Genomic DNA, 72089 nt, shown 5'->3' with positions numbered 1-72089 from the left:
TTTTGTGTGAGTAAAAAAGGTTTTTTAAATGCTAATTCCTAACTATATATGGTCTATAACCTATGGTTTTTTTCAGTGAATTTTCAAGGTTTTGTAAATGCTAATTCCTAACTATATATGGTCTATAACCTATGTTTTTTTCAGTGAATATATATATATATATATATATGTACATACATATATAAACATATATAATCTGTATATCTATATAAATACAAATATAAATGCATGCATACATATATATATATGCATACAGATGCATGTTATTTACATGAAAGTTTAAAAAACACTAATAAAAGCAGAGCTAAAAAGCCACCTCATTACAAACAGAATGGCTTTAACTTAAACGAGGGCGAGATCTATTGCATTTTCAATGCTTGTTTACTTTGGTTCCATCAAGAAGGCATTCAGATGTGTCACACATTTGCCATAAATTCTGAATGTTAGCACTCTAGTTGCTCATTAGATCACTGTAGTAAAGCTACTGCTCACCAGGGAAGTCTGCTGCTGTTATTCAAAGTGCATGTTTCAGTCTGCATGTCAGAATTTCTTTAATGAAATAGAAGAGGATTTGAGAAGTCACTCAAAATGATCCCTAATTTTTCTTTCTGAAGCACTAATCATACTTTCTATGGCAAAATGAACCCCCTCATTTTGTTCCTTTTTAAATTAAATGTTTTCAGACTTACCACTTCATTCCAATCAAGATGGCTTCTGGTGTGCCATACTTTTGTCATAAGTAAGACTGTTAGCGCTCTAGTTGTTCTTTAGAACACTCTGGGACCTTCTGTCATTGGGCTATACTTGGGCTACATCTGGGTGATATTTGGGCTACATTTAGGCTCTTTTGTCTCTGGTGGCCATCTTGGGAGACTGTATGTCAGAATTGTTTAATGAAATTGAAGAGGATTTGAGAAGTCACTCAAAATGTGCCCTAATTTTTGTTTTTGCAGCACTAATAATACTTTCTATGGCATAATATACCCCCTCATTTTGTTCCTTTTTACATTAAATGATTTAAGAGTTACCACTTTATTCTATGGCAGGACCGGAGGCTTCTGATTATGCTTTCTCATTTCTTTACTGCACAAAACAGCAGCCAATGAAAATGAAAACTACAAATGTAAAAACAACATTTCCCATGAGGCTTTGAACCACGCCTCTCATACAACAACCAATCACAGTGGCAATAAACATATATAGTATCGAGACACTAATCTGGCCTCCTCTTTCTTTGCTGCTCCGCAGCCCAGATAAGTGCTCTTTACGATATATGCTTATTGTTGCCTCTTGGCTGATCCCATGAATGCTTAGCCTCAGCGCTATTGACTGCTTATTGCTATACTCATTGCTGTGTTTAGCGCGACTTCTAACCTTTCTTGCAGGTTGTCGGTTGTTGTTTATATTGCTCGGCCGCCACGGCGGCTTTTTTCCTCTTTTACCGATTTCGGGGCGGCGCCTCTCTGGCCCGCTCCACATCGGCCCCTTAGCTTCTTGAGCGCGTGTAGCGCTGTCAGGTCCCCATTTGTCTCCCCGCTTGCTGCTTCTCCCGCGCCGCGTTTGCTCGCGGTCCGCGGCTCGGAGGGACTTGGCCCCCCTCGGGGGAAGAGGCATGCGCCGGAGCTCGCCTGACGCCCAGCGTGCGCTGACGGTGGTCACGCGCGTCTCATACGCGCGCGCCTCCCTCATTGTGCCTGATTGACGCTCTGCCCCCGGCTGAAGAGGGGTTTACACGCAGTTGGCCGGGAGCCGAGGGCCTTTTTTGTAATTGTAAAATTGTAAAAATTGTAAAAATATTTATTAAGCGCGGTTGCTGCCCGTAGGCGTCCAAGTTTGGAGAACTTAAGCAGCGTTTTGCCCTCAGATTTAAAATCGGAGCTTCACGACATTAACCCCTGACTTCCCTGTGATTGGGGAGTGGGTCAATTGCTGGGCAGCCTTTCTGCAACGCGATAAGGCTGTTTTCCCTCCATTAGTCCTAGAACTGGACTTAGCCTGATTTGTTTTCCTTGGTATTTCCAGCTCCTGTGCCTGGCACTTCCCCTGCTTGACGCCCTTGCCTGGGCTGGTAATTGTGCTTCCCTCTGGGGATTCTGAGTGGAATTTTCAATTCCTGGTGATGATGGCAGATTCTGAATACTGCGATGAGGAGGGTAATGCGTGTGGATACCAGGGACAAGATGAATATTATGAGGAAGAGTCCATGGAGGACTTGATTGATAAAAGGTTGGACGCTAAACTGGATAAGGCTCTTTCCTCATCCCTACTTCCCTTAGCCAAAAAACTAGAGCTTTTGGCCCCTGGTACACCCCTTCCTCTGCCCAAGCACGACCCATCCCGTCCCCCTCCCTCTAAAAAAGTTGCTGGTGACTCGGCATGGCCCCACGCCCAGTCCTATGGTAAGCTGTGTAAGGCAAAGGAATCTTCTTCGGGCGACAAGGCTTTACTGTCTCGCCCTCCTCCTTCACCCGTCCCTGATACTACCACCACTGGCACGGACACCGATACTGATTCCTCTGACGCTGCCTCACGCAAGCGCACTAAGAAACGGAAGCATGCGTCTTCTCCTGTTATTCCTACCCCCTTTTCTTTTGACCCTTCTGACATTGTACACCCCAGGTCCTCCGACTCGGTTCCTCCCCCAGCTGTAGCAGCCTATATGGAAACTCATCTCCGCAAGGGATTTGACAAGGAGGTCAGGGCCCGCCTAAAATCCGAATGCCCCCGCCCCGACTTAGCCCACAAGGTGACCATCACTCCGGACATTGACACGTCCATGACAACCTTTCTTAAGAAATACAAGAATGACCCGAAGAAAGGTAATGATCGCGCGCTCAGAGCGTGCCAAGATAAGGTCCTCGACCTTTCCGGACCTCTAGCAAAAATCTTGGAACTGGCCCTTCAGGCGCAAGAAACAGGGGATGCCATTCACCCTGAGGTCCTGGCGGGTTGGGCTCAACGTGCCATTTGCATGCTCGGCAACGCCAACTGCGCCCTTGCTTCAGAACGTCGGAAGTCAGTGTTACTCCGGATTGATCCTCAGTTGGTAGAGTTGGCTTCATCGGAGCCGGGTCCTTTAGCGGAAGGACAATTGTTTGGAGACAATTTCGTGAAAGACATTGCTAAATTCGTTAATACTTTTGCCTCCCTCGATAAATCTCGGCCTCCTTGAAGAGGGTGTTACATCAGGTCTCTCATAGGGATGGGCGTGGTAGAGGACGCTCGACCGGCCGTTATTCAAATCCCGGTCCTCAACGTGGCTACGCCCCTAGGCGGGGCAGAGGATACACACAGGAACCGGACCAGGCCGGTTTCTATCCGTCAAGATCCCGCGGCTTCAGAGGTCGCTATAACCGAGGAGTCAATAGTGGTTATAAGAACTTCGACAATCAGTCCTCGGGTAAGTCAGGTGTGTTCCACTCCGCTGGGAGGCAGGCTACGTCATTTTGTGGTGAATTGGTCACACCTAACGTCAGATGCATGGGTCCTCCAGACCGTCAGGGGTTATCAAATAGAGATGTTGGAATGTCCCCTACAGGCCTTCCCTCCCCCACCTCTCCTTTTTTCCCTTCTAGAACAGAGTTTTATCGACTCAGAACTAACAGACTTGTTAGCAAAGGAAGCCATTGCTGTGGGACCCTTCCTTCCCGGAGGTTTCAGCAGCAATGTCTTCCTAGTTCAAAAGAAAGGCGGCGGTCAACGCCTAGTTCTGAATTTGAGAGATTTCAATCCACACGCCGCATATCGCCACTTCAAGATGGAGGGTATCCATCTTTTAAGAGATCTCTTGCTGGAGAACGATTGGATGGTCCGTTTAGATTTGAAAGACGCCTATCTGAAGGTCCCCATCTGCCCCTCTCATCAGAAATTCTTGCAATTTCCTTGGAAATGGCAGTGGTTCCGGTACAAAGTGCTCCCCTTTGGTCTTTCCTCAGCCCCTTGGGTCTTCACCAAGCTTCTAAAGCCGGTGGTATCTCGTCTTCGGGAGATGGGAGTTCGCCTCATCATCTACCTAGACGACATGCTTATTCTAGCCCAGGAGCGCACCCTCCTTCTCACCCACTTACAGTGGACTGTGTCCCTCTTGCAGAATCTGGGATTCGTTATCAACACCAAAAAGTCAGTGATGATACCGAATCAGCAGATGGAGTTTTTAGGTTTCCTGATAGACTCTGTGTCAGCTCAGCTGCTTCTTCCTCTTCAGAAGATAAGGTCCATCAGGAGGGAAATAGTCTCCACACTGCCCAAGGAGAAGATCTCTTTGCGAGTGCTGGCGAAGATAGTGGGCCTCCTGGCCTCGTCTAGCCAAGCCATCTTCCCGGGGCCCCTGCATTACAGGGCCCTTCAGAGATTGAAGATCTTTTACTTGCAGAAGAAATTTCATTATGACCACCTTATTCCTCTCTCAACGGAGGCTCGAGAGGAGCTTCAGTGGTGGCTGGATCATATGTCAGCCTGATATGGCCGAGCCATCTTCGGCGCAGCCCCGGATGTGATAGTCGAATCGGACGCCAGTCAATGGGGCTGGGGCGCTCGCTGTGGGGATTTTACCACAGGAGGACGCTGGTCGGCGGACGAACTAGCATTACACATAAACTGCCTGGAGTTGTTGGCAGGGTCGTTCGCCATCAGGTCTATCTTACCACTGAAGAGCAATTGTTGTATTCTCCTCTGAATGGACAATGTCTCAGCGGTGAGATACATCAACCGCTTAGGGGGGACGAGGTCCCGAATGTTGGTTCAAATTGCGAAGGAATTTTGGCATTTCTGCCTGGATCACAAGATCTCGGTGGTGGCGGAGTACCTTCCGGGGAAGTTCAATCAGGTGGCGGATTGGAACTCCCGGTTTCTCCGAGACTTCAGCGATTGGAGACTCCATCCATTGCTGTTTGCTCAGATCATGACTATGCGAGGCCCTTGTCAGAAGGACTTGTTTGCCTCCCGTCTCAATACCCATCTCCCCAATATTACAGTTGGAGACCGGATCCGATGGCGATAGGGACGGATGCGTTCCTTCACCATTGGGGGCGGCGGAGGAATTATGCCTTTCCAGCGTTCGCACTGATTCCGAGAGTGGCGGCGCTGGTACGCCGACAGAGGGCGACGATAGTGTTGGTGACTCCGTTTTGGTCGACTCAGTCGTGGTTTCCCACACTGTTGGAGTTGTCTGTGGATCTCCCCTTCCGGCTCCCTGTCTTCCCGACCCTTCTGCAGGATCCAGTGGGAGCGTGCCATCCCTTGATCCTGCAGGACCAGTTGACCTTAATGGTGTGGACGCTCTCCGGAGACATGAATGCCTTGCAGGCCTTTCACGAGAGGCTTCCGGCTTTATGCAGCAGGCGTGGGCTCCTTCCACCCGGAAACGATACTCTGCTTCTTGGAAGAAGTGGGTGGGTTGGTGCCTTTCAAAACAGGTGGATCCCGTGGGATCAAATGTGACTGAGGTATTGAATTTTCTCTCTGAGCGTGCAGCTGCAGGCCTGGCTTACAGGTCGGTTAACAATTTCAGGTCTGCAATTTCTGCTGGTCACGACCACATTGACGGTAGACCAGTGGGGATGCATCCCCTGGTTTGTAAGTTGCTTAGAGGTGTGCGTGTGGCTAACCCTCCTCGGCCTAGGTATTCCACAATGTGGGATGTTACAAAGGTGCTTAATTTGTTGGAAACCTGGCCCCATAATGGTGATTTGTCTTTGAAACAGCTCTCTGCTAAGCTCACTATGCTTTTGTGCCTCATTTCATGTCGCAGAGTTTCGGATGTTAGAGCTTTGGATTTGGCTGGTAGGATGTTTTCTCCTCAGGGTGTCTCCTTTGTGATCACACGCCGTACTAAGACCATGTCACGCTCAGTGGAATATCCCGCCTTTCCTCATAATAGCAAGCTGTGTGTGTTGCAATGTCTCAAATGTTATGAGGAGCGTACTTTTGCACACAGGGTTGATCCTTTGGGACAATTGCTCATATCTATTCAAAAACCCTTCAAACCTGTCACTGCGGCTACTTTGGCTAGATGGGTTAGATGGATCATGTCTGAAGCTGGCATTGATATCTCTGCTTATGGTGCGCATTCAGCTAGAGGTGCGATGGCTTCTAAAGCCTATTTACTAGGGTCCCGCTTAGAAGATATCCTCAGGCCGGCATATTGGTCTTCGGACTCAACGTTTAAGGTGTTTTATTATAAGCCTATTCCTCATGTTTCTGATGCTGTGCTTGATGAGCTTGATTTATGAGCTTTAAACCAGCATAATCAGAAGCCTCCGGTCCTGCCATAGAATACAAAATTTTCTAGCTATCGTGACAAGAATTTTAGATTCTATTAAGGACACGGAGGCGAGGATTATCCCACCCGTTGGGACAGTTATGTAACTGTAATTTTGTCTTGTAGTGATGTTGTTTAACAACTTTGTACCCACCCTCTGAGAAATAGGATTTGTGGGCTTCTTTTCTCAAACCTCTTTTCTGTTTCAGGAAACGATTCCAACAAGAGTTAACTGCCTCCTGTGGATGATGCTGCTGTCCCTTCCTGGTGGAGGATGATTCCTTGTGGTTCTGGATTTCTACGTTGGGATTTCCTATAGGATCTGTTCTCTCCGTTGAGAGTTAAGACTTTGTTCACTATGACGAGACTGTTCGCGCAAAGAAAGAGGAGGCCAGATTAGTGTCTCGATACTATATATGTTTATTGCCACTGTGATTGGTTGTTGTATGAGAGGCGTGGTTCAAAGCCTCATGGGAAATGTTGTTTTTACATTTGTAGTTTTCATTTTCATTGGCTGCTGTTTTGTGCAGTAAAGAAATGAGAAAGCATAATCCTCGCCTCCGTGTCCTTAATAGAATCTAAAATTCTTGTCGCGATAGCTAGAAAATTTTGTATTCCCATCACGATGGCTTCAGGTGTGCTATACCTTTGTAATAAGTAGGACTGTTAGCGCTCTAGTTGTTCTTTAGAACACTCTAGGAGGCTGCAGTAGAACACAAAGGAATCAACTGACAGTCTCTGTCCTTGTTGGATGTACATGTTTTACTGAGAATGTCAGACTTCATTCTCACATGACTGAGAAAGATAATGTGAATTTACAGAAAATATGCTTTCAGTTTAGCTTATAGATCCCCTTCCAAACCACTGTGGGAAAATCATGAGATATTAGTTTTCTTTCAAACATGATTCATGATATCACAGCAGAAGGCTTTTTCACATGGTAAAATCACCTTAGAACACACCACAATTCCTAAAATGAGTATGGTACCATCAACAAATGATTTATAATGTAACTAAAGTCCTAAAACCCTCTATTAACTACAATGCTTTTTAATGAGGTGCTATCATGTATATTGGTCCCAAGATGGCTGCCAACACTTCTTGGATGAAGTGCTGACAGCCAATCAGATCAGATGTGTGGTTAGGCTCCGCCCAGATATATATATTTTTTTGAACCTAAATTACTCAAAATCCACTGGAGCACATATCTTGAGACATAGCAAAGGCACATCGGGCTACCAGTCCCTACAATTTTGCCAAGTTTTGTGGAAATCCATTCAGCCGTTCGGGCTAAAAGTGAGTCCAAACGCCCTATGGAAATTAACATGGGGAAAACACGTTTTGGGACCCCCCTTTTATCTCAGCCCCCGCTTGACGAATCCCCCCCAAACTTTCAGGGAAGGAGCAGAGCCGAGCGGGCCATCTTCTTTGAGAAATTTGTGAAGATTCGTCCACCGGTGCCAAAGTTATTCCCAATAGAATGTTGCGGATTTCCTATGGAAATCAATCCTAACTATAACTACCTACTGGCGACCGCCAGTAGGTAATATATATATATATATATATATACATATATATATATATATATATATAAGAACAATCCCTGCTTGCTCTCGCCTGGAGCCCAATCCTGGATACCACAGCGCAGCGGAAGAAGAGAGGAGACCCAAGTGCAGGTGAGCAGTGTATTTATTTTCTCAGAGAGACGGCACACCACAGCAATATATATATTATTATTTTTTTTTCTTTTAATTGAGAATTACCCTTTACACCCTAAAAACTAATCCCACCCTAGTCCCTTTTAATACCCCAGCACCCTTCCTGACCCTAAAAATACCCGTACACCCCAAAACCCAAACCTAGCCCTGTTCCCTATTAATACCCCTGTACCCCAAACTAGCCCTAATCCCTAAAAATACCCCTGTACCCCAGAACACAAACGTAGCCCTGAACTCTAAAAATACCCCTGTACCCCAAAACCCAAACTTATCCCTGAACCCTAAAATTACCCCTGTACCCCAAAACCCAAACCTACCCCTGAACCCTAAAATACCCCTGTACCCAAAAAACCAAACCTAGCCCTGAACCCTAAAAATACCCCTGTACCCCAAAACCCAAACCTATCCCTAAACCCTAAAATACCCCTGTACCCCAAAACCCAAACCTAGCCATAAACCCCAAATTACCCCTGTACCCCAAAACCCAAACCTAGCCCTGAACCCTAAAAATACCCCTGCACCCCAAAACCCAAACCTAGCCCTGAACCCTAAAAATACCCCTGTACCCCAAAACCCAAACCTACCCATAAACCCTAAATTACCCCTGTACCCCAAAACCCAAACCTAGCACTAAACCCTAAATTACCCCTGTACCCCAAAACCCAAACCTAGCCCTGAACCTTAAAATTACCCCTATACCCCAAAACCCAAACCTACCCCTGAACCCTAAAAATACCCCTATACCCCAGAACCCAAACCTAGCCCTATACCCTAAAAATACCCCTGTACCCCAAAACCCAAACCTAGTCCTGAAGCCTAAAAATACCCCTATACCCCAATACCAAACCTATCCCTTAACCCTTAAATACCCCTGTACCCCATAACACAAACCCACCCTTAAAATACCCCATAACCTCTAAAACATATACCCCAACACCCCCAAACTAAAACCATATACTTACCTTACACTTAAATATAAAAAACATATGCTTTTATCATTCATGCTTTTACAACGAATTTCGTTGTAAAAGCATGCGTGGTAAAAGCATATAAGATGTAATGGCATGCGTTGTAATCTTTTGCGGAGTAAAGGTACTTGTGTTATAAATGTATGAGGAGTGAAGGTATGCGGAGTGAAATTTGAGGAATGAAGGTGCTTTACCAGGTAGACCCTTCCGGGGTAAGGAATGGACCCACGTTCTTGAACATAGTTACTCCTTCAGTGTAATAACACATTTAAATGCACACAGTTTGATTACTTGCACTGCACATATCTCCCTCCCCACAGACTCAATATTATGCTGCGTACAGAAGAATTGTGGTATCCTAGATGCATACAGCTCGATTCAGACTTTCTCCATGTGGTTTGGGGGTGTAAAATCATAGTGCGTGTTTGGTTACATGTCACAAGGGATCTGGAGTGCACCCACAATCATGAGCATCTGTACACAGCAGAAATTTGCCTTCTTGGATTATATAAAAGACACCATAGGTGAAAGTGGGCAATAGATTCCTGAATCTGGTACTGGGGGTAGCATGAAGAGATATCACTCGCCATTGGAAGTCGCCACATGGACCTCCTCATAGGGGGTGGCGGGCTGGGGTGCAAAGCTGAGAGGCTGCTGAGAGGGAGGTGCTATGAGCCGAAGTCTACAGAGAGTTGCGCAGGTGGGCCCTAGTGGATTTTGGGGGGGAGGTGTCACCAGCTTCAAGGAATTTGGGTAGCAGTGATAGCTTTGCTTGGAGGCGACATGGGCTGTTGGCTGGTGAACCAAATGGCACACTCAAGTGAAGTGGAAACCATATTGAGCTTTGTGTCAGAAGAGAAAGAGCCCTTGGGTGGCAGGCAGATACATTGTGAGAACCTGGTTTCTAGGGACTCTATTGGCCAGGTGTCCACAGTGCCCATTCCAACCCGACGAACCCTAACGTGTCACAATCATTGCAGAGCTTTAGAAAAGATTTAACTAGAAACACTTGGTAAAAATAATTTTGATTGGCTGTTGAATGTTTTTTTCTTTATCAGTATATTGATAAGAATATACTACTAATGCTAGTTTAAGATAGAAAACGATATGTGGCGAAATAGTAAAGCAATACCTCACTGTACTGAATGATATTACAAAACTGTATAATCTAACCATGGCTTAAAATGTAACCCAAGTCAAAGACAATGTGGTGAGGTTGTTTATCGAAATTAATACATTTCTATTAAAAAACAACCTTTTCCGGAGCAGCAGTATCTGTCTCTCGAGTCCAGAGTAGACTGCTGGTGATATATTTTGGAACAGGCTTGGTACAGTTCACTCCTAAACTATGTGGAGAAACCAGGAGGACATGTTTCCAGCACACGCAACTCCTGGATGCTTTCTTGGCTTGCAATTTCCTGTAGGGTTGCTCAAGAGAGGAGCGTGCTGGGCTTTACCTCATGGAAAGTTTCTCCTGCAGGACCAAGCACAATTCTTCCCTCTGCCACGAGGTAGGTAGGCATATTTTTATTGTATTTAGACAGGCCCTGAGCTCCTCCAGCAGAAAGTGTTGACTCGAGATGATGTCCCGTCACCTTTGGGATACTGGCTGTCAGGCTGACCATAGCCCCAGTTGAGCAGCAGGTATTTAAGTACTCCTTGGAGCACTTCCTTCTTTAGTCATAATGAACTTGGAACTGCAACAATGTGAGGTGGCCTGGATACCACTTTTATACACTTTTACCATATATGGGATGTGAATCGTCTCTCATGTTTCAGAGCATTTTCTGATGGTTCCTTTTCAAATGTAATTTCCAGGCTGTTCTCCATACACAGTCTTTGTGTAATATGATACTTCTCACAGCAGGTAGACCCGGTTTAGATGGAAGCTGTAGTATCAAAACAAGGTTACCATAAAGAGTGAGTTTTCTGCACCTGGCTGTCAGCAGTGATCAGAGACAGACGAAAGGCAGGTCTAGCCCATAAATGTCCCTACCTTGAACATAAACTGCAGTCTCATCCCTCATCCTTCCCACCCACTAAATGGCAGCGCTCAAGAAGAACTAATCAGCAGCCCTTGCTAACAAAGTCTTCACAGGAATGAAGTCAATACACGTCCACTGTACTAGAAGTCATCCTCACTCTTTTGCCATGCTAAGACAAGGAATTTGGACAAGGGGCTCCAAAATGGCATCAAAACACACACACAGTCCTACTACCATACATGTATCACATGGTGACTGGACATACAAACATTCAACATGCTTAGGATGTCAGGACCAGGTTCTGGGTTTGACATAACAGTGTATATTACCTAAGAGGGGTCAGTATACCGCGCGCTGGCTGGCAAAGAGGAAAAAGATCTGATCATGCTATAAATCACAAATGCAGCACGCTGCCGCCGCCACCACTTTGCAAGGTACGCCCAGGACAGGGACAGTGGTTCACTGTAGACATGTTTGGTGCACCCCACCAGGTCATGGGACATAAACTCGACTTTGCATTGCGATGGACAGCCCTAGGCCTCTACACACGTGCAAGATTAGTGGCACATCCTAGATTAGTAACGTCACCATGTCCAAAATAAAAGTTGAGATACAAGTTTTACAAGCAGTGGCGCACTCTGGGCAGGGGCACACACCTCTTTACCATGCATGGGACATTTCCATCCCAACAGCCCTCATCTACTCGTGTAAAGGGGAGGAGTAAATCTGGTTCCAGGGAGGGAGTGGGGAGGGAAACCCCAGAATTGGTGGGAATGTAGATGAAGGGGATTCTTTATATGATAAAATATTTTCTGCATAGAGAAACAAAAAGAACCAATCCTGGAAAACTCCAACTGTGCTTCGGGTTTCTACAAGAACTCGTTTGTGAAACCTTTGTAAATCTAACAAATATTCGCAAAACCAATAGGTCTCGCCTATGCAAGAGCTATTGGCTTTGCCAATATGTTTTAGCCACGTTGTACATCAGGTTGGCATATGTTTAGCATGGCTAAGAGTTATTGGCATAAAGGGGAGTGGCATGGAGTGTCAAAGTAGAGTGCTGTGAAGTAGAGGAGGGTGTTATGGAGTGGCATAGAGATTCATGGAGTGGTTTAGAGGTAGAATGGAGTGAAGTTCAATGGAGTTGCATAGTGTTATGAAGTGTCATGGAACGATTAGAGTGTAGTAGAGTAGAAGGGCGTAGAGTGGAACAGTGTGTCGCAGAGTTGAGGGGAGGAGAGTGACGTAGAGTGGAGTGGCATTGTTATATGGCCGATAGGGACATTGTCGACATTGCTAAATTAGCATGAGCTCTGCTGCCATGATATCGCTTTTGCGCACATTACTACATGACTTTATTTTTGCAAGACTCTGTTTATGCCTTTCACATGAGAACTGTCTGCTTTGTGCATTCTCTGTCTGTTCCTGGAGTTTAGTCTGAACACCATGAACAAGGTCGATAAACAATGCCCCTTGTTATTCTATTGTGGTCAGTCCCTAGCACCTAGACAAAACATGCTAACACAACTGGGGCTGCTGAAGACTCATGCTTATATATTACGGGAATGCATGTTTGGTTAAAACACACTTGGAGAGGGACCTTTATAGGGAGAAGAGGCATGCTGTTCCTATCATGTAGATATACCATCTAGGCACTAAGGTATGGGGTCTTCTTATAAAGCCCAGAAATCTTCTATTATATAATAATACTTCTTCTTACCAAAGGGAGGGTGGTTAGGCCCTATAGCTGCTCATCCACTGTCTTTATAAGATGACAATCTTATAAAGACAGTCTACAATCTACAATGCTAACTGTGTTGAGTGTATGCATTTTGCTGTTGGTAGTGGCTTGTATACTGAGTTATAGAGCACAATAGTTAAAATAAACATTTTAAACCATACTCGTGTCTAAGACAATACTTATTGTGGACAAGTAGGAGTGAGTGAGCAAAAGGGCATGTCTTGTTACCGCGATTCCTGAGAGAGTCGGGAGGGTAGTGTTCTGGGGTGTCTAATCATTTGCATCTTCATGATTGTTTAGGAGAGCAAGTGAGACTGGGATTGTGGGTTCTGAGGAGGTAGGAAGGCTTAGCCCCTATACACTAAGGTCCCGTATTCCTGTGCATAGTTCTGTGCATGTTCAGAATCCCTGCAACATGGTGCCACAAACGTTTGGTCTGGTACTTATGTGCGAGGCTCCCGAGTAGTGCTTGTGCTTGTGATTGTCCACATTCCCCTCACTTCTGTTTCCGGCGACAGTTGTGACTGCGTAGCCTCCTATATTTGAGATATTATAGGTTTCTCAAGCTTGGATATTAAAAGGTCTTTCTTTCAATATAACCCGTAGTTGAGCTGCCACGCATAGGTTGATTATAATCTTCTTTACATTATGGCAGTAGCCATAGGAGCTCCGAATCGCGCTCCAGTCACAGCATATTTGACTCAACATGGAGTCCCTAATGCTGGTACTGCTCTTATTTTCATTGTTGAAGCGGATGCAGCACACCGCTTTGAAGTCTTCTATTCTTGGGTCACCTCACCGGCAGTGGATGGAAATGATAAGTTACTTCACGAATATACTGCCACGTGATTCCACGGGATTATCGACCTTATACATCTCTTAAAGTTCCTTTGACAGCTCGGCAGCATACCATATGGTTTAATGGCGCCCTTCCTCACCCTGTGATTGACTGGGCCATGTGGCACGTTTTGGCTGGGTATACACCACATCCAAATTACCTTAATGATACTGTCGCAGAGCTACGTGTATTACATATGTCGTTGATAAGTGTACATAGGGCTGTTATACAGTTCATGTCACGCAACATACAGGTGGTCAGCCTGGAGGTGCTGCACAACCATGAGGACACGGTGGTATGGTTATAAGTCCCATCATGATCAACTCAGTGATGGGCAAACATCCTCAGAATAAGGACGAACTCCCTTATTGGCTAGCTGAAAAGTGTGACCAACTCAAAGCGTTTTCCCGAATACCACTCTGTTGAAAAACACAGGATTTTGACCATGAGCTTACCTAAAACTCTTATTTCTGGGTTAGCTGATTGTAACTCTTGGTGAAAAGTGTTTGCAGCGGTATATTCACAGTGGCTTGGCACTCCCTCCATGACTGTTCTCCCTTCAGTGATTAAACGTGTACAAGATGAGCAGGAAGCCGAAGCGGCCCTGGAGTTGGGAATAAGACTGGTAGGGGTGTTCGATATTGTTTGCGATATGATCCTTACCCATGTAAAGGGTAAAAAGATAAGCTTTCAGGTGGCTCAGCGCTTGGAGGCTGTTGCTGATGTAGACAAATACTGTGAATTACCAAAGATTATTGCTAAAGCTTATAAAACCTTAGAGCACAATAGTCTAAGAGTTAAGCCTTTTACTCAAACTCAACCAAAATCCCAACCTGAGAAAGATGGGCACCTGTTCTTTCCTAAAAAGAACTGGAATAAAAAACAGTGGCAGCAGCAACAGAAGCAGGGTTCGCGTGCTGGTTCACCAACACCTGAGGCTTCTGAGCGTAAATATGATTTGCGTGACCGTGCTAAAATTAAGTTTCCGGAGAGATTTCAAGTCCCTGATCAGCGCTCTCCTTGTTCTTTACAGGATCCATCGGATTCTCATGACGGTGGTGGAGAGCGAAAGAAAACGCACGACCGCTCAACAGACTTGATCCGCCATGCCAGTTTGGTGTAAAAGCCAAACCAGAGGGATTGCCTCTTTTTAGACCCCGTATCAGAAGAAAAAAGTTGCTGCTATAACAGCGAAGTATGCCTTAGACGGTGAGAACTCTACTCCTAGATTGGACGCGGGTAGTGACACTCCTCGACAGCGCAGCGAAGGTTGCCATAGTGCGGGAGGCACTGTGTCACTGTCTGGCGACGAGAGCAACTGATACATTCATCACAGTGGAAACAGCAGAAACAAGAGTTGCACCCACAGATAGACTATATAAAATAGTCCTCCAGATTGAAGGTGATGTACAGAGTACTATTACTCTGGTTTTCTGGGAAAATCTTACCTCCTAGTATGACATTATGTTGGTGGAGGCGGATTGGCCTCCGCCATTTGTTCAGGCTTCTTCTCGAGGAGAGGACATGATACTTCAGAGTTTTTTGCATTACGTCCCTGAGGAAGCTAAACAGGTTTACACATCGGAGTGGGCATTCGCCCTGGCATCGGCAGTGTATCGTAATCAAATGGGCTGGGATTGGGATTTGCTGGCTGTTGGACTTGGCCTTGTTGGCTAAAGTTCACTTAAACGTTTTGCTTTTCACCTAGCCCGTTTTACTAACCGAGAGCTGGGAAGTTAGATTCTGTAGGTACTTGCCACTGCTAATGTGCAAGTACAGATGTTCCCTGTATACATTGTAGAGGTGTTTTGTTGTCTCTGATTCGTATGTTTGCCTTACTAGCAAGATCCCTAAGTGATGTGCACTGTGTGTGCCAGAGCTAGTACTAAGCGCAGAGAAGGAACACAGGTCTTCAGTGGACGGCCTGCGCGCATTATTCTAAATTAGCATGTTGTCCTGACAAATGCTACCACTTGTCAGGCCTTACTTTCCTGAGGCACCCCTGTAGGATGCCCTGTGAAAGGCCATCCTGCTCATAGGACAAAATGGGGGAGGCTGGGTGTAGTATTGTTAGCCTAGTTTCCCAAGAATTGGAAATGGAACAGTGAAGTATGGTATGTCTGAACTCACAACGTCATAATGCATCTTTTTGGGTAGATGGTTTTGTCACTGTGTGTCCAGAAACCACTGTTTGAGAAAATGGCAGAGTTTATGCATTAGACCTTTTTGTGTCTCTCAGCAGAAAGTGAATTGCCTGCCTGGATCTGGTAGAGTTGAGAAAGGCTGAGGAACGTCATGCCCCAGGGGTGGGATGGAGACGGCACCCGGCTGCCCTGCACCTGGAGCGGGGAGAAGAAGAGGCTTTGCGAGGTGAAGAGGCCTGGTTCAGAGCCATAAAACAATAGACCTATCTCCCTCTGAGTGATTAAAGATCCAGGTCCCCAGTATCAAAGAGAGGACGGTGACACTGGGGGGAGATACGCAAGATTGATTTAGGGAGGGGTCGGGGACCCCTGAGCACAAGGAAACTTCAAAGACAATGAGGGGTATACTTGGAAGAACTGTAACCCTAAGACTTTGGTTATGTTGATGATGTCGTCGAGAACGGTCTCGGTATCGTTCAGAGAAGTGCTGGGAGTGCTTTGAAGACGCCGTGGGCTGGTCGAGTCTCTGGAGGCTTTGACCTGTCTGCGATCGGGAAGAAAACCTCTGCCTCAAGAAGAGTTGGTGAATAGGCTGCGGGAGACACTTGACCCTTGCTTCGTGAGCTTGGGCTTGTGCGCAGTTTGTAGCTCTTGACCAAGGAGGGACTGAAGAGGCACTGCAGTGTGTTGTGTCCCCCCTTCATCCTGACCAGCACTTTGCTGTGTGCTGCGTCCTGTACCCCAAGGGCCGGAGGTGAGCTGGCTCCCTGTTCGGAAAAACACTGGAACATAAAAGTTTCCAGGAAGTCTCAAGTGGCGTGGTGGTGGGACCATGTCGTGGCAGCCTGAGATCTCAGAAGGGGTGCCTAAGGTGATCATGGGCACCCGGAGCGAATCAAGCCTCTGGCGCCCAGGGTGCATGTCTTGGTGCAGCTACAGGTGTTGGAGCGCCTGTGGATTGTGGGCATCGTGGAAGAGAGACGATATTCGGGACGCACAGGGGGTGCGTATCGCAGTGCAGTCCAGGCACTAGTGAAGAGTGTCGGGACATCGTGGACACTAAAAAGGACTGAGTCTCCGACCCGCGGGTCGGTGTGTGGTGGTGCAGCCAGGGTGTTAGTGGAGAGCGCCTGGTACCTCGTGTGCACCAGGAGGAGAGGTGAGACTAAGACATGCAGTGTGCGTGTCGTAGTGCGACCCAGGCGTTAGTGGAGAGCGCCTGAAGACCGTGTGCACCAAGAGACGGAGTGAATCTCAAACGTGCCAGGGGTGCGTGTCGGAGGTGCCACCGGAGGTGCCTATGAGGAGTACCGGGGAGTCGTGAGCACCAGGGAGCGAAGACGTCCTAACTGCGCTGGAGAGGGGGGTCAAGTGATTGGCCCTCGAAGGCAACGTGAGGTAGCACCAGCGTCGTGTGGAAGGCTTCGTGGAAGGAGTTTGCGCTGAACGTTGGCAGCCCCGCAGAAGTTGAACTGCCAGCCCGAGCACGCCTTGCCCTTGGTGAAAAGGTTCTGGAGTGAGGACAAGCCGCTGCGGCAGGAGAGGAGAGTGGGGTTGTGCCCCCCCCCCCAGGTAAAGTGGATCATCGCCTGGGGCGGGTATGGGCCCGGAGGGACACTTTCTCGGCCTCTCACTGCTGTGTGCGCTTGTTGCTTCTGCCCAGATCTCGGTCCGTGCTGGCGCCGGACGGGGCAGTACAGGGGCCTGGGCCCGGAGTGGAACTTGGGTGTCATTGTTGATCCGTTTTGGGGGCAACCAGTCGCACAACTTCTATGTTGTATAACACTTTACATATTTGCTGCTAACGAACTATCAAACTATTGGACAACGTCTGACACTAGAGGTGCTTAACTAACTCAGGGGTTAGTGCGCTACGCAATACGTTATGTTTCTCTTGCAGGATGCAGGATCATAGCGTAGTGTACTGCATTGGTTGTTTACTGCACGGTACCGAATTGCAGCATGAAGCATTGCTGTATTCCTTCCTTGAACAGGGCATGCTGGTAGCGAACCGAGTTGCATTATCTTGTGCATGATCTTGACACTACGCATTAAATTGTTTCTCTGTGGCACTGTACAGGAACCCATCGTTAGGTAGTGCAGTATTCCTTGTATTTTGCAACATGTGTGAATCTAGTGATACCATGTACCTAACCTGTTGAGAACGGTTAAAAGTCAGTGTAACTGTTGGTTAGAAGCGGTAGTTGGGTATTAGGACCACCCAACCCTCCGGAAACAATATTACCCAGTGTATATATGTGGGAGTTGTATCGTGTCGTCATTTCGTATATCTTTTTATATAAAGTATACTCGTTTTATGCAAACTCGTGTGGAGTCCATATGTGGTGACATCATTGGAATTGCTGTGGGAGCGGTTGCACATACTGAACACTCGTGCCTTGGGAGATAAGCCTGGCTGCTTGTGTCAAGCTACTAAGGGGGTGAGCAGGGCTGTCTCAGACGATGTCCTTTCTTGGCCTAACGTGGGAGAGCGGGGGTCCGGATCGCGCACTTGACAACGGTGCACGCAGGAACACCGGCTTCTAACACCGGCACATGAGATTCCTTTGCGATCTACACCACAGCCACAACCACAATATCCAATCAGACGAGAGGCTAAAGCTTCCGTCTGTGACATTTTGTCCCAATTGGAATATCAAGATGTAACTGAACCCTGTGCATCACGCATGAATAAACCTCTTTTTCCGATATCTTAACCGGATGGTTCGTATCACATTGTATTAGATTATTGAAATTTACATAGTAATGTTCATGCATTTGCAGTACAGAATACACACAGCTCTGAGTTAGTGACTAACATTGTTAGTAAAAAATACAAAACAACACTAAATAGATCCAATGGTTTTTACAGTCACAATTTGGCTCATGAGAGCTGTGATGTGAACGCATTTAACACGGTCCGCAACAAAAAAGATTAATATGTTTGCCTATGGGCTATAAGAACAGCCCTGGAACATTTGCTGCATGTGTTGTGTCTTTGTTACACAGCATTGACTCAGATACGTTCTCATATGTCAATGAAATTTATCTGACGAACTGATTCCGCATCTAGTCCGCATGGATCAAATTATTCTGTTGTTTGCCAACTTTGGGGGAAAATGTAACTTTGCTAAATCACACATCGCTTGTTTAGCTGTTTTTTTCTTGGTCTATGAGCTCAATAATGAAGGTAGGGGGTTGCCCCCCACTTTCTGGAGAAGTGTACACAATTGCAGCCTCCATCTACTCTGAAAAAATCTTTGCTGGGATTTTTGAATTTTGGGAGGACATACATTCCTGATTAAGCCCAGCGTATCAAACTGCTTTATTCATTGATACAACCTTCGTATTCTTCTGCCAGCTGCCTTCCAGAACATAACTCTATTTTTCAATCGTTGCAATCAGATCTACTTGCAACCAACTTCTTGTTAACACGTGATAATTCTACGAACCTGGTCATATGAATTGTGTCAGGCACGGTAGGTTTCACATACATAATGTTTAATGAAGGTGATAAAGTACCAATTGCATACAAATCACTTTTGTACACATCAGCAGAAATGCGGTTTTTCAATTTTGATTTTTTTTTTTACTGCGGTAAGTCTGAAAGAACAATCTCTGGCGCAGGGGAATGTATTTTTATGGTTTCGCCTAAACCTGCTTTAGAAGCAGAGACTAAGGCGAGTGTACCAAATTCTAAAGCTTTACATCCCCGTTGGAGACAATGGGCTACTTCTTTGACATCGGCTGATGTCACGTTTATTTTTGATCCCGCATTACAGACACAGGAGTTTTTACAGTATGAACACGTTCATCATCCTCTGCTGTTGCTGCTTCCCTTGGACCAGTACAAACGTATCATTTATACCGATGGCTCGGCTCAACCGGCCATCGGGTCCAAACATGCTTATTCGACGGCTTGCGCTATTGTGGCTGGTTCAATTGTAAAAAGTGAATTTAAGTCTTCCATTGTACATACACAGGCACTTGGGGACTGTACGGTGCAATTGGCGGAGCTGTGTGCTCTTGTTTATGCTCTAGAATTTGCTGATCCTAATGTGAACACTCTTATTTATTTATTTATTTATTTGCTGGTTTTTATAGCGCTTGAATCGACTCCAGATGGAGTATCTCTGCGCTTTTTGGTGCCGGCTAAACTGAAGATGTGAAATTGGAGCAGATGCTAGATCTCATTTTTAAATAAAACAGTTTTCAGTTGCCTCCTGAATTTCAAGTGCTCAGTACACTGTCTTAGGGACAGAGGAAGTCTGTTCCATAGTGTGGGTCCTGTGATTGACAATGCTTTATTCCCATGCCTCGCTTTCTTGGCGCGGGGCACCACTAAGAGCAAATTGTTGCTTGATCTTAGCGTTCGAGATGGCATATAGGGAATAAATTTGTTTTTAAGATAAGCAGGCCCTTGTCCATGGAGACATTTGTGGATCAGGCAAGCTATCTTGAATTTTATTCTTTGCCGGATCGAGAGCCAATGTAATTGCTCAAGGAGGGGTTTGGATGGAGTCCTTGGCGGGGCATTCAGAACCAGTCGGGCCGCAGTATTTTGAATGACCTGGAGCTTAGCCAGCACACCTTCATTTGCTGAAAGCAGCAGGCCATTACAATAATCGATCCGACTTAGCACGAGTGCCTGTACTAGCGTCCTCCTAAAAGAATCCGGCAGTAGAGGGAAGACCTTGCGCAGCAGGCTGATGGTATGGAAGCAAGAACCCGAGATAAAGTTGGAGTGCTGTTTTAGAGATAGTTCTTGGTCCAAACGGACCCCCAGATTTTTCACTATCTGCTTTGGTTCTGGGGCTGCTCCCAAGTCCTGTGGCCACCAATCTGGGGCCCATAGCATCCTGGCTTCTCCAAACAGCATGACTTCCGTCTTGCTGACGTTGCACTGAAGGCAATTGGAAGACATCCAATGTGCCACTGCCTTCATGCCTGATGAAAAGGAGTTTCTTACTTCAGCGGAGAGGGTTTTAAAAGGGAAGAGGAGCTGGGTATCATCAGCGTAGGATACTGGGATAAACCCGTACCTACGCATCACTCTAGCCAGGGGTGCCACATAAATGTTGAAGAGGGTCGGGCTAAGACACGAACCCTGGGGCACCCCTTTTGATATCTCCATCTCCGCTGAACGATATGCACCCATGGTGACAGTCTGGGTGCGCTCGGATAAAAAACTCCTTAGCCAGGCAAGGGCTTTGTTCTTAATGCCAGCGTTCGACAACCGCTCAGTCAAGATGGAATGTGACACGGTGTCGAACGCTGCAGACAGATCTAAAAGAACTAAGATTACTGAGATGCCCTTGTCCTGGTACATGTGCAGGTCATCAGTGACTGACAGAAGGGTGGATTCAGTGCTATGTTTGGGTCTGAACCCTGACTGAGAGTAGTCTAGAGCCCCAGCAAGTTCGATATAGCTGGAGAGATGGTGGTTGACATGCTTCTCAGTCAGTTTTCCTAGGAAAGGTAGTAATGAGATGGGCCTCAGATTAGCCAATTCGGTCCATGGAGTCGCAGTGTTTTTCCTAATTGGTCTAACAATGGCTCGTTTCCATTTTCTGGGGACATTACCTGTGCCCAGAGAAAGGTTTACCATGTCTCCAATCATGGGGCAGAGTTGGTCCGCTAAGGCGGGCATTATCCTCGCTGGGATAGTATCGTCTGGGCTACCACTTTTGATCTGTAAGATCAAAGAGAGGATGTTATCGGACGAAATAGGAGGGAAGGTATCCAAAGAGTACGTACTCTGCTTCAGGTCGGCGTCTATTGGGAGAGGCGCTGTATCTGTAGTGATGGTCTTACTGGCATTGATTATTTTCTCATAGATTTTGTCTATTTTTTCTGTAAAAAATTGGGATATTTCATTGCACAGCTGCTGTGATGCTACCTCAGGTGTTTCACATGCTATGGGTTTAACAAATGTTTGGAGGATTTGATAAAGGACCCTGGGTGAATTCCCTGCAGCTGTGATTTGTGCCGTAATGTGGGTTTTTCGTGCTACCCGGATGGCTTTATGGTATATGGATAGTGAGTCCCAATATTTGTTCTTGTCCTCTACCAAATGAGAGGTTCTCCACTTCTTCTCCAGCTTCCTGGCGGTTAGCTTTAACATCCTTAGATGGTCCGAGAACCAGACTTCCTGTTTTTTAGCAGGTCGGGGTTTAAATTGCTTCATGGGGGCAATTTTATCTATCGCATCCCTAGTTGCGCATTCAATTTTCCCAAGTGCTATTTCAGCATTATCGGTGGGAAGGATGGCAACGGGCTTGAATTTTTCCTTGAAGGTCTCAGCAGTAACTTTGTGCCATTGTCTGCGCACACTAGGTAAGGGGATAGTCCTTGCAGGGGTAGGGTTAGAATATGGGGTGTAGAATTCCATTAAAAAGTGATCAGTCCAGTTAACCTGAACTCCAGGTAGACATGAAATTGACAGGAAATTAGATAAAACCAGGTCGAGCGTGTGTCCGGCCTGATGTGTGGGCCCAGAATTTCGTTTTAATAGTCCTAATAAGGATAAATCTGTCAGTAGGGTCTGTGCCTCCTTACAATCCAGCTTTTCGCTGTGAACATTAAAATCTCCTACTAGTATGAAGTTGCTCTCATTATTAATATGAGGGGCCAGTAGCTCAATTAGCCTATTGGAAAAGTTTGTGCAGGGCCCCGGAGGACGGTATACTAGGGCACCTTTTTGACTTTCTTTGGGGGACCATACAATTTTAAAAATTAGTAGTTCCATTTCAGGGGTACTTAGCTCATCTAATATCGTGACGCTGATTTCTTGTTTATATACAATGGCTATCCCACCACCAGATTTTATAGGTCGGTCCAGTCTGACTATCTTGTAGTCGACAGGAATTCCTAGGGTTATAACAGGGGTGGAGTGTGGTTTTAACCATGTCTCTGTAAGATAGCACAAGTCGGGCTGTTTTGAGGAGATTAAGTCCCATACTTCAGCAGTATGTTTGGAAAGTGATCTAATATTGCAAAGTATGTTTTTCCTCCCAGAGGGAGTCTGGGTAGAATCGATCTCAATGTTTCTAGGCAATTTGCCTGGTTGATAATATTTAGCCCCAGAATTATCTCCTATTAGAGTACTGAACTGACTATGGCAATGGTAGCAGGAAAAAGGGCCCTCTATCTCAGGGAACACATCCCGTTTACAGCCCGATAGAGGGGCAGATTTAAGTTGCCACAGTACCTGAGGTGTATATTTGAGCCCTCGCGGGGAATGTCCTTGGAGACCGATTGATGCAGCTCCCATGGCCCCTGTGTCCCGTCCTGTCGCGGACGGGCGCAGACGGGCTGGTCTTTGGCTCGTCTTAGGCGCAGACTTAGGCGCCACCCTGCGCGCAACCGATTCAAACTACTGTGTCTCAGAATGATTATCAAGACTCTAAAGGAAGCGCAATAAAGCAAAAAATGCTTTGGGTCCGATGGCAGAATTTAAAGAACGTCTGCCACTCACACAGGTTACACATACTCTTGGTCATCAGCATGTGGGAGCACCCGCCGCAATGTTAAAAATGCATGCATGGCATTTGCGTGCACAAAGCAGCAGGCACGGCGCGGTGCCTGCCGCTTTGTCCACGCAAATGCAGGGGGGTACCATAGGTACCCCCCATGTGCATCCCCCACCCCCCCTTTATCCAGGGGGCCCGCAACGGGCCCCCGAAGTGAAGCTCCGTATGCTTTTCCACGGGAGAAAAGCCGCCGTGGAAAAGCATACTTTGTACTCCATCCTAATATGGATGGCGGTATCTGATAGACACCGCCAGCCATGTTAATGCTTTTCCGCCACGGTCAGAAGGCGACCGCGGCGGAAAAGCGGAGGACAGATTGTAAGACCCACCAGCCATCCTAATTTGGCGGTGGGTCTTTCAAGCCTCCGCGGCGGATATCCTGCATCCTCCGGGCCGGCGGTGGCTTCCGCCGGCCCGGTGGATGCGGGAAATCCGCCAACGTAATAGGCCCCATAGTTAGCATGAGCTCTGCTGCCATGATACTACATGACTGTATTTTTGCAAGACTCATGTTCATGCCTTTATGTATTTATTTTAGTGTATTTTGATATCGCGCACAGCTACCCCAACGGGGTGTCCCGGCGCTTCTGTGTAACTTCATACTGCATAGGGTGGTAATTAAAAGAATGATGATCAACAGAACAGGTAGGTTTTTAGGGCTCTCCGGAAAGGTTGTTCATCCTTGATCAACCGGATGGCCTTAGGTAGTTTATTCCAGAGAGCCGCAGTCAATACTGGGAAAGCTTTCCCACCAGAACGAGTTTTTCCTGAATCTGGGGACAGTAAGGACATTTTTTGAGGAGGAGCGTAGGGTCCTGGTGTTATTGTAAGGAATCAGGCACGTGGAAAGGTAGGCAGAGCCCTTGCCTCGCAAGGCCCGGTGAGATAATACCAGAGCTTTGAATTCTGCCCGTTTATGCACCGGTAGCCAGTGAAGTTCACGACGGTGAGGGGCTATATGCTCACGTAAGGGGATACCGCCAACCAATCGCACCGCAGCGTTCTGGACCGTCTGGAGGCGATGACAGAGCCCCACAGACAAGCCAGTATACAGACCATTGGCGTAGTCCAGGTGTGAAGTAATTAACGCCTGTACTACGATCTTCCTGGTGTTACTGGGCAAAAAATGAATGAACTTCTTTATTATTCTAGTCTTAGCCAGACATGCAGCGGAGACTGTATGAACTTGATGGTGGAATGTGAGATTAGAGTCCCATCTAACTCCTAGATTTTTCACAGAGTCTTTTGGGAGAGGAGGGGCACTTAAATCAAGAGGCCACCAGATGTTGGGGTCAAGTGGAGTTGGCTGGTGGAAAAAGAGAACCTCCGTTTTTCCTGCATTCAGCCTTAGGAAATTGTTGTCCATCCACTGGGCAATCGCACGCAGGCAGTTTTTTAAGGGATCAAAAGTAATAGGAGTAATGCTATTAAATGAAAACAAAAGCTGGATATCATCAGCATAGGAAGTAACTTTTATACCAGTTTGGGTAATGATATCGAAAAGAGGGGACTCCCCACCGTAGCGGGCGGCTTTCTGAGGTGAAAGGGGGGGTAAACACCACCTGTGTACGGTTGGACAGAAAAGATGAAATCCATCCCAAGGCTGTACCCTGAATGCCCTTCGAATGCAGGCGTTCAAGGAGGAGGGGGTGGGAGACGGTGTCGAATGCTGCTGACAAGTCCAGCAGCACCAGCACCGCTCTTGATCCCTCATCCAGTCTCCATCTTACAGCATCTGACATCTCGATGAGTGCCGACTCTGTACTATATCCTGCCCTGAAGCCGTGCTGAGAATCATGGAACGCACCTGAAGTTTCAAGAAAGCCCGCTAGTTGTTGTTGAGCGAGTCTTTCGAGTACTTTAGCAGGGGCTGGTAGCAACGAGATTGGCCTGTAGTTAGCGGGCTCACTAGGGTCAGCGTTGGTCTTCTTGATTATAGGAACTAGACGTGCTTGTTTCCAGGTGTCTGGGAAGAGTCCCAGCTTAAAGGAGTCATTCCAGATCCCATTCAGGGAAGGGTTGAGAACGGGGGCTAAAGACTTGTATTGTTTAGCGGGCCATGGGTCTAGCGGAGAGCCAGATTTGGTTTTAAGAAGTTCCGCCAGAGATTGTTCCAAGGTGATCTCTGCAAAGTCAGAGAACACGGACTCTGGGCCAGTAAAAGGGGAAGAAATGGAACTGTTTGTTGCCTGAATATTGCTGGGGAAGGAGTCATAGATAGTAGCTATTTTATTCTCGAAGAAAACGGAAAGGTTGTCACATAGAGTCTGTGATACCACTGGAGGTCGTTTTAGAGCTAAGGGATCCGTAAAAGATCTCACTGTCTCGAATATTTCCCTAGATGACCCTTGGGAGCGATTGATTTTTTCTTCTAGAAATATTCTTTTGTGTTCGATGATTTTTCTCCTATAGTTTTTTAAAGCGGCTTTGTATAGAGTTTTACGGTCGGGTGAGAAGGTAATTCTCCAGCGTCTCTCAAGACGTTTACATTCCGATTTAAGCTCTCGGAGATCGTTCGAATAACATGGGGCCGAAGGAGCTGAGCGATAGGTTTTTATGGGCCTGACTGGGGCAATGAGGTCGATTACCGAGGTAATCCGATCGTTAAAGTTAGTCAGTCGTGTGTCGAGATCTAGACTCGTGTCTAGGAAATCGACCGACAGAAGACGAGGAGCTAGGCTCTCAGAAGAAATCTTGCTCCAATTTCTGCCCTGTTGTTTAGCCGGGCGGATATGTCAATTTATGCATTGACAGGGAAATGTGAAAGGGACAAGCAGATGATCTGACCAAACTATTGGGACTGGATCAAGGACCTCTAAGCCTTCTAGATTGGTACAGATTAAATCGAGAGTATGACCCGCTTTGTGAGTAGGGCAGCAGATAAGTTGATTCAGTACGCCATCTGCCAAAGTGGAGAGAAAATTAATAGAGGTAGTATCCTCAGGATTATCAACATGGAGATTAAAATCCCCAAGAAGAGTGAAATTGGCATATCGCAGTGAAGCTTGTAGGATGTGGTCTAAAAAAGCTGGGAGATGGGCTAGTTTAGAATTGGGTGGTCGGTAGGCCAAAAGACCAGAGAAGGTAAAATTAGGAGAGATTTTAATAAAAAAAGGGAGCGCTTCGATGCGTTTTAGTTGGGTGTATGGAAAGGATGAAATGGTCCAGTGGGATCTGTATATAATGGCCACTCTGCCCCCAGGGTGTGGGCTCTTTCTGTTGGTGCACAATATACTGTAGCCCGAAGGGATTGCTAAGTGTATAGCGGGATTAGTATCATCTCTTAACCATGTCTCGGTGAGAAACAATAGGTCCCATTTATCCTCTTCCAGGGTATGAAATACGTCCAAAGAATGTTTTACTAAAGACCGACAGTTTAACAGGCCAGCTTTTAAATGTGCCTGAGACGGGGTTTTCTGCTGGAAAAGACAGTCATGCTTTCCATCGCCGGGTTGATCTAGGAATCATTTCGTAAGAGGAAAGAGGGGGTTGACAGGTGTGCAGGAAATAGATGGTTAAATACAATGCAGAGGCTGCAGAGATTTAAGCCTAGCGCTATCATAGGTCAAAGGAGGAGGGATGCTGAGCATAGCAGTACCTGCGTCTGCGGCCACATCCTGGTCGTGGACGGGCGCAGACGGGCAGGACTCTGGCACGACTCCGGCACAGGTCCGGCGCGTCCGCTGACCACGTCCGCTGCGCGGAGGCATGGTCTTCCGTTTTTATAGTGGCCAATCGGGTGCCTTTGGAGGCTACCCCACTCTAAGATGGCCGCCGGAGTAGATTCGATCACCCAAAACAGCGTTCCAATTGGCTGAGGTGAGTGGGGGTCTTGGTGACGGGGAAGCAACTTTCTGACCAGCGAGCAGGAGGGGAGCGGGAAGAAAATAACACCACTGCTTTTCTAATCAAGCGGAGGGGATAGCATGTAAGTGCTGCTAAGCTTCGTTTTCAAGCTAAGTGCACCTGAGCTTCGTATTCAGCAAAGTAAGTGACATTAAAAAGCTGCAAGAACAGCTGATAAGAGCGTGCAGATTAAAATTTAACAGACACAAAATACAGCAACCTCCCGGCTCACGCCACAGGAGGGAATGACAGTTACAACAGGTTTAGAGAACCAATGCCACGCTGTCCCTTTTATAGTGGCCAATCGGGTGCCTTTGGAGGCTACCCCACTCTAAGATGGCCGCCGGAGTAGATCCGATCACCCAAAACAGCGTTCCAATCGGCTGAGGTGAGTGAGGGTCTTGGTGACGGGGAAGCAACGTTCTGACCAGCGAGCAGGAGGGGAGCGGGAAGAAAATAACACCACCGCTTTTCTAATCGAGCGGAGGGGATAGCATGTAAGTGCTGCTAAGCTTCGTTTTCAAGCTAAGTGCACCTGAGCTTCGTATTCAGCAAAGTAAGTGACATTAAAAAGCTGCAAGAACAGCTGATAAGTGCGTGCAGATTACAATTTAACAGACACAAAATACAGCGACCTCCCGGCTCACGCCTCAGGAGGGAATGACAGTTACAACAGGTTTACACATGAGAACCGCCTGCTTTGTGCATTCTCTGTCTGTTCCTGGAGTTTAGTCTGAACACAGTGAGTAAGGTCGATAAACAATGCCCCTTGGTATTCTGTTCTGGTCAGTCCCTAGCACCTAGACAAAACATGCTAACACAGCTGCGGCTGCTGAAGACTAGAGCTTTGATATTATGGGAATGCATATTTGGTTAACACACACTTGGAGAAGGACCTTTCCAGGGAGAAGAACCATGCTGTTCCTATGATGTAGATATTGTACTGTACTGTATTGCATTTATATAGCGCTTACTACCCTTGACGAGGCGTCGACGCACTTTTTTGGCGAGTAGCATGCTACTCCGGGACATGGGAGAGGATTAATGTTGAATTAGTATAGTAAAAAATGCAAGTAAATTTTAAGTGGTGGATAGGTTAGTCAGTTATTTGGATTTGGAAAGATAGCAGAAGGATAGAAGAGGGGAAAAAAGTTTGCATTTATATAGCGCTTGTTACCCCTGATGGGGTGTTGAAGCACGCTACTCTGGAAACCCATAAAAGACTAGTGCTGAATTAGTATGGAGAAATATGAAAGTAATTTGAGTGGTGGATATTAGTCAGTTATTTGGAGTGAGAAAGGTAGCGGAGGGATAAAAGGGAAGAAAGGTTTGCATTTTATGTAGATCCTGTTACCCCTGATGGGCGTTGAAGCGCTTTTCTGGCGAGTAGGACGCTACGCTGGAACCCATAAAGGATTAGTGTTGAAAATTAGTATAGTGAAGTATGAAGTAATTTGAGTGGTGGAAATGTTATTCAGTTATTTGCTGCCAATGCCTATCACAAACTAAAACTCATCAGGAAAATACTCCCATTTTTATCTGATAGTGCGGGAAAAACAGTGGTTAGCACACTAGTGCTCTCCTCCCTTGATTACTGTAATGGTTTATTTGCCAATGCACAGTCCAGGGTGATTTCCAAACTTCAAATGATCCAAAATGCGGCTGCCAGATTACTTTCAAGGACTCCAAAATTTAAATCTGTCAGCCACATCATTAGGAGCTACCACTGGCTGACAATAAAAAATCGCATTAAATTCAAAACACTCTGTTTAACATTCAAAGCTACTCATAACACGGGCCCAAGATTCCTGCAAGAGCAGCTCTCTATTTACTGCCCGACCAGACAGTTGAGATCGATGTTATTACAACAGTTGGCAGTACCCCGCACAAGAACGGTTACCTGGGGAGACAGGCGTTTCACAGTATCTGCTGCTAGACTTTGGAATTCGCTCCCGTTAACCATACGAATGGCACACTCCCTGCTTCAGTTTAGGAAACTGGTGAAGACATGGTTGTTTAACCAGTAAGAAATCTCCTGCCTCAACGCTTTATCACCCAGAGATCTGTCTAAGTAATCTTAGCGCCAAGACGCCTACGGGCAAACGCACGCGCTCTACAAGTTGTATTAATAAATAAATAATAAATAAATAGAGATGGGTAGGTTGCGGAATAGAAGTTTGTATTTATATTGTGCTTGCTATTCATTGATGGGGTTTTGAGGCGCTTCATTGGCCAGTAGCACGCTACTCTGAAACCCATAAAGGATTAGTGGTGAATTAGTATAGTGGAATATGGAAATTGAGAAGTGAACATGTTAGTCTGATATTTTGATTGCAAGGGATAGTGGAGGGACAGAAGAGTGAGATTTTTTTTAGGTTACAGCAATAAGAGGAGGCTTTTGGATATGTAAAAGGGGTTTTGAGGGGAAGAGTCAGAGGGAAGAGTTTATAAAGGTTTGTTTTGGGGGATCGGTATAGTAAAAAGAGGTGTCAGATGATGCAAGGAGGGGTAGAATAGAGAGAGTCTAGAAAGGGTTATTTTGGGGATCATAGTAGTGGTATGGGGTTTAGGATGAGAGAGTGGATGTAGAGGATATATTGATAGATGTATAGGGTGAGAGATAGTGTAGTGCATTGAAAAGAGTATTAGAAAGAAGTTTGAGATGAGTCAGAAGGTTGGGCCAGAGGATATATTGAGAGAAGTATAGGCTGAGAAATAGGGTTGTGCATTCGAAATGCTAAATTAGAAGAAAGTGGTAAATATATAGATCCATAAGCAGATTGAAAGTATATAGATGCATAGAGAAGGTAAGTATATATAGATTAAAGATATTGATAGAGGTACAGGATGAGACATAGGGTAGTACATTGGATATGCTTTTTCAGGGGAAAGGTAACAGACACAAAGATCCAAGTACATGGAAGGTACATAGATGCATAATGAAAGGAAGTACATGTAGACCAAAGATGATTTTTATTTATTTATTTACAACAACATAATTATTCTACATGTTTATACAAAGCAATACACAAAGATTGGTACATATCTATAGCGAAAATAAATGGTTATATACAGAGGAATATACAGGATGCTGTAAATTTCTGTTTGCTTATGGTGCTTATGTGGGGAAGAGCCAATTTTTGAGTAATTTTCTGAAGAGAAGGTGGTTGTCAGTGGATCGTATGTTGGGGGTAAAGAGTTCTTTAGTTTGGATGCTTGAACAGAGAAGGTTCCTTTGTTGAATGTGTTTGGTGATTTTGTTCCTGATGAAGAGCGGTCCCATTCCATGTTTTTCTTTGTGGGTAATACAAAGTAGCTTGAACGTGGATCTTCTGGCAACCGGTAACCAATGCAGGGCTTTGAAAGCAGGTGAGATGTGGTCTCGCGGTTTGATATGCAAGAGTATTCTGGCTGCCGAGTTCTGAATCCGTTGTAATCTTTTCATGGTCGTTAAAGGTGATCCGTGGTAGTGGCTATTGGCGTAATCGAGTGTGGACAGACCAAGGGAGATGGTAGCTTGGACCTTGTGTGGAAATCCCAAATGAGGAAAGATTTGTCACAGCTTTTTTATAGTGACAAAGCTTGATCTTGCTAGTTTGTCCACTTGGGCAGTCATTCATCAGGCCAGGCGGCAAGCGGGTCGTAATGTTTCCAATCGCCACACATGAGTATTTCCGTTTTTGAAGCATTCAATTTGAGATGGCTCCAAGTCATCCACTGATCCACGGCTCTGAGACAACTGAAAAATTGGGATTTTTCAATGTCTTTGGGGCATTCCAGTTGAAGGAGTATTTAAGTGTCATCTCCATAGCTATAGCACGTGAGGTGAAATTGATTGGTTGATCAGTACCGGTAATGACTTCATGTAGATGTTGAAAAGCATGGGCGAGATGATAGAACCTTGAGGGACCCCTGCCTTTGTGGAGTATGATTTGGATGAGAAAGGTGCGGTATGGATGACATTAGTTCTGTTTTGAAGGTAGGATGCGATCCAGTCTAGAGCAGTTCCCTCTATGCCAGCTTCATAGAGTCTTTGTTTCAGAGTGTCATGGTCAACTGTGTCAAAGGCAGCCGAGAGCTCCAAGAGGAGTAGTGCAGCAACCCTGCTGCGGTCAACTGTATTCTTCAGGTCATCCCAGATGGCAAGGAGGGCAGATTCAGTGCCTCTTCCCGGACTGAATCCTGTTTGGAAGTCTGAGAATATGTCATTCTCTTCAATGAATTGTGACATCTGGGCGAACGCTGCTCTTTCTATCAGTTTGCCCAGGAAAGGTCCATTTGTAATGAGTCTGTAGTTGTCAGGGTTCAGCGGGTCCCAGTTTGTTTTCTTCAGTAAAGGGCGTATATGTGATTTTTTGAGTTCTTCTGGAAATATTCCGGTAGTTAAGGAATCGTTGTTGATTCTTCTTACTGGAGTGGCAGCAGAGGTTGTTAAAATAATTATCTTGAAAGTTTGTGGAGGACAGGGGTCAGAAGGGCTGCCAGCAGGCCTGCTTGCTTTGACCAGGTCCATAAATTTATTGTGTGAGATGTGTTGGAAGAAATGGAGAGGCTGCGTTAGAGTATTCTTGGATTGTTGTTTTGTACAGGGGTTTGTGCTGGTGCTTTGTTTCTGTTTTAAGTACGAGTCCAATGTGTCTGCTTTGTGTAATGATTTGCCAGTTTGTCTGTGAAATCTCAAGCAACAGGATGAGTTCCTTCTAGGCAATTTAGTTTGCGAAATTCACTGAAAATTTTATAGAATTCTTTATTTGAACATTTAGCATTTTGAGTTCTGTCTGAATGGTACCTTTTCTTAGCTTTTTTGATAGCTGACTTGTAGAATCTGTTAATTTTTTTGTAGGTGAAGTTGGTCTTGTTTGGCATTTGTTTTGAGCCAGGTACGTTGCAGCTTTCTAATTTGTTGTTTTACCTCTTTTATTTCTAAGTTTCTCCAAGGGGCTTTTTTATTTTGTGCTGTTTTGTGGTTTTGAGTGGTATCAGGATGTCAAAAGCTTCCTGTAGCCACTCATATATATTTTGAACCGAAGTTATTGTTTACCGATTTGTACTTAATGTTAGTTGTGTATCTAAGTGTTCCAAATTTAGTTTGTTCCACGGCCGATAGGTGGATGGATGTAGACGAGTTCCTTAATGTTGTTTTATGTTGGAAGGCAAGCAAGTGGTGGTCTGACCATGTGACTGGAGTTATAGTTTGAAATGAAACTAGTTCAGTATTAGCAAAAATGACATCTTCTATGGCGCCGTATTTGGTTAACACCTCAATGTCATCTTACCCGCTCCCTTCTCCAGGATTGCCTTACCCTTGAAAATTGGCAAAAAATTCCTTGGTTATTGTACGTTTTTAATTTCTTTAGGGATATGAATTGCGATACCTATTTCTCTGAGCCTCAGTCCCTGTCTGACATTAGTAAAAAGGCACTGAAAATTCTCTGCATGAACCATCTGAGACAACTCCGTCTGTATACAGAGATACTGAAGCCAAGCAACGCGCATATCCTATCCATACAAACCACCCCTGGTACCCAGCCTTACTTAACTTTTTTTCTATCTAATTTTGAAAAATATGTGTTAACAAGATTTCGTTTCAATTTATTCTTCCGTCTTGTCACTTTCCCTGTTGAGCATAACTGGTCGCATGAAATGGCTAGATGTCCGTGCGACGGTATTTCTGTTCAATCAAATATACACACTATTTTTTTCTGTCTTTATTTTGCGCACCCACGTAAAAAATGGCTAATCCCCCTCTTACGTAGCATGGGGCTGAGAACGTGCCGACCAGCCTTTCTGGCTCTGCAGATGCTGGACACTCCCTATGCTGCCAAATGTGTGGCACTCTTTTTGAAATCTTGCTTAAAAGCCCGCAGTATGATTGAGTCATCTACCATATGACCTGTTATTCCCCATGCCTTGTGTATTTTATTGTAATTGCTGTCTTACTTTTAATGTTGTACCACGTTTGTATTTTATTTCTCTGTATAATTTTATCAGCGCATCCAAGAAAAACTATGTTTGTTTCTTCTTTTTTTTTTTTTTTTTTTTCTTGAATGTCATACTGTACTTTTTATGATTGAATATTTTGTCAATCGAATAAAAGTTTTTGAATCGACATCTAGGATATGTCCAGCGATGTGTGTGGGTTTGTGGACAATCTGATGCATGTTCAGTGCGTCTAGGCCAGTGATTATTGTTTTTGGATTGGTCATATTGGGTTTGTTAAATCAAATGTTGAGGTCACCCAGAATGCATAAGTTGGAGTGTATTGTTATCAGGTTTGAAACTGTGTCTAGAAGTGTGTCTGGGAATGTCACCTTGCTAGGTGGAGGTCTGTAAAGGAGCAGGAAGTTACAGGATGAAGACGGTGTAGTATTGCATCTTGTTAGAAGAGCCTCACAATTCTTTATGGAGATGTCAACAACTTTAGTGAAATTTAATGTTTGCCTGAACACAACAGCTAGGCCACCTCCTTTTTTGCCTATACAATTTTGGGTGATAGTTTGATAGCCTACAGGAATGGCTTAATGCAGGACTGGAGCCATATCATCTCCCAAACATGATTCAGTTATGAATAGTATGTCTGTTTTTGCATCTGTGAGAAGGTCGTAGATGTGATGTTTGTTTTTAGAGAGAAATCGAGTATTTATTAGTAGACAGTTTAGAGAATGGCCTCTGGTGATAGTGAGACTTTGTTTTGTAGTAGAGTGAACAGTATTGTGTGTGTTTTTAGTGCTGGCATTAACTGTATTAGGATAGCAATTGTGTAGCTGTTCTGTATCATGTTCCTCATCCAGCATGCTAAGAAGGCATTTTGATGGGTCTGCATGTGTATGTGGTGGAGATGGTGTTTGAGAGTGAATTGGTGTGCTGTGTTGTTTTCAGATATACCATCTAGATACTAAGGTATGGGGTCTGCTGACAAATCCCAGCGAACGTCAATTATATAATAATACTTTTTCTTACCAAGGGGAGGGTGGTTAGGCCTTATAACCCCTTAGCCACTGTCTTTATAAGAATACATCTCTCTTTATGATATATAGACTTGCTACAATGCTAACTGTGTTGAGTATATGCATTTTGTTGTTGGTAGTGGCTTGTATACTGCGTCATAGAGCACGATAGTTAAAATAAACATTTTAAACAATACTCATGTCTCAGTCATTTCATATTATAAGTACGAGTGAGTGAGCAAAAGGGCATGTCTTCTTACCGCGATTCCTGAGAGAGTCGGCAGTGTTGTTTTCTGGGGTGCCTAATCATTTGCATCTTCGTGATTGTTTAGGAGAGATGGGGAGACACTAAAGCTAGTCAGTCCAGGGATTGTGGGTAGGTAGGAAGGCTTAGCCCCTATACACAAAGGTCCCGTATTCTTGCGCATAGTTCTGTGTATGTGCAAAATCCCTGCAACAGCATAGACTGTCAGGGTGTAGTGGCATGAAATGGCATGGTGTAAAATGGCATACTGGAGTGGCATAGAGAAGAGTAGTGTGTCGTAGGATAAATTGAAGTAAATTGGCCTAGAGTGGCGCAGAGGGAGTTGAGAAGAGCAGCGTACAGTGGAGTAGTGTCGAAGAGTGGAGTAGAGTTTAATGGAGTAGAACGTCGTGGAGTGTTGTAGTATGGAGTAGAGTGGCCTAGAGTGAAGTTGCATAAAGTACAGTGGTCCAAAGTAGATTGGCATAGAATGCAGTGGCTCAGAGTGCATTGGTTTTAAGAAGAGTGTATTGCTGTATTTGTTATTTGTTATTTATGGATATTTGTAAAGCGCGAACTTTCACTCCGGAAGGAGCATCTTGGGGCTGAGCATGCGTGTAAATGATACATGGTGAGAATCTAGATAGCTGCCAGTACTGAGGTGTCTGATTGTTGATACACCCATGTCTTCAGGAGTTTCCTGAAGAGACTCTCCTTTTTAATTAGTCTGAGGTTGACGGGCAAGTTGTTCCACGCCCTTGCTGCCAGGACGGTGAAAGTTTTCCCACCCCTAGTTTTATACTTGAACCTCGGAATTGTGATGAGATTGGTCCCTGAGGATCTCAGACATCTTGTGGGGTTGTAATGCGTGAAACGATTAGCAAGGTAATGGGGCCCTGAATTTTTCGTAGAATTAAACACAGTCAGTAGACGTTTGAAAAGGATTCTTTTGTGGAGTGGCAGCCAGTGGAGGGAGTCTAGTGCTGCTGAGGCTGATGACCTTCTAGGGAGTTTCAGTACCAATCTGACAGCCGCGTGCTGTATACTTTGTAACTTCCTAAGAGTGGACTTCTTCACACCAGCCATTAAACCATTGCAGTAGTCGAGTCGGGAGAGTATTAAAGCTACCGCGACCGATTTTCTAGCTGCAATGGGGAGGAAGTCGAAGAATTTCTTTAAGGATTTAATAAGTCCGAAGCAGCGCCCAGCAGTGATCCTGACGTGGTCATCGAAAGAGAGGGATGAGTCAAATTGCACGCCTAGGTTCCGAGCGGAGGACACTGCACTGGGTGGGGCCTCTGATCCTTTGGCCCACCATTCTTTCGGGCAGAAAGATAGGTCTTTACCCAGCGGTATGATTTCGGTCTTCGCACTGTTGTACCTCAAGTGGTTTTTGTTCAACCACTGGAATACATCAGTGAGACAGTTCCGAAATCGCAAGTCTGCGTCCGTACACTTTTTATCGATGGTGACGACAAGTTGGGTGTCGTCGGCGTATGACGTGACGAGGATCCCATGAGACTCTATCACAGCGAGGAGGGGAGCCATATAGATGTTAAAGAAAAGTGGGCTTAATATGGACCCCTGGGGTACTCCTGATGTAATGGGTTTTTCGCTGGATAGGTAGGGACCCAATGACACAGTTTGGGACCTGTTAAACAGGAAAGATTTTACCCATGCCAACACTGTGTCTGTCACGCCAATCTCTCGCATTCTATTAATCAGAATGACATGAGAGATAGTGTCGAACGCTGCTGTTAGGTCAAGCAGGATGAGGACGGCTTGCCTTCCCTCATCCTGCAGGAACTTGATGGAATTGGATAGTTCTATCAAGGCTGTTTCAGTGGAATGGCCGGAGCGAAACCCCGACTGTTGGGGATGCAGGATGTTGTGAGTCTCTACAAATGTTTTTAACTCTCCGTGCACTAACTGTTCCGTGATCTTACCTAGAACAGGTAGTAGTGAAATGGGGCGCATGTTGGTAGGGTCAGTTGGAGATTTGTTCTGCTTCTTCATCAGGGGCTTCACAATAGCCTTTTTCCAGTTGCTGGGCACTATCCCTGAATGAAGAGATTCATTGATGATGGCATTGATGCTGGGATTTACTACCTCGATTAGATGGTGTAGGATGCTAGGAGGACAGGAGTCGGTAGGGGCTCCTGATTTGCAGGCCAGAATTGCCTTGCGTGTTTGTTGGAGGGAAACAGGTTTAAAGCTGCAAAGAGGGGGGTAGTTATCAGTTACCTCATGAGGAGTGATCGAGGGGGGAAAAAAGTCTCTCTGAATATTAACAATTTTATCCACAAAGAAATCTGCGATTTGATTACACAGAATTTCGGACGGTGGGATTTCGGGCATGAGAGCTTTGGGGTGGGTAAAAGACTTGACTATTGAAAAGACAGTTTTTTGTTTTTGGTGAGCTTCATTTATAGCCTTAGTAAAATATTCCTTTTTAGCCGCTTTTATACTGGAGAGGTATATTTTCCTCTGCTGAACATAAAGTGTTCTTGAGGCCTCATCATAAGTTTTTCTCCACTTCCTTTCTAGTATTCGGCAAAGGAGATGGCTATCGGTTAAGGTCTGGGTAAACCAGGGTGCATTTAGCTTTCTTTTGTGACATTTCGCATGGTGGCCATTGGTGTCGGAATTATCCGAGACGATTTGGTCCATCCAGGCATGGAAGTTGCGGGAATCCACTACTGCATCCCCAACTAGTTTGGGGGCCTGGGCCAGGGGTTGGGTATCCAGCTTAATACGGTCAGTCACTTTTCTCCAGTTGACTGTGAAGGAGGGGTGGGAACGCTTAATGCTAGGTAAGGCGTGGGCTTGTATCTTGATGTCAAATGGAATGAGACAATGATCAGTCCAAATGTGAGGGATCGGAGGGGACGTGGTCATGGTTGTAAGATTAGAGCAAATGCCATCGAGAGTATGGCCTGCACGGTGGGTAGAAGCGGTAACAAGTTGGGATAATCCAAAGATGTTTAACGAGTGTTGGAAGCAGATGTTGTGAGGATAAACACACGATTCTAAATGTATATTCATATCCCCTAATAGAGTGAAGTTGGGATAATGTAGAATAAGTGCCCCGAGAACATCATCTTAGGAGTCCAAAAAGGAAGTGGCATTGCCAGGAGGGCGGTATATCAGTCCCCCCGAGAAGGAGGTGGAGGCATTAATTTTAATCGAGAAGCCTATGCCCTCGCTTCCTTTAAGGTGGCCTAAGTCAAATGTGTGGCAAAGGAAGATTTTCTTAATAGCAAGTGCTACCCCGCCCCCACGCCCAATGGGTCTGTCCCGCCTAAAAATAGTGAAGTCTGGGGGAAGGGCAATTGCCAGATCAGGATTAGATGAGTCATTAAGCCAAGTTTCAGTAATAAAAAGAGCATCCAAATCGTGACATAATATTAAATCATGTATGTCTTGGCAGTGGCAGGATAGGGACCTGGCATTAATGAGACCTCCTTTAAAATTATTGGGATTACACTTTGATGGGGACGACGTGTCATGTGCTTCAAAAGCTGTCACAGGGGACATCCATTTGCAATGTAGGCATGAGAAGGGGCCCCAGAGGAGGTCGATAGGGGGGCAGCCCTTACAGTGATCACCCATTTCAAAGCGTAATGCGAGTAAATCATTGCTGTCATACCTGATGATAGGAAGCTTTTGGGCAACATGCCCTGCGCCCGGCGCTGTCCTGGCGCGGACGGGCGCAGACGGGCTTGGCTTAGGGGCGGCTTCGACGCGCATCCGGCGCGCCCGCTGCGCCAGCCCGCTGCGCCGTCTGGCCGGCCTACACATGATATAGGGAGAAAAGAGGGTGGGAGGACGGCGCGCCTAGAGCGCTCTCCCCGCCTCACTAAAGATGGCGCCCACCGCCGCCGAGTGTCGGCTAAAAAGCGGCTGGGCCGAGTGAGGGAGATCGATAGATGGTCAGAGTGTCAGTGTGCCTAAAAAATTCATTCCCGTTATTTCTGAAAAGCCCCCAGGGTAAAATCGGGACAGTTTTAAAAACGCTCCAAGTGCAAATAACAAATAGTAAAACAGGTAGCAAGGTTGACACCACGTTAAAAATCACATGCAGCTCGCAGCCCCAGTTCCCCTCACCAGGGAGAGCTTCTGAAAGGCCCTGTAGAGTGAAGTGGCATAGAGTAGAGTGGTTAAGAATAGAGTAGAGTAGAGTGGCAATGCGTAGACTGCAATGGCACAGAGTGGAGTGGCACAGGGTGCAATGCAGTGGCATATAGTAGATTGTCTCAGAGTAGAGCGAAGTGGTGCAGGGTGAAGTAGAGCGGTGCAGTACAGAGTACAGAGGTACTGCGTAGAGTGGCATATAGTGCAGTGATTTAGAGTCATGTAGAGTGCAGTGGTGCAGAGCAGATTAGAGTGGCGTAGAGTGATTTGGCATAGAGGAGTGGTAATGAGTAAAGTGTGGTGGCATAGAGTAGAGTCGTAAAGAATAGAGTGAAGTGGCAATGCGTAGAGTGCAATAGCATGGAGTGGAGTAAAGTGGAGAGGTGCAGGGTGAAGTGGCGCACGGTGGAGTGCAGTGGCATAGAGTGCAGTGGCATATAATAGATTGTTTCAGAGTAGAGTGATGTGGTGTAGGGTGAAGTGGAGCGGTGCAGGACAGAGTGCAGAGGTATTGGGTAGAGTGGCATAGAGTGCAGTGATGTAGAGTCACATAGAGTGCAGTGGTGCAGAGTAGATTAGAGTGGCGTAAAGTACATTGGCATAGAGGAGTGGTAATGAGTAAAGTACAGTGGCATAAAGTGAATTGGTGCAGAGTAGCAAACAGTTCAGTGGTGGAGAGTACAGTCTTGCAGAGTAGAGTGTCTTAGAGTACAGTGGTGTAGAGTGCAGAGGCTTAGATTAGTGTTTTGCAGAGTAGAGTGCTGTAGGGTGAGAGTGGCATACAACACAGTGGTGCAGAGTAGAATAGAATGGAGTAGAGTGCAGTGACGTAGAGCACAATGCTGTAGCGTGATGTGGTGTAGAGTTCAATGGCACAGAGTGCAGTCTTGTAGAGTGTCTTAGAGGGCATTGGTGCAGAGTGCATTGGCGTAGATTGCAGTGGCATAGAGTAGAGTGTAGCACAGCAGAGTGGTGTAGGGAGCAGTGGCGTACAGTACAGTGGTGCAGTTGAGAATAGAGTGGAGTAGAGTGCAGTGACGTAGAGCGCAATGGTGTAGAGTGGCGTAGCATGCAGTGGTGTAGAGTTCAGAGGCACAGATTGCACTCTTGTAGAGTGTCTTAGAGTGCAGTGATGTAGAGTGCAGTGGCGCGGACTGCAGTGCCGTAGAGTAAAGTATAGCATTGTAGAGTGCTGTACAGGGCAGTAGCATACTGTACAGTGGTGCAGAGTAGAATAATGTGGCATAGAGTGTAGTCACATACAGCTCAATGGTGTAGATTAGCATAGAGTGCAATGCCGTAAAGTGTTGCAGAGTAGAGTATAATGGTATAGAGTGTAGTGGTGCAGAGTAGTTGGCGTAGAGTGCATTGGTTTTGAGCAAAGTGGTGTAGAGTACATTGGGTAGAGTGCAGTATTTAGAGTAGAGTAGTGCAGCATAGAGTAGAGTGGCATAGAGTGCATTGGTGTAAAGTAGATTGTTGCAGAGTAGAGTGAAGTGGTGTAGAGTGGAATACTGCAGGGTAGAGTAGAGTGGCATAGAATGCACTGGAGTAGATTGGAGTGGCCTAGACTGGAGTGGTATAGAGTGCAGTGGTGCATAGTAAAGTAGCATGCATTGACACAGAGTAGAGTGGTGCAGAGTAGAGGACAGAGGTGTAGAGTGAAGTGGTGCAGAGGCATAGAGTGAAGTGGTGCACAGTAGATTAGAGTGGCAAGTTCTCAACTTCAAGGACCATGACGCCATCCTGCGGGTGGCCCGGGCGGCTGGTCCCCTCAAGTTTCAAAACCACGTTATCATGATATTCCCGGACTACACCAGGGAGGTCCAAGTCCTCCGGCGCTCCTACATGGAAGTCAAGAAAAAGCTGTGCGCCCTGGGATTACAATACCACCTCCAATTTCCGGCACGCCTCAGGGTATTTTTTCAAGGCAAGACACAATTCTTTAAGTCACCCCAGGCGGCATGGACATGGCTGATGGAGGAGCGCCCCCTCCGCCAACGGCGCAACACCTCCCCGTAACACATGGAGTCGCAGCCCGAAGGGCAGATGTCATCAGGATGCCAGCGTCGCACGCGGTCGCGCAGGTGGCGCCAATCACAAGCACCAGCACTCAGATCCTTGAGTGTGATGGCTCCAGATCCTCATGACTCCTCCAGCCAGTCGGGCTCTCCGCCACGCAACAGGCATCGCTTTCTCGAGAACTTAACAAGCGCGTCCCTACCGATGGCCCAGGTGGACTCAGACCTTTCCTGCACCCCCACTCTCTAACAGCAATGCAGTCAGACTCAGACGTATGTCCACCATCGGGGGGGAGGAGGGGGGGCGCCTCGCCGATCATCAGACTTTTGGTATTTCCTTATGTTCATTCACAATGTTTAATGCCGATTCACTGATGATCTGTTCTTCTGGAGGGGTCCTCCACGCAAACAATCCGAGCGTTTTAGTTTGGTCTAGTTAAATGGGGAGTCGACAGATGCTTCCGTTCTCGAAGTATAGGGTCGGGGGAGGGTGAAGGGAGTGGGTTTGGAATTTTTGTTGTTGTTGTTGTTGTTGTTGGGGGATGGGAATGTTTGCTCCCAAGTTTATTATTGCTTTTTGTTGTTTTGCTGCACCAACACCTGGGATCCACTGCTATATGGGTCCGATACACATGGTCCTTCCCACCATTGCACTTTCACATCTGCGCCAGGTCCCACATTTGCCGTCGGCTCTCCAAGGTCCGATGAGCCACTGTAACGACCTCCAGCCCCCATGACTGACACACTATCTCCGAAAGCAGCCCTACATATTTTATCCCGGAACGTTAATGGCCTACTAGACCACCACAAACGAACTGCCATATTGCGCTACACACAGCGCCTCAATATAGAAGTGCTTCTGCTTCAAGAGACGCACCTGATGGGTAATCAATGCCCCTTTTTAGCGCGTTACGGCTACAATAGGGTTTGGCACTTGGGCTTCACTCGAGGTTCTCATGGCGTGGCCATAATACTGAAGCGCACCCTCTCCTTTGTGCTTACACAAATTATTCATGACCCGCAGGGCAGGTTTGTGATCATTTGTGGTAAACTTGGGGGCACCCCTTAAGCTTGTGTTCATGTACTCTCCCCCCTCGATGCTCGTCACAACTCTCAAACAATCCACTGCTCTGCTGCCCACCCTCCCCCTGGGGTCCACCATTATGGGGGGCGACTTTAATGCGGTCTCCACCCCGCTTCTTGACATAACAGGCCCTCCATCTATTTCCAGGATGGCGCAAGCGAAACAGTTAACAAACTGGGCTGAATCCCTTGGCCTCTGCGATGCATGGCGAATCTGGCATCCACGCGCTAAACAGTTCATGCACACCTCTGCCGCACACCACACGTAGGCGCGCATAAATACCATTTTTGTTCCGTCTACGGACTTCACCACAATCCAAGATGTCCGCATAATCCTGAGAGGTATCTCTGACCATTCCCCGCTGCTCCTTAGTTCAGGGACTCCTCCCCCCTACTCTTGCCCAATGTGGCGGTTGAATGCCTGGTTTCTTCAGGACAAGGAATTCAAGAAGGCGGTGGGACTGGAGCTGAAGCAATACTTTGTCACCAATGTGGGGTTGGTCCCTTCCCCGGGTACCCTGTGGGAGGCGGACAAGGCCCCTATTCGTGGCTTTGCCAAAGGCCACATCCAACGGTAACGGCAGGCCCAACTGTTGCAGATCCCTTCACTGGAGGCGCAGGCTCTACGCCTTGAGTACTCCCCCTCCTTGATGGCGACGCTGCTCAAGAGGGGTGCCTCATGAGCATTCAAAATGAAATTAAGCAACTCTCGCTGGAGGTTGCCAAGCTTCTGTTGAGATCTTCTGTGGCCAGAGTTTATGGTTGGGGTGACAAAAACGGCACAATCCGACATAGGCTTGCCACGTAACCCGGAGTAAACCACATTATCCCACAGATACTGGATCAGGAGGGGTCGACACAACAGTTCTCGTTGGCTACGGCCGGCGCATTCGCCGCCTTCTACCGTCAACTTTATGCCAAACGGAGCCCAGTGCGGTCGCTCTGCGAGCTGATGGACGCGACGGGTGCCCACCTCCCTCAGCTGGACTCTACTACTCAAGCCGATCTTGACCGCCCAATCTCGCATGACGAGATTAATGAGGCTATTGCTTACACCTCGTCGGGTAAGACTTTTGGCCCGGACTGCCTCCCGCAGGAATACTACACAGCATACCACGAGGCCCTCGTGCCTCGCCTCCCTGACTTGTATGCCGAGGCCTTGGAGAACTGTTCCTTCCCGCCCGAGACAGACATGGCCACCATCGTAGTCCTCCCGAAGTCACAACCGCCATCTCCCCACTGTGCTGACTATCGTCCCATCTCCCTTATTAACACGGATGTTAAACTGTACGCTGCAATTCTTGCCCAACGGCTGAAGCCTAACCACGTTGGTCCACCCGGACCAATGTGGCTTCATGCCACAGCGAAGCACCAGACATTGTCTCTGACAGCTGCAGCTGGCCCTGGCTCACCGCCAAGTGCTTTCCCCTTACTTGGCACTCCTTCTCGTCGATTTTGAGAAGGCGTTCTACTCCGTGAATTGGATATATTTAGATGATTTGCTGACGTTGATGGGTTTCGGCCCTTGCTTCCGTCAGCTGGTTGGGGTTCTGTACACCTGGCCTCAAGCGCGTGTCTTGGTCAATGGGGTTCTTTCTGACGCCTTCCCCATTCAAAGGGGCCGAGACAGGAATGCCCCCTCCCGCCCCTTCTCTTTGCCTTGGCGATGGAGCCTCTAGCGACCTTGATTCGGTCCGAGAGTCTCGTTCGGAGAAGGGAGTGGCCCAACTCTGAAGTGGATAAGATCGCTCTTTACGCAGACGATGTCCTGCTCTTCTTAACCGATCCCGCCCAGTCTAGTCTTTGTTGTCTCCAGATCCTGCGTTCTTTTGGACAAACCTCCGGCCTCCGAATGAATTCTAATAAGTCGGTCCTGTCCCGTTCCTTCTCTCCAGAGAATGTTACAACTGGCAGTCCACGATACCGCTTCGGCGTCAGTCCTTTAAATATCTTGGGATCTGGGTCGCTATCCTCCCGGAATTAGGATGCTCCCTTAATATCACCCCGCTCTTGAAGAAAGCTAAGGTGGATCTCTACAGATGGCAGACACTGCCCTTGAACCCCTTGGGGAGGGTCACCTTGTTTAAAATGATGATTCTTCCCAGATGTCTTTACGTCCTCCAAAAACACCCCCTTCTGTTTTCCACGGGCGTGGTTTCGGGAGTTAGATACTAAAGCTACTAAATTCCTCTGGGGGGAGGGAGGGCCCAGATGGGGTTAAGTACCTGTCAGATTCCATCATTCGACTGGGGCATGGGGATGACACATTTATACCTCTACTACTTGGCAACTCGTCTATTGAGTATACATGACTGGTTCAATGGGGGTTGGTCTGACCCAGCCAATAGGCTTGAACTAAGTGAGCTCGGCCAGCCCAAAATCCAACCACTAATGTACGGTGAATCTATCCCGTCCACCCTGCCTGACGTCACGCGCCCGTGCTCCTAGCCTGGCGGGCTGCTCTACGACATACCAAGTGGACACACAAACTCATTCAACCCACGCCTCTATGGCATGGTACATGGCTCGGGGAGGTCAGTGGGTTACAGGGCTTCCGAACGTGGAATCTCATTGGGATCTCTCAGCTCGGCGATGTGTGGGCGAGCGGCCACATGCGCTCTTTTAAAGACCTCCAGTCCAGATACTCCCTGCACCCATCACAATTTTACAAATACCTACAACTGTGACACACCCTTCACGTACATATACCCGATGATACCAAGATCCCTGAATACAGTCCCCCCAACGCACAAACCATGCTAGGTGACTTGGGGAAGGAGGTCTTTACCGCATCTACAGCACGCTGGTCAACAACACCCCGACCTCACTAGACTGACTCAGGGGCCAATGGGAGGAGTGGGTGGGTTCTCTGGACGAGGACTGGCGAGATGCCCTCATGTCACCCAAGATGGTCACCACATCCGCTAAACTCTGCTTGATCCAATTATACTACTTACACACGGCTACCTAACCCCTCAGCGCCTACATCGAGCCGGCTTCTCCCCATCCCCCTCATGTACGAGATGCGGTCAGGACCCGGATGACTTTTTCCACATGGTGTGGGCATGCCCCGACTGGCGCAGTTCTGGAGAGGGATCGAAAGTGAGCTGACCGAGGTCCTGGGGTGGGAGGTTCCCCATGACCCACGTCACTCTCTTCTCGGGATTACTGATGGACTAGACGGGTCCAGGAACGAGAAGTTACTTCACAATACAGCCATGGTTGTGGCCAAACTGGACATAGCCGCCTCCTGGAAACTTCCCACACCACCAAGTTCTGAGAAATGGTGAAGGGGGGTGGATTGGTGCGCGGCACAAGAAAAACCCATGTATGAGGCACGGGGTGTCCTAGGAAATACCGGAGGGTATGGGGCAAATGGCTGGGGGCCCTGGAGTAGCCTGTTCTTTATACATGATGTTTGTATTCACTGCTGGAAGGTGGGGTTTAAAAGCAATGTCTGTGTTCTTTTAACTGTATTGCGTCAATATTGGTGCTATCCAATGTCGTGTCACTGGTGCTTGTATTCTGTAAAAACAAAACATTTGTTTATCAACAAAAAAAAGGGTGGCATAGAATGCAGTGGCGTAGAGTAGAGTAGTGTAGAATGGTGCAGTGGCACAGAGAAGAATGTGGCATAGTTCATTGGTGGAGAGTGCAGTGTTGCGGAGTTGAGTGTTGTATAGTGCAGTGGTGTTGAGTAGAGTGGTGCAGAGTGCAATGGCATAAAATTCAGTGGCACAGAGTAAAGTGGTGCAGAGAGCAGTGGCATAGAGTACAGTGCTGCAGAGTAGATTAGTGGCGTAGAGTTCAGTGATTTAGAGCGCTGTGACTTAGAGTTCAGTGGTTCAGAGTGCAGCAGCACAGAGTAGAATGTTTCAGAGTAGTATATAGTAGAGTGGAGTGGCATAGAGTGGCGTAGAGAAGAGTAGACTGCAGTGGCACAGCGTGCATTGGTGTAGAGTGCAGTGAAGTAGAGTGGCATAGAGAGCAGTGGTGCAGAAAAGAGTGGTGTAGAGTGCAGTGGTGTAGAGTGTACTGCTTTCGAGTAAAGAGGTGTAACGTGCATTGGTGTAGAGTTCAGTGGCTTTGAAAGGAGTGGCTTAGAGTGGAATAGGACAGAGTGGAATACGGTGGCATAGAGTGCAGTAGTGTAGAGTGGCTTAGAGTGCTGTGGTATAGAGAGCAGTGGTGTAGAGTACAGTGGTTCAGAGTAGAATAGAGCAGTGTAGAGTTCAGTGATATAGAGTAGAGTGTTGCAGAGTAGTGTATGGTGGCGTGTAGTGCAGTGGTGTAGTGTATTTTGATTAAAGTGGTGTAGAGTGGGGCGTGGCTTGAGCGCCGCACAAGATGGCGGCTTGACGTCGGAGCTCCGATGACCGAGCACCGGCGGCGGCAGTTTTCTCCGCTTTCACCGGACTTTTACTGACAATAGACCCAGAATCTGGTGTCGGAACATGAGGTGAGCAGGAGGCTCTGTGCCTTGTTTTTCAACTCCAGCGACATGCGCTCCTTTTCGCAGTGAAATGGTCCGCTCTTACAGCGGCCGCCATTTTCTTTTTGCCGCGATACTTCCACGAGCGGTAATTGCCGCATGAATGCCTCATTCTCCTTTCTTCAAGACTTTTATTGTCTGCTCCCTCCCTCAACAGCCTAAACACATTGCAGAATGCCTATCCAGCTGCAGTTTTCCTCTTTTCCTATTTTGACGTACAAGCGCAGTTTTCAATAACTCTGCCTCATCACCTCACGCTTCATCTTCCCGGTTGGCGCCTTTTTCGACCGCATTTCAATATGCGCTACGCTTGTTGGTCTACCACAGGGTTTCTCTTTGTGCAGTGAGGCAACAGCAGTCTTCCTCACGAACATTGGTTCCATTATAATATTACCATACTGGATGTACTGCGTGTCCTCGCCGTTGTTGTCCTTGCGCTTGTATACACTGCTTATTGATTTACTGCGATGTTCTACTTGCGCACAACATCTATGGAAGTTCTTCTGAAAAGGAGCAGTATGTTACTCAGCTACCTTCTTGACTAATCCGACATCTCCTCAGCATTGTTGAGCGCATTTCCTGTACGCAATAAATAGTGCCGTGCCACAGTGTTTATTCCTTGCATACTATTTATACAAACTTTCTCCTGTGGTCTGTGGTGGCACTAATATTTTCCCTCCTATTTTTTCATGGGGAAACTGCGTACCCTCAAGCTTACTGCTTCTACGCCCAAAACACGTCATTCCTCAGATTCTGACTCCACGACTCAGAACATGCATGTTCCTGTTTCTCATAAGCCGGACTTACCTCCTGGGGCAATTCCAAAAGCTATTTCCTCAAGTAAACTTTTACAATCTGCTTCAACAAAGCGACAAAAAAAGGATCCTCCCTCCCCAGGCTCTTCGTCACATTCGGCATCTATGGATCTTATTCTTGAGGAAATTTGTGCGCTCAAACCCTTCATGGCTGAGACTACTAAGACTTTGCAGTTTCTCCACGACAAATGGTCCACTCTTGAATCGCGGGTTCTTCTGGTAGAACAGACCACGGAGTCCCTTCAGGCCTCGTGTTCTAGGATTTCACTTCTGGAGAAAGATGTCTCTCTCCTCAGGAGGCAGACAGAGGAGTTGGAAAATCGTAATTGTAGAAATAACCTACGCCTTTATGGACTTCCTGAACTTACAGAAGGATCCAATCCAACTGCTTTTTTCCAAACCTTTCTACCGAAAATTTTGGACCTTCCTCCTTCCTCTTCACTTAACATTCAACGTGAACATAGACTTGGTCCTAAAGTTTCCACCAAACCCCGCGGAGTCATCATGCTGTTCTTACAATATACTGACCTCCTTCAGGTACTTTCAGCAGCAAAAGCTAAAAAACAAGTTCTATGGGAAGGTCATCGATTATATCTATCTCAGGATGTGGCTAAAGTGACCGCTGATCGTCGGAAACAATTCCTTGATTTGAGACCACAACTGCGAGCTCTTAATGCCAGGTTTGGACTGCTTCACCCATGTCTCTTCAAGGTGACCTATAAGGATAAGACAACAACTTTCGATGATCCACAAGTCCTTCAAGAGTTTCTTCGTCAACAAGAGGCCGACGTCATGGACACTGCAAGAGCTGTTTAACCACGCATGTTTAATCACGCATGACTAAACTGTTTGCCTTTTTGTTACCCTATTGTATCTTATTTTTGTTCCTTCTTCCCTGCTGATTTATATCATATCCTAGTATTTTGTATTTTGTATTTTGTATTTCGTATGTTTCTCTAACATCCCTCTTAATTTTTGTCTTCTTACAGATCCTCTTCCCTTTTCTTCACCCCGGTGTATTCATGCATCCCTTCAATTCAGTCCTCTGCTGGTTCCTCAGGTGTTCGGTGGCGTGTGTTCCGTTGTCGGTGTCGTCATCTTCTGGCGTCGTCACCCCTCATTCTTCGTTCCGTATCTGTTGGTATGTTTCTATGTTCTTCTTACATTGTTCTGTCCTTTCTACTGTTCTCTTTTACTATCTTCTTTCTTTGCTCTTTTCTCTCCCTTTTTCTTACTGAATTCTCACTATTCTCTCTTAATTTATTTCTCTTACATACTCTATTTCTACATTCATGCTATTATTCTCTTATCTTCTCGACTCACTTTTCTATTCTATCTTCTTTTCCATATCATTCTATTTTTTATTTCTATTCCGAGTAGTTACTTGGAACGTTAAGGGGTTAAATAACCCCATTAAACGTCAACGAGTTCTAACGCATTTGACTAGGCTTAAAGCTGATGTAGCCCTCCTCCAAGAATCCCACCTTTCGGAAAAGGAGGCTGTAAAACTCAAACGTTGCTGGGTGGGACATGTTTTTCACTCTCCTGCCTTGGGTAAGAAAAATGGTTCTGTTATATTGTGTCATAAAAAGTTAACAGTTTCCGTTAAATCTCAAGAATGTGATGTTAATGGTCGTTGGGTTCTTGTAAATCTTCTCATAGATAAAATACCAATCGTTATTTTCAATGTTTATGCTCCCACAGGGGTTGATAAATTGTTTTGGCCTGCTATTTCTGAAAAACTTGTTACGCTTGATGAACAATATGTTATTTTCGGTGGTGATTGCAATCAAGTCCTAGACCCCATTTTAGACAGGAATTCTAGAGTTAAGTTTGTTTCCTCCAAAATGCACTCCCAATTTACTGCATCTATTCAAAATAACGCTTTAGTTGACATTTGGAGACTATGTAACCCTGACCTTAGAGAGTACACTTTTTATTCCCCCACCCACCATTCCCAATCTCGTATTGATTACCTCTTTCTTAGCAAACCCCTAGCCCAACTTGCCCTTCACTCAGACATTGGTTCAATCTTAATTTCAGACCACGCTCCCGTCTTTGTTGATATTGACCTTATTCCCTTCTCTCCTCACTCAGGACGTTGGAGATTTAATAACTCTTTACTCCTTGACTCTGATTTCTGCACTCAATTTACGGCCTTTGCCACTGAGTTTTTTACACTTAATCATCTCCCTGAATCTTCCTTTGTCATGGTGTGGGATTAATTTAAAGCAGCTGTTAGGGGATTTGTCATTAATTATGTTTCTCAAAAGAAAAAGCAATCGATTTCTAAATCAACTCAACTTTTGGATAAAATTAAGAAGTTAGAATATGCTTATTACAATTCTAGCTCTGAATCTTCCCTTCGCGAGCTTATCTCAGCCAAATTTGATTTTAATAAATGTACCACAAATGCAGCATCTAATTCTCTCCTTAAATGCAACTCTCGTTATTATGGAGGTCAAAACAAAATGGGCAAATTACTAGCCAACTATCTTAAAATACGAAAAGACAGAACAAAAATTGACTCTCTACAAGGTCCGGCTGGAATTTCTCTGTTTAAAGATAAGGACATATTAACTCAATTTGTTTCGTTCTATCAAACTTTATACACTCCTGAATCCAGTCCTGATCCCGCTGATCTTCTTACTTATTTTCAAGACATTCCTTCCCCTCTCTCCTCTCATGTTGATTTTCAATCACTTGATTCGGATTTCTCCCTCTCTGAAATTTCACATGCTGTTTCTGTTCTCCGTCGTGGTAAAGCGCCTGGGCCTGACGGTTTCACTATTGAATTCTACAATCACTTTTCCTCCCTTCTCCTTCCTAAACTACTCCTGTTATTTCAATCTTTTGTTGATTCTGGATCTTCCCGGGGAACCTTTCAAGAAGCATTAATTTGTTTAATTCCCAAACCAGACAAAGACCATACCTTATGTAAAAATTATCGCCCCATTTCCCTGGTAAACACAGATTATAAAATTTTCGCCAAACTTTTAGCTCTTAGATTAGATCCCCTATTACCAAACATTATTGGCCCAGAACAATCGGGCTTTGTTAAAGGTCGTTTATCGTCAGATAACTCTCGTGTTTTCTTTAATATTTTGAATAAAGCTCCCTCCCTTTCTTATCCATTGGCTGCCATCTCTCTTGATGCCGAGAAGGCTTTCGATAGAATAGGATGGGACTTTATGTTTCAAGCTCTTCGTTGGTTCGGTTTTTCACCTAAATTCATTTCTCTTATTTCTTTAATTTATTCTAGCCCCCATGCTTCAATTTTTGCAAACGGTATGACGTCCGATTACTTTCCCCTTCAAAGGGGTGTACGTCAAGGTTGCCCTTTATCCCCTCTTTTGTTTGTTTTAGCTTTAGAACCCTTTTTGACTAAGATCAGACTTGATGAAAATATTTCTGGTTTTCGTTATGGCTACCGACAGCAAGTTAAACTATCTGTCTACGCTGATGATATTTTATTATATTGTTCGGACCCACAATCCACTTTACCTTTCTTTTTAGATCAAGTTTCCTCCCTTTCTAATGTTTCTGGTTACCGTCTTAATATTGATAAATGCGAAATCTTGCCCTTGAACCCTCTCTGTCAAAAACATCTCTTTGATACTTCTGGTTTTTCCTGGCAGCCTTCTAAGATTAAATATCTAGGTGTTTGGTTTGCTCCTCGTCTCTTAGACACTCTTAAGTTCAATTTCGAATCACTTTCTATTAAACTTAATGCGGCTATCAATCACTGGAACCCTCTCTTCCTTTCCTGGTGGGGTCGTCTTGACTCCATCAAAATGATGTTGGCACCTCTAGTACTTTATTCCATCTCCATAATTCCCATTCGCATCCCAGACCATTACTTCAAGTCGATAGACTCTATTCTGCTCAAATTTTTGTGGAAGGGTAAGAAATCTCGAATTGCCCTTTCTGCTTTGAAAAAGGATAAATCCCTGGGAGGGGTTAAATTTCCTAGTTTTAAATCTTATCATAACGCTTTTTCATTAAAGCAAGCCTTACGTTGGCTCTCTTCAGATCTTCCTTATTATCCCCCTCTTTGGCTAAAGTTAGAATATTCTTTCCTTCATCCTTTTGACTTTAGTGAGGTTCTTTCCTTTTCTTCTAATGTAACGTCTCTTCGTTCCCCCATTATCTCTCGTTCTCGCTCTCTTCTTCAACCTTACTTACTATCCTCTTATCCTTCTGCTTCCTCCACTCATATCCAACCTATTTGGCATAATAAACACCTCAAAATTCGTAATCGCTCATTATATTGGAAAACCTGGCATTCTCTTGGTTTAAAATGGATCTCTCAACTTCTTTCCGGTAATCAACCTCTTCCTTTTCAAGACGTCCAAAAACAATTTTCGTTGCCCTCCTCTGCTCGTACAAGATATATGTCACTGATTCCTTCTCTTACCCAATACCTTTCTTTACTTCCTGCTACAAACTCTATCCCTATAGCATATCTTCCTGTTTCCAATACACTTGATCAGTCCCCTTCTGCTTCTTTTCTCTATAAGTCTATTCAATCTTCCACTGAGCGTATCAAATCTAAAGTTGAGTTGGCTTGGGAAAAAGATTTATCTCAAGTTTGGTCCTTCACTTTATGGGATAAAATTTGGTCAAAGATTCATAGTACCTCCAGAGCTGCTAACACTACCCAAACCTTATTTTTTGTTTATAATCGTACACTATTTACTCCATTACTTCTGTCATCGTTCTCCTCAGACACTCCCTCCACTTGTTGGTCCTGTCCCTGCTCTTCAGCTGATTTGATGCATATGCTGTTCGATTGTCCTCCCATTTTTCGTTTTCTGGCAATTGGTATGGTCCCAGTTTAAAAAGATTTTCAATTTTCATTTTTCCTTCTCCATTGTTCACATTTTTCTAGGTTCTCTTTCTCCTATTTTTACCGATTCGTCCCACAAACATAAATTACTTGACCTTTTGATAGCCATTGCCCTACACCATATTACTTCTCATTGGAAACAAGCTAATGATGTTTCCTTTAATGCTTGGTGGAATGCAGTCTGTTTTAATCATCGCCTAGACACTAATTTTGTTTCCCCCATTTCCCTTGCAATCAAACGTGATCTTTTATGGCTTCCCCTCACCGAGTATTTATCCAGAGTTATCAAAATCCCACCCACTTCTCAAAGTCGCACCGTTGAAGTCCAAAAACCACCGTGATTGCATTTTCTTAATTGCATTTAATGTTTTTTCATATCACTTATGTGTTTTATTATACAGGTTTTATTATACAGGATTATACCTCAATCCCCCTGTGTTCATGAGCATTATCGTTTGCCCTCTTTTTCTATATGGATATTTTAATCAGTTCTACTTTTTTGTAAGAGAGATTTCTTGTTTTTTATAACTTATGATTGTTTCTTCATTTTCTGTCTTTGCTTCTTTATACTTTAATAAACTTCAAACTAAAAAAAAAAAAAAGTGGTGTAGAGTGCAGTGGCCTTGAGAGGAATGGCGTAAAGTGGAATAGTGCAGAATGGAATAGCGTGGCACAAAATGCAGTGCCATAGAGTAGATTGTTTCAGAGTAGACTGAAGCAGTGTAGAGTCAGTGGCATAGATTACAGTGCAGTATCGTGGAGTGCATTGGTGCAGAGTAGATTAGAGTGGCATAGAGCAGATTGGCGTAGAGTGCAGTAGCATAGAGTGGAGTGGTGCAGAGTGTAGTGACGTTGAATGCGTTGGCATAGAGATGAGTAGTGCAGAATAGACTGCAGTGGCATAGTGTCGAGAGGCATAGAGCTCAGTGGCAGAAAGTGCAGTGTTGCAGACTATCGTAGAATACAGTGGTGTATAATGGAGTGGCGGAGAGTGTTGTACAATAGAGTGGTCCACAGTAGAGTGGCATAGAGAGCAGTGGTGTGGAGTACAGTGGTGTGGAGTACAGTGGTGCAGAGTGCAGTGGCGTAGAGTGTTAAGAGTATAGTGGCATAGAGTGGACTGGTGGAGAATAGATTGGCGTAAAGGGCAGTGGCGTAGAGTGCAGTGGTTAGAGTAGAGTGCAGTGGCGGGGAGTGGTACTGTAGAGTGGCAGAGTGGAGTGGTGCAGTGTATATTGCAGTGGTGTAGAGTGGAGTGGCCCCCAGAGTAATCTGTTTCAGAGTAGAGTGACCTGGCATACATTGGAATGGTGCAGATTAGAGCATAGTGGTGCAAAATAGATTTGACTGGTTTTTTGCAGATGGCATGGAGTGCACTGGTGCAGAGTGGAGTATTACAGAGTAGAGTACATTGCCGTAGAGTGCAGTGACAGAGGGCAGGATTATGGAGTGGAGTGGCATAGACTGCAGTGGTGTAGAGTGCAGTGGTGCTTAGTGCAGTGGTGCTTAGTGCACTAGAGTGCATTGGCGTAGAGTGATACAGAGAAGAGAAGCATAGAGTGAAGTGGCGAAGAGTGGAGGGGCATAGTGTGAGTGGTGCAGAGTAGAGGGCAGTGAATTGGTGCAGGATAGTGTGGAGCGGGGTAGCGCACTGCCATTACAGACAACACATCTTCAAATGACCATTAAATTTTGCACATATATACAGTTTTACTGATAAAAGTATACAGACACACAATATATAATGGTAGAAAATCATATCATTGTGTACTGATTTGTTTTGATGGCATTAAAATATTTGTTTCTACCACACTTCAGAATTACCCCCAGTAGCCAACATAATTGTCACATAAATCCTCTCACTTTGAAGTCAGAGAAAGAAAAGGAAACACCAAGATCCCTCAAGAAGAATAAGCCTAACATTTGACCTCTATCTTTAAATGTGCAGCAAATGTGACATTTGAAAGGCTGTTTACGGAAAGGGGGCACTCAGAAGGATACGGTTAATAAGATTTGGGCAACGGGAGGGATGCATTCAAGCTGGAAAGCTGGATAACTGGATATCCTAAAACAAATAAAGCACACAAATAGAAAGCCAGGAAATGTGAGTTACAAAGCCAATGGTAAGCAAAGGACAGAAGCCTTCGTAGGTCAGCTTTCTGAGGGTCCCCAAGATGTCTAGCATAGGCTGCAACCTAAAAATGTATAAATCCGCACTGAAATAAAATAGTAAACCTACAAGTGCTGATTTGTCTTTTTTTTAGAATCAGAACCTGAAAGTTGTCTAAAAATGTTCAAGTTTACATCTCACGTAAGACCTGCAATGTTCTGGATATTATGTTTGTGCAGAAGGACTAACTAGCACACTTGCTTAGAAAGTCAGGACCTGAGTAACAAAACGTTTAGTGGACCATGTTTCACCCAAGTGTCCAAAAAGTGTCATGCACAGACACAAACGACCTGATTCTGAGTTGAAAATTTTGCAGACATTTACGGTCGCATTAGTATGTAACAGCTGACATTTTTAAGAGTAAATGCGGGTGTGCTGTGTGGTGTGATACATGGGTTGTCATTAGTAGTTAAAACCCACATTTTCATAACTGTAAATATTCACAAACACCCCCAATATGTTTTGCACACCCAGTTTGCAAGGTCGAGTTTAGTGCTAAATAAAATGCTCAAGTGTAAAATGAGGTCAGAAAAATACATAAACATGCTGAAAGCTAGAGCGCAGAGTACTAAATTTTTACAAGAACGTATTTGAAAACTCTGCAACACCTGATATGTCTGCCCTCGCCCTTCTACCCCTCCAACACAATAATGAATGTTGCAATCACACAACTCCTTTCCACCTGGGATTCTCTCAAAATCGATACTTTCTCTGGAGTTTCATCAGCCAGGCGGCATTCATTCGCCAAGGCTAGCGCCGCAGTCACGGCAAACTGGGTTACTGATGAGATTTCAGCCTCTACCATCTAATTAACTCCCCAAGCAACCTCATTTGCACACCGACTCGTTCTGCTTGGAAATCCTGAAATCCATAACTATTTGATTTTTTCATGACTGGTGTGTTTTTGCTTTCCAGGAACGTAGTCTAGATGCAAGCACTTCCGACCTTCAAAGAGAACGCGCGAGTCATCCATGCCTTCCTTCTTTGTGTTACCTTTAGTAGTTGCATCGGTACCCTTGTCCCACAACCCTCACCGCCCAAATGATACACAGACAAGTATGTTGGGAATAAGAAGTTGCAGGTTTATTTGTGATACAAATAACAGAGCGGGTTAACTGACAGGCGACCCCTCACACCCCGCAACCCCTTGTTGCAGGGCGCCTGAAGTAGAGCCAATGAAGCAGACACTAGTGGCCCTGGCCATGTGTCGAACCTGGGAGGCAAGCCTCCCACCGATGGACCTATCGTCCACCTGCCCCCCCCCCCCTCTGAACCAGGGAGAGTCAACTCACACCTTGCCCAGCCAGGAGGGGCGTTATTAGCAAACCCCCGGTTGCTCAGGCTTACAACCGCCCAAGGACTAACGGGGTGCCGTTGAACCAAGTCCCCCAGAAGGGCCCCTCAGCTTATGTATGACTCAGTATTGTGCCTCTCGCACTGTGGCTTCAGGTCCTGTTCCTGCGCCTGTCCTGCATGGGGGTCGCCTTGTACTTTTCCTGCGCACTACTACGGGGTTTGCCCTCCTATGGGGTCCCCTGCAGGGACCGCGGGCCTCCCGCAGATGTACGCTTTTGATACTCTGAATTTGTACAGGGCCAACCTGCTGTCTTGTGGCGGCTTCTGTGTGCTGCGTGGCTTTACTGAACATAAATAACGATATTCAGTGCATAGTTAATACAGAACATACGCTGAGGTGGGTAATACAGCAGAAAAGGTGGCTCGGTGAGTTAATGCTTGCCCGACCGTACACGGTTAGGTGAACTAATATTACAAATTCTCAATTTGCATCACAGATTAATCCTCTGCTCTGTTCCAGTGTGTAAGATTTAAAGTGCTTCACCCCTTATCGAGGGGGGGAGGGGAGTGGGAGGGGAGGAGGAGAGAGGAAGCACTTTACGATGTTGTTGGAATAGACACAGGGCTTTAAGTGGGCCGGGTCCTGCCGAAAGCAGGTGTTGAGACGGGGCTCTTTCGAGATCTCCAGTATTGCCCTCACCCTCGAGTAAAAGAAAAAATCTTAACTTGACAGCAGTACTACCATTCACTGAACTCGTTACAGTTCTTTCAGTCTCATCATTTCAGAACTGAAGCATGTTAACTATTTTATACAAATAACCCGTTGTTACTTATTTGTCTTATGCAACTACCAACCATTGCCAAAGCCAATATTCCTGGCTTGCTGTAGGTGTAACGTTACTTGTATTATACAGCTAGATGCAAAGACAGAGAGAAGCAGCAAAATACCAGTCGGGCGGCACATGACAGAGATTTCTAACTTATGTGTTTTAAGCCACACCCTTAATTATATCGGCAACAGCCCTTTGACACCCCCAGTTTTTTCATCCCACTTAAAGCCCTGAATCGCCGTGTTTTCATATTTGCAGATTACAACAAATAATAGAAATGGAGTAGTTATAGTACAAATATGTTATAGTATTTTAGCAAAATGTTAAAAAAAAATTGTTAACATTTTTATTTTGGACGCACTTACTGAATAGTTCAGTGACTTGATGTGAGTGTGGTATGACTACAGATTAAGTATTTGCACAGTGACGTGTTGCCATTCATTCTGTAGCTAGTTGTGGAAATGGATGTCCGCTTTTTTCAAAACATTTTGAGTTATGATAAGAGTTTACATATACTGGTTTCCTTTAACTGTGGCAAATTGGTGGCTAATTCTGTCAAGGAGGCTCTCCATCATGTGTGACACTTTCAGCCAGTCCTTGCATTCTGGTACTTGTAGTTTCACATTTTTGACAATAAGCATGCACCTGAATGTCTTACCATGGATCATGTTAACAACAAATAATTGTCAAAGCCTGTAGGAAGCTGCCTCTGTATATACTATACCAAAATGAGGTATAGTGTGCACAGAGTCCAGTGGAACCCCAAAAGTAGGCAGAGGTAAAAGTAGATCGCACCTTACTCTCTGTTTGAGGTAGTGTGGGCGAGCAGTAAGGTTTTATCAGAGGGTAGTGTTAAGCATTTGTTGTACACACTCAATCAGCAAATTTCACACACTTAAGGACGGAACTCAGGCCAATTTTGTTTGTATAAAACGATTACGTTATTTTACTTTTAGAACCAAGCCAAGCCTGGCACAGGTAAGTGAAATAAATGGTTTGCAAAATATTTTGCAGGGTTTACAATTGAGTGCAGTTCAAATGCAGTTGTTTGAAAAAGGATTCAAAATTACTGTGCAGATTACTTTTCAGTTACTTTTTAGATTACTTTTTAAGTTACTTTTCTACTCAGTGTAATATGCCTAGATATCACACTGGGACATTTCCTACAGGAAAGGTTAGTAAAATCAATGTAGTACAGGTGTAGTTGTTCAGGTTTTCATACAATCCAACTCCACACTAGGGTGGCCGGGTGCAGAGTGCTGTGGCCCAAAGTTATACAAAGGGGGGCAGGGGGCCTCAGGTTGGTGGCTGCGCACTAGCAGGCCACAAGATTGTGGGAGTAAAGCTCCTGGTGTTAGGCTCAGGGCAAAGGGGGATCCTGTTTAGCACTCAAAGTGCACCAGCAGCGGTGCAGGGGCGGCTGGGTGCAGGGTGCTGGTTTGGGGTCGGGTGCCCTGTTGATTTCAATGGGGATTGCCGGGTTTGGTTTTTAGCTGCAGGCTCGGTCCAGGAAGACTTCCAGGAGGAACTAACAGCTGGGTAAGTAAGTTGGAGGACTCGGGAATGTAGGTGCACCTCAGGTTCTTTTCTCCAGGGCACAGGGCGACTGGATGCAGGGGTGTCTTGAGGCTTGGGAAAAAGATTTATCTCAAGTTTGGTCCTTCACTTTATGGGATAAAATTTGGTCAAAGATTCATAGTACCTCCAGAGCTGCTAACACTACCCAAACCTTATTTTTTGTTTATAATCGTACACTATTTACTCCATTACTTCTGTCATCGTTCTCCTCAGACACTCCCTCCACTTGTTGGTCCTGTCCCTGCTCTTCAGCTGATTTGATGCATATGCTGTTCGATTGTCCTCCCATTTTTCGTTTTCTGGCAATTGGTATGGTCCCAGTTTAAAAAGATTTTCAATTTTCATTTTTCCTTCTCCATTGTTCACATTTTTCTAGGTTCTCTTTCTCCTATTTTTACCGATTCGTCCCACAAACATAAATTACTTGACCTTTTGATAGCCATTGCCCTACACCATATTACTTCTCATTGGAAACAAGCTAATGATGTTTCCTTTAATGCTTGGTGGAATGCAGTCTGTTTTAATCATCGCCTAGACACTAATTTTGTTTCCCCCATTTGTTGTACACACTCAATCAGCAAATTTCACACACTTAAGGACGGAACTCAGGCCAATTTTGTTTGTATAAAACGATTACGTTATTTTACTTTTAGAACCAAGCCAAGCCTGGCACAGGTAAGTGAAATAAATGGTTTGCAAAATATTTTGCAGGGTTTACAATTGAGTGCAGTTCAAATGCAGTTGTTTGAAAAAGGATTCAAAATTACTGTGCAGATTACTTTTCAGTTACTTTTTAGATTACTTTTTAAGTTACTTTTCTACTCAGTGTAATATGCCTAGATATCACACTGGGACATTTCCTACAGGAAAGGTTAGTAAAATCAATGTAGTACAGGTGTAGTTGTTCAGGTTTTCATACAATCCAACTCCACACTAGGGTGGCCGGGTGCAGAGTGCTGTGGCCCAAAGTTATACAAAGGGGGGCAGGGGGCCTCAGGTTGGTGGCTGCGCACTAGCAGGCCACAAGATTGTGGGAGTAAAGCTCCTGGTGTTAGGCTCAGGGCAAAGGGGGATCCTGTTTAGCACTCAAAGTGCACCAGCAGCGGTGCAGGGGCGGCTGGGTGCAGGGTGCTGGTTTGGGGTCGGGTGCCCTGTTGATTTCAATGGGGATTGCCGGGTTTGGTTTTTAGCTGCAGGCTCGGTCCAGGAAGACTTCCAGGAGGAACCAACAGCTGGGTAAGTAAGTTGGAGGACTCGGGAATGTAGGTGCACCTCAGGTTCTTTTCTCCAGGGCACAGGGCGACTGGATGCAGGGGTGTCTTGAGGTTGGATTACACCTTACAGGGCGACTCGCGGTTGGGGGGGGGTTGACTCCGTATTGAGGCTGCAGGCAATGTCGAGGAGTCTTGGAGGGGTCAACCCCCGGTGGACTCGGACCCTGGAGTAATGGGGGCCCTCAATGGGACCGGTGGGCCACTCAGATTCGGGCAGTAGGCGTCGGGTGCCGTGGTGGTTCTATGCATCTGGTTTCAGTGTCATCAGCAGGCTCGAGTCTTTCTTGGCTGTTTCTTTTGAACAGAGCTGCTGTTCACAGGAGAGCCGGTCTTTGTTGAAGGTAGTCAGTCCTTCCAGGGTTCTGGAGGTCGCTGACTGTATGACACAGCGACTTCTGGTGCTGAATCTCTGGAAACTGCAGATGGACCGGTAGGGCTGGGGCCAAGTCAGTTCTTCTCTGCAGTCTCCTCTGCTTGGTGTCTTCTTTCATCCTTCTTCATTGGTTGTGGGAATCTCTCTTCTTGGGTCAGGGCTGACCCCTAAATACTGTTTTTAGGGGGCGTTTTAGGGGCCTCGAGTTCAGTAGCCCATGGGCTACTGACCTTAGAGTGACCACACCCTTGGTGTGCTCACCCCACAAGGGGGAGTGAGCACAATCCCTAATCCTGATTGGGGAGTGCCTGCCATCTGCAAGATGGGGGGCACTTAAGAGTGGTCTTCACCTCGCGTCCCCCACCTGAGGGGTGGGGTTGGCCAGGGTGGGCACACCTTCTGGGCTGGCTAATTTGTCCCATCTGTCTCCTGATCAAAAAAGGAAGGGGGACAGGAAGGGGGCCTACTCCTAATAGATACCAGGAGAGGCTGGGGGTCGGATTACAAAGGCTGCAAGGCCTGTGAAGCTCCCCTGCCACAGATGGCTCTTCCTGGCATTGGAGGAGGTGTGAAGGTGTGAACACCTCGCCCAGGAATGGCTTTGTTTCTGGTCTCAGGGAGCGAAGGCTACTACCCTAGGGGTCCAGGAAAATGTCTTGTGGTGGCAGGCTGGTGTGTACCAGTCAGGGAACCCACCAGAGGCTGGTTGTTTTTCAGGGGGCACATCTAAGATGCCCTCTGAGTGCATTTTTCATTAAATCCCACACTGGCATCAGAGCGGGTTTAATGTGCTGAGAAGTTTGATACCAAACTTCCCAGTTTTCAGGAAAGCCATTATGGTGCTGTGAAGTTCATAATGACTAACTCCCAGCACCATATACTCGTAGTGGCAGTAATGCACTTACAATGTCTAAGAATTGGCTTAGACACTGTAGGGGTACAGGGCTCATGCACCTGTACCATCACCACTGGTATAGTGCACCCAGCTAGAGGAGTGGCGACCTATGCCAGGGCAGTGGGTTGTAGGCATAGCACACAGGGATGTGTGCCATGTCGACTCTTCACTTTGTTCTGGACCAAAACACGCAGCCTGCAATGGCAGTGTGTGTGTGTGTAAAGGTACAGGGCCTCTCAGGGTGGCACAATATGTGCTGCAGCCCTTAGAGGCCTTCCCTGGTCACAGTGCCTTTGGTACCCATGGTACATTTTACAAGGGACTGACATGTGGCCAGAGAGGTGCCAATTGGGGGTACAAGGTACAGTTTTTGGGAAAGAACACAGGCCCTGGGACCCTGATTGGCAGGGACCCAGGGCACATCAAATCAAAGTGCATCAGTAGTCTGGCAAAAGCAGGGGGGTTACTGCAACAGAAACCCAGCTTCCTACAAAGTCGCTAAGTATAGTGCTTTTTGCAAGGGGGTGTTTTTGGTAATAGTAGTTGGGCGTGTTGCCCCAGTTGCCCTAGAAAGAAAATCCCATTTTGGGCTACAAAAATATTGAAGGTAGGGCTAGGGCCCCCTTAATGAACCGACTGCATTAGAGAATACAATGAAAGGATGAAAAGAGTCAGAAGATTTTAGAAGATGAAGGTGCACAGTAGGCATTTTTGACAAAGGACTATTATTTTAGTTATGTGCACATCTTTAATCTTGGGACAAAAAAACTGCAAATCAATATTGTTATCACGACAGCAAAGCAAAACAAATGAATGTGCAAGTTTGCTTAGTGAATATCACTGTGTCTTTATGACTGGCTAAGGCATGCAAGCAGCTAAACGTCCAAAATGGAAAAAGCTATACATTAGTAATTCAAACATTGTTGAGGCAGAAAAGTAAATACATCTAAGAACACACTGGCTTTCAATTACAAGCTACAAATCCTGTTAAATGTGAAGTTTAAGAAAGGGTCACTTGATGCCTCATCACAAAACCTTATTGGAACACAAATGGGAGAAAAGTAACAATGGTGGTGTGTTTTTGAGGGGGGCGGTAGGCCATGGTGGAGGAAGCGTATCCTAATCAAAGCCCTTGTTTTGGTTTGTAGGGCTGTATTTCTAGCTAGCCCAGCCTCCCTTGCGAGGAAATGTGTGTCCTATCACCCATCTAGAACTCTACGCTCAGCCTCTGCTGTGTTGCTGACTGTAAAAGAGGGTGGAAATGCTTGTTGGTTTCTTGCTGCTAAAGCATGGACAAGTGTCCTTGTGATATGTAAATTACCCTTGAGACCTCCCTCAGAAATCAACTGAAAACATTGCTTTTTTCTTCTAGGACATAGGCCACCTGTGCCGGGATTCATTTAGGGCCCGATGTAGGTCACCAAATACCGGTCGGTAACGGCCGAATTCGGCCGTTACCGACCGGTATTTAGTGATTGAGATGTAGGGGGCTATATTTTACAGAATCGGTAAATTTACCGATTAGGTAAATTTACCGAATCTGTAAAATACCGAATCGGTAATTTTTCCGATTCGGAAGATTCCTGATGTAGGTAGCACTGTTTCCAGTGCTACAGGCCTTTCAGATTCGGTATTTTACCACCCAATCCAATTGGGTGGTTAAATACCGAATCCAGATGTGTATGCACATGTGTGCATGCACACCTATGCCATGTGACAGACAGACATGCCCTTAGGGCATGTCTGTGTGCCACATAGCACACATGCCTGTATTTGGGGTGCTAGAGGGTGTCAAAGTGACACCCCCTGCACCCTTGCTAAAATCGGTATTTACCGATTCTGTAAATACCGATTCGGTAATGCCCATTGATTCCTATGGGCTTCAAGGCCCATAGGAATCAATGGGCATTACCGAATCGGTATTTACAGAATCGGTAAATACCGAATCTTAACGATTCGGTATTTACCGAGTCTGTATTACCTACATCTGTCCTCCTCTTTTTAACCACTTCTTAAATACCGATTCGGTATGAATCGGTATTTAAGAAGTGGTAAAAAAGATTTACCTACATCGGGCCCTGTATGTTTTGCTTTTAGCGCCGGGGCACTCTGCGTAGCGTCTATAAATCCCTCTATTCATTCATTCAGTTGCAAGTCTGGTTTTTGCTATCAAATACGTGGGCTTACTGCATCTCAAGGAGCAGGAAAATAAGGATGCGCCGAGAGAGGATAGAAAAAGCAACAGTATGATTAGATTGAGGCCAGAAGGGGTCAGGAGATAAAAGCGGAGACTGGATAAGTATTGAGTTGAGACTAGGCATGGTGGGATGACGAGAAACATTGATGTGCTTGTTCTGTACTTTTTGATATTGCTCTAGGATTAAGAGGGGGAAGGTAGGTGGAAAGGCTTCATTTTTGGTTAGCAGTTATCATTTGGTTCATTGAATGCTGTAGGCCTGGCAAGAGGTGGGGTGAATGGAATGGGGACAGCTGTTGCACCCATATCAGTGTAGCAAAAGCTGTTTATGGCCACTGGAGGTTTTCTAAATTTAGATGGGGGGATGAGTTTGGTCAGCCTCTGGTCCGAGTTGTTTGAAAGGTTCTAAAGAAATGTAAGCTATGCGAGGAATGCAATCAGGAACGATCATAGTATGAACATGGCACATATAGCTGTGTTGTTGGTCAGGACTGTACAGAAGTTGAGCATTAGGGGAATAAAGAATCAGAGGAAGGCATTTACTATTGAAAGATAACTATTTGCCATGGAGAAATATAGAGCCTGGTTTCCTTCATGGTAATAAAAAGTATAATCTGCATGTCTTCTCTCAGGAGCAGAAGGTGCATTGGTCGGTTACAGACTGCGACAGGCATTTATGCGATAGGGATGAGAGCATTTTTAGTCAAGTCAATAATGGTGAGGTTGTGGATGGAGAGTTGGAGAATGGACAGCAGGTGGAATCAGAGGTCTGGAAAATACGTTAGGGGAGTTTTTTCTTCGGTGCAGGGGTGGTTACTTGAATTCTTTTAGGATGGAGTTACCAGGCACAAGAGGACTTGTTGATTTGCAAAAAACACGAGAGGTACTAAAAGTCTAGAAATCAGAGAACTACTGGAACCTAATTGTGTCCCATATTAATGTTCAGACCACACTGTTAATCTAAACAAGTGACAATGTCATGCCAGAGAAGTGAGACAGAGAAGATACAAAGTCTGAAAGACTAGAAAAAGTACCCATCAGCCCACTCAAAAGTGGAATCTCGTCATCTGGGTTGTTCAGTGTTGGAGACAGGTGTCCTGTAGGCTCCTCCTCAGGGAGAGTCTGAGGTTGCCTAATGATGGACCCTGGGATCAAGCATCCAACCAACAGAAGACAGTCTGTGAGCGGAAGGGGCAAAAGTTGCAGTGCTCAAAAGAAGAACAGAAAAGGAAAATAATCCTAGTGATTTAAAAATACCTACTTTGATGACATAAAGAAACTTTATTGGGTCTGACCATCAAAGTGGTATTATTAAAAGCAGTATGCTGATAGCGTGCAAGGAATTGCTATCTACCATGAATGTTAGTTGGTCGACATGTTTCAGCCTAGAGCGGCTTTCTTCAGGACCTATGATTTGCTACTGCAACACTTACTTATCGTGTTATAAGACGTGATTTACAACCATTCTCCAATTGATTAAGAGGAAAGATGGTATATCTTCTCCCTCATTGTGGGGAGAAAAAACCTCACCTCACCTGGCGACAGCTCAGGTTGGAAGGAGGCCACGGATTGAAAACTGAGCCGAGGGGGAGGACCTCCCCCTCGGCTCAGTTTTCAATCCGAGGCAACGACGGAGAGTGCGTGGCCTCCTTCCAACCTGAGCTGTCGCCAGGTGAGGTGAGGTTTTTTCTCCCCACAATGAGGGAGAAGATATACCATCTTTCCTCTTAATCAATTGGAGAATGGTTGTAAATCACGTCTTATAACACGATAAGTAAGTGTTGCAGTAGCAAATCATAGGTCCTGAAGAAAGCCGCTCTAGGCTGAAACATGTCGACCAACTAACATTCATGGTAGATAGCAATTCCTTGCACGCTATCAGCATACTGCTTTTAATAATACCACTTTGATGGTCAGACCCAATAAAGTTTCTTTATGTCATCAAAGTAGGTATTTTTAAATCACTAGGATTATTTTCCTTTTCTGTTCTTCTTTTGAGCACTGCAACTTTTGCCCCTTCCGCTCACAGACTGTCTTCTGTTGGTTGGATGCTTGATCCCAGGGTCCATCATTAGGCAACCTCAGACTCTCCCTGAGGAGGAGCCTACAGGACACCTGTCTCCAACACTGAACAACCCAGATGACGAGATTCCACTTTTGAGTGGGCTGATGGGTACTTTTTCTAGTCTTTCAGACTTTGTATCTTCTCTGTCTCACTTCTCTGGCATGACATTGTCACTTGTTTAGATTAACAGTGTGGTCTGAACATTAATATGGGACACAATTAGGTTCCAGTAGTTCTCTGATTTCTAGACTTTTAGTACCTCTCGTGTTTTTTGCTGTCAAGTTGGGGGACTAGGTACTCTCACGGTCTATAAACAAACTCCCCTAGGACCCTCCACCACTCCTTTTGTCTTTTTGTTGACTTGTTGATTTGGCCTGGTCACTGCCTGGCAGGGGTTTAAGTGCACAAACAGTAGGCTGGAAGAAAGAAAAACATTTCAAAGGAAGCTACAAGAATGAAAGAAGTGGGGGGTAAATGGAGCAAAAGGAAAGTTGAAGTTAGACCAGTTAGTTCCAGGAAGCAAGTAGGTAGGTATTGGTTATGGTGGAAGACCACTAATTAGAAGAAGGTTGTGACTAGATATGGCTACACTATAGAACTGGAAGCTTAGCTTTTGTGCACAGGCAACACAAAAGGGCGATTGGTGGGTCTAGGAGAGAGAGTTAGCCGATAGGCTAAAGCAGGTTCTATTTATAGGGGTGGGCCAAGCGTTGATTTGAATGCACACCTTTGGTTAGATGTAGTCTTTTAGGTAAAGGGCCAGTTGTCGTAATGCAGATATCTTTTTTTCTAATGGGTCAATGCAAGATTTAGACAATGTTGCTGAATTAGTGATCATTTCTCCCAAAGAAAAATTAAAACTGCTCTGAATCATGCATTGACCCTATATAAAAGAATTTGTTTCGCATCACATTTGCAAAAAGAAAATTAAATCTCATCCTAAATCAATAACTGACATTGTGTCATGCATAATATTTTAGAGTGAACTGTACACACAGTTTTGCTTAGGTTTATTAGGTAAAGCAATTCAGCCAAGTGCTATATTTTTGTTATAATATGCCAATCGATCTGATAAAATCAGCCCTTTTCACAATATACGGGGCATATTATTGACCGTGCCATTTCCTCCAAAGGGGACGATAAATTAAATGTGGGGAGTTGATCTCCTTGGCTGAGGTAGATTACATGTTTACAGGGCTCCTTATGTCTCATTGGCCTCTGCTTGAGGCTTGGTATGAGCTTCCTCAGGAACCGTGGTTTTACCATTCTTGTGCAAGCGCAATTTAGTGGCCCACAGGTGCAGGTTGGTTAGTGACCAGCAGAAGAGCTTCCCCTTTCCTACCTGAACACTGAAAGAAGACAACCTCAATCCCAGTTATTTTCAGCCAGTGACACTGGTTTCTCCTGTTCGTTGGCCCTAAACTTTATATTTGTCAAGCATATCAGGAATCCTACGCCCTGATATTAGATTCATAAGATCTCTTCTCCCACCATCACCCATTCCACATGAGAAGCCAAACTCAGGTCAGATAATCGTGTGATGAAACATCGTTCACACCCTAACTAGATTATAGTGTATAAACCTGGGCATTTTACATAAGACAACTATCACCTGGATCCACATGAAGAATAATCGCACTCAATCACGATTGTCAGAGATTGCTATGGATGTGTATGTGATGCTTTTGGGATATGTTTACCTTATGGTACTGTTACAGTTGAAAATAAAAACTAAAATGTTCATATAAAAAAAGAAAGTAAATAATGTCAGTATTACTGTTAATTGCAAAGCAGACTTTCGCGTACAGGCACATACATACTGGGCTTGTTTTAAAGGGCTCTTCCTTAGGTTCCGTCAAAAGAGCTATCCAATATTAGGGTAGAACATACTACAAACACAGCAGGTTAGGTTGAGCAAGACGTAACAGCAAATAATTAACGTAAATGAACCAGAAAAGAGGACAGTGCTGATGCTTGCTCACATACCTGTAAGTTATAGCATCTTCTTTCAATTTAAATATTTATAGTGCCACATATAGGAAGCCAGCAATATTGCACTTCTCGCGAGAAATGACAAAAGAAAAGGAAGGATAAGGGAACGAGGAATGCTAGCGTGGGCAGGAAGATAGCCAAGGAAGAAAAAGGAGGAGTAATCTGTATGTGAGAAAAAGGAGAAAGAGGAACAACCTCCCTCTGCAACCTATAAAACTGTTCTCTTTAGTGTCCCTTTCATAGCTGTCTGTTGCATGTGGAAGAGTCCAGACATTTACCTGCTACTCCTAATACTATCCTTGAAGATTTGCCCCACCGCTTTCATGGACACTCATTAGTCTGTGTAGCTCTCTGTCATGGAAACTCGTGGGCCTCTGTTGCTCCCTGTCATGGAAATGATGTGTAAACCAAATCTTTGGATTAGTTCTACAAGTTTTGACGTTCCCAGCCACAGATGCCTGTACTGAGTTCAGAGCACCAGCGCTTAGGAGTGAAAGTCCAGGTTGTTGCAGCCCCACACATCCCCACTCAATGCACTTGATGTGGTGCCTGTGCTTTATGGGTTATTAACAGTCCCTTAAAAAGAGTTAGGGACGCAGTAGTAATTGCCCTGGCACATGCCCTGGCAGAGAGCAGGAAGCGGAGAGCTCCGTAGCCTCCGCCCAGGCTTTGAATACTCCATGCCCCCCCTCCTGAACTCCGGGTGGAGGGGGAGGGGGCCCAAGCCCCGGGCACGACAGAGTAGGGGTCCGGGAGGGACCGACCGCCAGGACAGCAAGTTATAAGGCGGCGCGAACTGAGGTTCCGCTGAAAGAAACGGGACCTGCGAAGCGCACCCAAGATGGCGGTCGGGGCTCCGTGATCGATCAGGCTGTGAGTGCAGATCACCCGGTGAGGACTTTCGGGGCACATAGGCGACGCAGATTCCCCCCACACGAAAATCCAGGGAGAGAGTTGCTGGGGAAATAAGGGGCTACCGCGCCGCTAAGAACCTGATGAGCTGACGGCTCCGGAGGCAGCGGAGATGCAAGATGGCGGCGAGAGTGGCCGGCAGAGTTCTCGCGGCGGCGGAGGATTGAAGCTGATGGTGATTTGTGGGGATGAGCTGTGCCGTAGCGCGACCCGGTGCAGGTTGCGAGTAGCGGAGCCCCCCTCCCTACTACCCGAGTTCAGAATCTGTGGCAGCGAGGTGGCGCGGGAGACATCTTGCAGCAGACTCCCTGCACAGCATGCTCCTTGCTGCTACAACCGGGGGACCCCTGTCGTTGGCATAATGGGGGTGCACTGTGTAGCAGTTGGAGGCCCTCACCCACCCCAGAGAACACTCTTCATCGGAGCAGCCTGTCCCGCCACGGATCGAGGGGCGCAGAGGTGCCCCCACCCAGGAGTCTAAGCACACAGCCCCCGCTTCCGGGACTGGAGGCGTGAGGACAGCTGAGCCCAGCCTTCTTTCAGCCCTTCAACCCCTGTGTGCCCCCTCTCCAACAATTTTTGTTGTAGTCAAACAAAGTGCTGCTGCAGCCGGGCAAGAGCGAGGAACCAGTAAACTTTTCCCAGGTATGGGGGCGAGGGAGCCATGACCGGCTGATTGTGTTCGAAGTTACTCCAGTTGACCAGAGCCTTCACGCCTAGTCTCCCTTCCGGACTTTGATTTCTGAACTATGTCCCCCCACCTCCCCCCCGGACTTCTCCTGGCAATCTAATTCACTCTCACTGGGTCACTCTAATGGACTTTTTTACGTTTCAGATTTTGCCCTGCCTGCCATTTTGCTGCTGTTCTCGGACGCTTTTCTCTGGACCCTGACCCGCCATCCTGTCCATTCCCTCGTCCTTTCCCCTTTTCCCTTGTTTCCCCCGTGACGGTTCTTAAATGTTTCTTCCTTTTTCTGATTTGCCTTTTCTCCATACCCTTGTATCCCTCCCACCCTCCCTTGGTGTTGTGACTGTGTTCCCCCTCCGACCCCACTTAATGGAACTCTGCTCTCCTGGTGTTTTGGGTCCAGACCTGAGAAAATGTACTATTTGTATATATATGTATATAGAGATAACTCTAATCACTAGTATATGCAGTAGACCTTTGTACTCTCTACCATTCCTATGTGACTCTTAGAGTATATCCATTCCTATCCCTTCCCTGTGTATATAGAGACAACTCTAATCACTAGTATATGCAGTAGACCTTTGTACTCTCTACCATTCCTATGTGACTCTTAGAGTATATCCATTTGTATCCCTTCCCTATGTATATAGAGATAACTCTAATCACTAGTATATGAAGTAGACCTTTGTACTCTCTACCATTGCTATGTGACTCTTAGAGTATATCCATTCCTATCCCTTCCCTGTGTATATAGAGACAACTCTAATCACTAGTATATGCAGTAGACCTTTGTACTCTCTACCATTCCTATGTGACTCTTAGAGTATATCCATTCTTATCCCCTCCCTATGTATATAGAGATAACTCTAATCACTAGTATATGCAGTAGACCTTTGTACTCTCTACCATTCCTATGTGACTCAGAGTATATCCATTCCTATCCCTTCCCTAGGTATATAGAGATAACTCTAATCACTAGTATATGCAGTAGACCTTTGTACTCTCTACCATTCCTATGTGACTCCTAGAGTATATCCATTCGTATGACTTTACTATCTTTACATTTGCAATGTTTTTTTATATCTCTTCCTTGTGTGACTTTATAACTTGTACATTTGCAATTTGTTTCTCTGTTTGTATCTGTTATGTAACACATGTAACCCTAAGTCCTTATGTATCGCAACTGGTTCTTATGTAAAGCGCTCTGACATCTTCGGGTAATGTTCGCGCTATATAAAATCACATTAAATAATAAATAAATAAATACATAAAAAATAATTCAGACCCAACTCCGTTCTTTAGATTATCACACACTGGTACTGCTCTACGAAAATTCACTTTGCATTTACAAGTGTTTTATTTCAACAGTCTCATCCTCTTGCTTATTAGCACATGAATAATAACTACATAGAATATAACCAGGACAAAACTTACGCATGTCACTATCGAGAATAATATGAACATTTTTAACATGCATGGAATGTCATTAGCACCCCAACACTCACAAGACTACTTTTATACGCTATACTGTGAGAACAAGGAGAAGCTTTACTCGCATTTAGCATTTCTTTGGATTCAGAGCACTGCATATCTGTTTATAGCAAGAAGCTGTAGTTATCAGCCTTAGGCCCAGAGATAATTCTTTATAAAGGAAAACACACATCAGCTGTGCTCAGCTCCTCTCCTCCCGGAACTGGCTCGATATCAGCTCTCAGCACAGGAATGGATGTTGCAGCAGTACGGTAATCTGACAGTCTGTCAGGATCTCGTGCAATAATCTGAGGGCCTCTCTGAGTCCTTTCCCACTGCATAGGGCTTTTCTAGAATTAGCCACGACCTTTACCCTACATGGAGGATTTTCCATTAAATTCCGGACATAAGCTAAGTGCATCAATATGACAGTTTTAAGACGAACCACTAAAAACCAGTATTACAAAAGAAAATCAATAAAGGCTACATTGTTTATGTTATGTTTGCACTCTGACCTCGAAATATAGATAACAGGGAACATGTTCCAGACTGTGGTCACATTAGGTGTTTTTTCAAGGTTGTTGTATAGATGACTTGACACTTTCCCAAGATCTTCGAAAGATACAAACAGACGATATCTAGGTCAAAGTTAGGTCAATGATCAGGCAAAAAATTGAGTCAGGCCAGCACAAATGGAGTCTGGCCTTTGGGTCTTAGCAACAGACACTTTTGGGTCTCTGTCGCTGTCTGTCATGGAAACTCATTCCTCTCTGTCGCTGTCTGTCATGGAAACTCATTCCTCTGTCTTCCTCTGTCATGGAAACTATTGGGTTTCTGTTGCTCTCTGTCATGGAAGTTCTTGGGTCTCTCCCTCTCTGTCATTGAAACTCATGCCTCTCTTTTGTGGTCTGTAATGGAAACGCATTCCCTGTGCAGCAAGCTCTGTCATGGAAGCACTTGGAGCTCTGTCACTGTCGTGAAAACTCATGCCTTTCTGTTGCTGTCTGTCATGGAACCTAATTCATCCGTGTATCTCTCTGTCATGGAAACCCATGCCTCTCTGTAGCTATCTCTCTGTCATGGAAATTCGTGGATCTCAGTTCCTCTCTTTATGAAAACTCATGCCTCTCTGTAGATCGCTCTCTGTCATGAAAACTCTTGGGGCTCTGTCGCTGTCAAGAAAACTCTTGGGAACCTTTCACTCTAGGTCAAGAAAACTCATAACTCTCTGTACTAAGCTCTCTGTCACCGAAACTCTTGGGTCTCTGTCGCAGTAAGTCATGGAAACTCATCTTTCTGTGTAGCTGTCATGGAAACTCATCCCTCTGTGTAGTTCTTGGTCATGGAAACGAATGCCTCATGTAGTTCACTGTCACGGAAACTGATCCCTCTGTGTCGCTCCCTGTCGTGGAACCTCGGTTCTCCTCATACAAAAACTACACTCTAACACTTGTCCTGCTTAGTATGTGTGCTGTACAATGCAGCAAGCATGCAAACAAGGAAAAACGAAGAAAAATGAAGACATTCCTCCTCATTACGCCTTCCTCTATGAGACTCAAGGTTTTTGTGCACATACCTGTCTGCGAATATTTGAAGATAGGGATTTGCGGCAATACCCAGGAGTTGTTGCATGAAAACGCACGTGTAACACCCATGGGACGCCCCTTGAAACAAAGTAATGCAAAGCAGCGCATTGCTCAACTCTGTGTTGCTTTGGGAAACTATGGAACACAAATTCTGATCTGTGTTGGATAGTAATTCCCAGGGACTACTGTGACGCTGTAAGCTTTTTGAGACCGAAAACTATTTTTGCCAATGCTTGTTATGTTGGTGAGGGCTTGGCATCTTCCACAACAATAAAGTTTTACAAAAAACATGGCAATACAAGACATGCATTGACAAAACCAAAGGCTGGCCCTCAATGTCAGACCTATTGGCTTTGCCAATGGTTGTTTATTTTAATTTTTTGCCCCATAATCTTGTTGAATCTGATTACACTGATATTCCTTTATGATTATTTTTGGGAAATACTACCATGTGTCAAACACATTTTACTAAATGATGCTTCAAAGGAATAGTACCTACAATTTCACAGTAATTTAGCAAAACATGTTTTTTCTAGTTGCATATGTTTTGCACACATTTTATTTTGAAAGCAAAGAATCATCAATCTTGTTTTCAAGCTTCTTCAGAAACCTAGCATTCTGAAAGCAATATATGTAGCCTCATATTGTTTAACTTGACAAACGTGTGTACACATTCCTATACTGGAACCACGGTCAGTAATGCATGCAAGCTTACAGCATTTTCATAGTACGCTCACCCTAACAAAGGCTTTGCATTAATGAACCATAAATACAAGTCTGAACAGCATTAGCATATGGATACATATACTACCTTCACTGTAGACAATGCCCTTCACTGGTATATAATGTGGCACTGTAAACTGGCTGCCAAAGGGTTTGTGCTGCAGGGGTTTGGGTCTACTTGTCCCAAGGACAAAATAAACATAAAAACGTGTTGTCCTTGACCCCACACAGTATGTTCTGGGCATTAGGCTATAGGAATTCCATACCCCTTCCTGAGCCTCGGTATCTACCTTAAAATGTTAACACTTTTTAATGCGACTACCAAATTCCCGGAAATACATTCAGTTTATTGGCTGGATTCTTAGACTGGATAAAAATGCAACTTTAATGACTCTTCCCTAGTTTTGCCTATAATGTATACTAT

Source organism: Lissotriton helveticus, chromosome 2_1, assembly GCF_964261635.1.
Source record: "Lissotriton helveticus chromosome 2_1, aLisHel1.1, whole genome shotgun sequence".
Taxonomy (NCBI): Eukaryota; Metazoa; Chordata; class Amphibia; order Caudata; family Salamandridae; genus Lissotriton; species Lissotriton helveticus.
This window is presented reverse-complemented; position numbering follows the sequence as displayed.